Source organism: Sminthopsis crassicaudata, chromosome 5, assembly GCF_048593235.1.
Source record: "Sminthopsis crassicaudata isolate SCR6 chromosome 5, ASM4859323v1, whole genome shotgun sequence".
NCBI classification, from domain to species: Eukaryota; Metazoa; Chordata; class Mammalia; order Dasyuromorphia; family Dasyuridae; genus Sminthopsis; species Sminthopsis crassicaudata.
The window spans coordinates 192132510-192204598 of record NC_133621.1 but is presented as its reverse complement, the minus strand read 5'-3'; the positions used below and the strand labels follow the sequence as shown (position 1 = coordinate 192204598).

Below are 72089 nucleotides of genomic sequence, written 5' to 3'. Positions count from 1 at the left end.
ATTCCTATTAAAAACACTACATAACATAGGGATAAAGAAAGATTTCCTTAAAATAATAAGCAATATTTATCTAAAATCTATGGCAAGCACTATTTGTAATGGAGAGAATTTGGGCACATTCTCAATAAGAATGCCCATTATCACTAATATTATTCAACATTGTACTAGAAATATTGGCTTTAGCAATAAGAAAAGAAAAAGAAATTAAAGGAATTAAAATAGGCAATGAGGAAGTAAAACTATCACTCTTTATAAAAAACTGTGTCAAATTTATAAGAATACATGTCATTCCCCAATTGATAAATGGTCAAAGGATATGAACAGATGATGATATTAAAGCCAAATGAAAAATGCTTTAAATCACTATTGATCAGAGAAATGTAAATTAAAAAAATTCTGAGATATCACCCCACACCTCAGATTGGCTAAGATGACAGGAAAAGATGACAAATATTGGAGGGGATGTGGGAAAACAGGGATACCAATGCATTGCTGGTGTTGTAAAATAATCCAACCATTCTGGAGAGCAATTTGAAACTACACCCAAAGGGATATAAAACTGTGTATCCTCTTTGACCCATCAATGCCATTACTAAATCTGTATCCCAAAGAAATCATAAAGGAGGGAAAAGGACCCACATATGCAAAAATGTTTGTAGCAGCTCTTTTTATGGTAGCAGAGTTGGAAAAGGAGTGGATGCCCATCAATTGGGGAATTGCTGAACAAATTATGGTATATAAAGATGATAGCATATTATTGTAATATTATTGTTCTATGAAAAATGATGAGTAAGCTGATTATTGAAAGGCCTGGAAATATTTACATGAACTGATGCTGAGTGAAACAATTAGAACCAGGAATACATTGTACTCAATAACAACAAGAATGTATGAATGTCAACTAAAAAAGGCTTGGTTCCTCTCAGTAGTTCAGTGATCCAAAGGCATCCCAATAGACTTTGGATAGAAAATGCCATCTGCAACCAGAGAAAGAACTAAGGAGACTGAATGTAAATCAACACATGCCATACGCATTTCTTTTTTTTTTTTTTTTAATCTCTCCCATGGTTTTTCCCATTTGCTTTGATTTTTCTCTCTCAACATAATTCATAAAACAATGTGCATTAAAAAATAAACTAAAAAAAAAAGAAATAAAAACACAATAAATATAAATATCATCACGGTTTAAAATGAAGTCAATATGCAACCTGAAGAAATCCATAAGCATGGACAAGGGACCCCCATTTCTACTGAGTTTGATTGTTAACACTGTTTTAAAAACAGTGAAAATCAAAGGGGAAAAAAAAAGTCTTGTACAGATACCTAGACAGAAAGAGAACTTTCAAAGACAGATCACAAGCCTGGCTTGGAGCCATGATAAAGCATTTATGAAGAACTTCAATTATCTGCTTTCACATTGGAACTTTCTGTCAAAAGCAGACTAGCTGGTAATTTTTGGCTTTTCTTGAAGATAATTTCATTATTTAATGGAAAAATCAACAAGAAAAACATATTGTGGAGTTGATTATTAATAAAAAGAAAGAGAAAACAGAAAATAAAACTATGCTAATAGGGGATAGCATCTAAAGAAAGAACTGATAAATAGATCTATAGATGGTAGCCATCTGGAGGGGGGAGAGTAGAAAAAATGTTCATGACAATGTTATTTAAAATATATTAATGTATATTTTAAAAGATTGTAAAAAATGCAATTTCATGTGCAATTATTATATTTTTATAATATTTTTTGTTATTATCATACTGTGTTGTGGAAATGCTGGTTTTATTCCATTAATTAAAAACAAAATTAAACAAAAAAGAAGTTAAGGAAACAAATAGAATTTTAGAAAAGTTACAGATGATAGACCTCTGGAGAAAGTTGAATGAAAATATAAAGGAGTATACTTTTTCTCAGCCGTATATAGTACCATCATAAAAATTGACCATGAAAAAAAAAAAAAAAAAAAGCAAAAATATTAAATGCACTCTTTCCAGACCATAACACAATAAAAAAAAATTATATTCAATAAAGGGCTAAGGGAGACCTTAAAAGATAATTGGAAACTAATAATAAAATCCTAAAATAAAAATGAATGAGTCAAAACATAAATTATAAAAACCATTAATAATTTCATTAAAGAAAATGACACTAATGAATTAAACCACAAACCAAAATCTGTGGATTTTGCCAAAGCAGTATTTAGAGAAGAATTTATATCTCTAAACATGTACATCAATAAAAGAGAAATAGTAGATAAATGAATTTGCAAGCAACTAAAAAAAAAAAAAAAACTAGAAAAAATTTAATTCCCAATTAAACAGCAGAATGGAAATTTTGAAAATCTAAGGAGATATTAATAAATTAAAAGTTTAAAAAATTGAACAAATAAATAAAACCAATCTATTTTTCAAAAACAATAAAAAAGACAAACAATTGGCTAATATGATTCCAAAATTTTTATGTATAATTTGAAATTATTTAATGAAATAAAACATATTTAAGAAATTACAACTGGGCTTGCTAAGTCACTGTCACTGAACAGGTAAAGTTTGACAGGACAGGAAAAGGGCAAATATCATCCCAATTTTTCTTTTAAAGCATATAGTCTGAAAATAATAAGCCAATGAACATATCCTATTTCTAATAAATTTCTAGACTTCAGTATTGCACAGAGTGTTTATGATGCCTTCTAGAAAAGGAAACAGTAATTACTAAGATCTAGTTCCATCAAGAACAGATAAGATTAATCTCTTTTTTTCTTGGACAGTAGTTCTAGGCTGATAGAACTAGAGAATGGCAAAGATATAGGGCACTTGGATTTCAACAAAGTTTTTAATAAAGCCTTTCTTGCTATGTTTGTGAACAAGTTGGAGAAATAGGAACAATATAATTAGATGAATTGGAACTGGTTAAATAATTAGAGCCAAAAATTGGTCATGAATGGCTGAGCATTTAATTGAAGAATTTCTCCAGTGAAAGTTGCTTTGGCTCCAGAATGAAGGACAAAGCATGAGAATTGTAGAGAGAAAAAATTTAAAAGAGAGGAATGAAATAAGTATTTATTAAGCACCTACTCTGCTCCTGTCATTATGCTAAGTGCTTTGTAAAAATTTCATTTGATACTCATAACAACTCTGAAAGGTAGGTAATATCCACTTTTTTTTTTTTGGTTCAATTGTTACAATTCTGTATGACTCTTCATAATCACATTCGGGTTTTGTTGTCAAATATACTGAAGTACTTTGCTATATCCTTTTTTAGCTCATTTTACAAATGATGAAACTCAAGTCCCCAGAGTCACATAGCTACTTAATCTGAGGTCAAACTTGAAATCAGGAAGATGAATTTTCCTGACTTCAGGTATAGCACTCTTATCTACTGTGCCACATATCCCATACTTTACTGAGGAAACTGAGGCAGAATTTACATGACTTTCCCAGATTCACGTAGCTAGTAAATGTCTGAGACTGAATTTGAACCTACAACTTCCTGACTCCAGGCTCAGTGCTCTATCAACTGTGCCATGTGGCTATCTCTATTTAATAGCAATATATGTGTGTGTGGGTGTGTGTGTGTGTATAGTGTGTGTAGCACACACACACACACATATATATTCATATATATATATATATATATATGTATAGTAGTATATATATATATATATATATATATATATATATATATACTAATAATAATATATGTCTAATAATAAGAACTTCCAAAATTTTTCATTAGAGTCCTTAAAGAAAATGTTGGATGATCATTTGTTGGAGATTCCTATATAAGTACATGTTAGATTAAATGACTTCTTTTAACTCTGAGATTCTGCACTTTGAAACTTGGTGATTACTAAGGAAGATGCATGTAAATAATAACTCAGGTGTCAACTTACATCCTCCAAATTAGTCAGTTCTACTGTTTGGGTATCAGAAGAACAATGAAAGTGACAAAGTTGAGAGGTACAGTTACTTATGAGCTTAAACAATGATCGAGACTGCAAAAACCTGATACTGGGCCAGGAGAAACCATGAACAGCAACCTCTTACCCTGAGGCCTTCAACAGAAACCATCCCTCAGAAAAAAGTGAAACTGGGTGAGCCTCAATGAACACAAGAACAAAGAAATATCTGCACCCGGTATTATGAAGCGTCTGCCAATTACAGGGCGTGTTCAGTGTGGTTTTCATACCTTAACTCTAGGTTAAATTAATGGAAGCTAATTTGATTTTTTGGAAAATGTCTTGGATTTTTTGGTTCCTAAGAGCTTATATAATGATCTCAGAATATTAAGATATACAGAAATGTATCCTATAGTCTCTACTTTTTCTATCCCACATAACCTAATCTTGTTTTCTTCCTATTGTTCTACTGGAATCTCCATTCTTTCTTCCTAGAGCCTCTTGTGTTCTTGGTTCCCTCCTCTCCCCTCTTTCCATTCATCTTTACCAAGCCATATAACTTATTAGCATCTTAATGCCTCTGAGATAATAAGGGATACTTGATCATCCTGATCTTGGCCTTCACTGAGTATCCCTTTAACTCAAGGATAACTAAATTTTTTCTGATATTCTTTCTGATAAATATTAGACCTTCTTTTCTTTCAACACAGGGAGCCACTACTTTTACCTATTGTATCAGGGAAATTGAAATATAGATAAAAATGGAAGAAAAGTATATGCCCATGGTCAAAAGGAAAACTGGAGAATCTAGTTCCTTTAAAAAAGTAGATTTTATGATATAATAATACTTTCTTTATCCTCTTTTTAGAAACTGGGTAACTCTAATATGAAACTTCCCTTTTCTGGCCATGTTCTCTAAATAACCAATCAAAATAATAGCTGCCCAAAATGGTGCAATAAGTGCAGAGTGATGAGCCTAAAGTCTAGAAAACTCATCTTCCTGAGTTTAAATCTGGGCTCAGACATTTAATAATTGTCACTTAAGACTGTTTGCCTCAGTTTCCCCATCTATAAAATGAGCTGGAGAAGGAAATAGCAGACCTCTCCAATATCTTTACCAAGAAAAATCCCAATGGAGTTACAAAGAGTTAGGCATGTCTGTAACAACTGAACAACAGCAATATATGGAGGAAATCTTCTTACCAGAAAATCTTCTTACCATTGCTTTCCCTCCCAAATAGAGAATATGTTTGGATGGATGGGCTAAAGTGCTAACAAAGAGATAAAGAAAGGTGGCAAAAGGAAAATCACCCAGGGATGGTGAAGTCTAAAGTGTCTAAAGCAAAGATCAGAGCTATTCTAAGGCCATGAGAGTTCAATGAAAAATAGTATTTAGAGTTGGAAAGCAAACCCAATCCATAAATTTTGGAAGCTGAAGAGTACTTGTGTATCCCAAACGTCTCATTTTATGAATGAGGAAACTAAGGTCAATACAAGTGAAATGACTCGCCCATGATCCCACCATAATAAAAGAAAGAGCTGAGATTCAAACACAGCTGAAATCCTTACAAATGGGAGTGGGGTGGGACTTATCCACACTTATTTATGTCTTCATTTTATCATCTCCTATTCACTTCTCAGCTTCTTGAAATCTACCATCTGACACTACCTCTATATTAAAACTGTTCTCTCTAAGGATACTAATGCTCTATCTAGGTAGGTAAAACTATGTGTACAAAAATATTTATAGCAATTCTTTTTGTGGTAACAAAGAACCAGAAGTTGAGAGAATGCCCATCAACTAGGGAAGAGCTGAACAAGCTGTGGTGCAGGACTATAATGGAACACTATTGTGCTATATGGGAGGAAAAGCAGACAGATTTCAGAAAAAACTGATAAGATTTATATGAACTGATGCAGACTAAAGTGAGCAGAACCAGGAGAGCATTGTACACAATAATAACATTGTGCAATGATCAACTATGAATAATTTATCTCTTCTCATCAACACAATGATGCCACTTTACCAATTAGTTACCATTTCTACCTGTCTCAGAGCCCTGTGGCAATAAAGAGTAACAAAACAGCAGGGGTAAATACACTGGGAGCTGTAGTCACAACCCTGCACATAGACCATAGGGCGGTCTTCTCACAAAGCCGCAATGGGATTCAGCAGCCCCGTGGGTGTTTGAGAAGGCTTTTAAGGATTTCAGTGCTTATCTCCATGTGTGAGGAAGGGTCTTTCTGCTTACCTAAATCTGGCCTGATTACAGGGCAGCTGGGGAACCCACTCTGCAGTTGGGACACTAAAAAAAGTACAAAAGCTTCTGAAAAGCTTATTCCTCTCACCATCGGTACACGGAATGTGCATACACTTAGAGACAACACAAAATCTAATAGACCTGAAAGAACAGCTCTCGTTATGAGAGAACTCAGTAGGTATCACATCCAAATAGCAGCTCTGAGTGAAGTAAGGCTAGCAAATGAAGGCCACCTTACTGAAGTAGGAGCTGGATATACATTTTTTCTGGAGTGGCCAGTGAAAGAGACAGCCGTGAAGCCAGTGTATGTTTTGCAATCAAAACTAATCTGGTAAACAAGCTCACGTGCCCCCCAAAAGAAGTAAATGACAGGCTCATGACAATGCACTTGCAGGAAAATGCCATGCTACCATTATCAATGCCTTTGTTTAGACCTTGATGAATCCTGATGAGGTTAAAAAAAAAAAAAAAAAAATCAACAAAAAAATTCATAAAGAAGACCTGGAGAACTTTATCATTAATGTGCTAAAATAAGACAAGCTTTATGCCCCAAAGTTATCAAACTGTGCATACCTTTTGATCCAGCAGTGCTACTACTGGGCTTATATCCCAAGGAAATACTAAAGAAGGGAAAGGGACCTGTATGTGCCAAAATGTTTGTGGCAGCCCTTTTTGTTGTGGCTAGAAACTGAATGGATGCCCATCAATTGGAGAATGGTTGGGTAAATTATGGTATATGAAGGTTATGGAATATTATTGTTCTGTAAGAAATGACCAACAGAATGAATACAGAGAGGCTTGGAGAGACTGACATCAACTGATGCTGAGTGAAACGAGCAGAACCAGGAGATCATTATACACTTCAACAATGATACTGTATGTGGATGTATGCTGATGGAAGTGGATTTCTTCAACATAGAGAAGAGCTAATCCAATTCCAATTGATTAATGATGGACAGAACCAGCTGCACCCAGAAAAGGAACACTGGGAAATGAGTGTAAACTGTTTGCATTTTTTTGTTTTTTTTCCCAGATTATTTTTATCTTCCGAATACAATTCTTCCTTTGCAACAACAACAAAATTCGGTTCTGCACCTATATATTGTACCTAGGATATTCTATAAGATATTTAATATGTATGGGAATGCCTGCCATCTAGGGGAGGGGGTGGAGGGAAGGAGTGGAAAAATTCAGAAAAGAAGGGAGTACAAGGGATAATGTTGTAAAAAAAAATTACCTATGCATCTGTACTATCAAAAAAAATTATAATTATAAAATTAATTTAAAAAATAAAATAGTTATTTGGATAAAAAAGAAAAAGACAAGCTTATAATTCTGGGTGACTTTACTGCTAGGATAGGCTCACACTACCAGAAATGGCAGGGAATCCTCGGGAGAAATGGAGCTGGGAACTGCAACTGCAATAATCATTTACTATTGAGACTTATGCATCTCATGACCTTCTCTGTACTCTGTTTACCTAAACACAATAAAACATCATGGATGCATTCTCACAAAAAACATTGATTGTATGATTGTAAGAAGAGACATACAGGATGTAAGAGTGAACAAGGCAATATGTGGTGTCTGCTGGACTGGTTGTAGATTTATTCTCTCCAAGCTGAATATTCACTTTCAACAAAAGTGGTGGCTCCAAGGCAAAAAGACTACTAGAAGAATCAATGTCAACAGATTAGAGCGTTTCTCTGAGAAGGAAGAGTTTGTTGCCAACTTGGAGGGTGAGTTGAGACAACACACAGTTGGCAACAATGGAGCAGAAGAAAAGTGGGCAACTTTCAGAAATTTGGTCTTCAGCACTATATTTGCTCATTTGAATTAGAATACTCATCAACATCAAGATTGGTTTGATGAAAATGATGGGGAAATTCAGAAGCTGCTAGATGAAAAAACGAGAACTCCAAAGGACGTACCAGCAGGATAATTCATCCATCTCTAAGAAGTTAGCATTCAGTTACATAAAAAGTAACATACAATCAAAGCTTAGAGAGATATAGGATTCTTGGCTCAGTAAAAAGGCAGATAAAATTCAGTTTTATGCTGATAGCAACAATTAGAAGCATTTTTGATTCACTAAAAGCTATTTGTGGGCCAAAGATCTGCTGGTGCATCTTAACTATTAAGTGCTGATGGAGCCATACTGATTAATGATAAGAACATGGTTCTGGAGAGATGGGCTGAACACTCCCATAGTGTCCTCAACAGATCATCTTCAATGCTGAAGCCAAAAGTGGAGGGAGTATTGGTGCATGATTTTTTGTTTCCAGTTGATTGTTCACTTATTGCAGCCTCTGAAGCTGAGATGCAACAAAGTATGGATCAATTCTCTGATGCTTGTGTTCATTTTGGCCTAACAATTAACACCAAGGAAACACAGCTCCTCCATCAGCCAGCACCACACCATCCATATGTGGAACCATCAGTTATAGTATGATGAAGTCTTGAATGCTGTGGATAAGTTCACTTATCTTGCCAGTATATTTTCCAGGGATGTCCTCATTGATAATGAGATTGACACATGCATTGCCAGAGCTAGCTCAAAGGAAAGTGTGGGAGAGAACAGATATTAGACTGACTACCAAACTGAAGGTCTACAGATCCATTGTACTGCCCTCATTGTTGTATGTCTGTGAAATCTGGACAGTATATTAGCACCATGCCAGAAAACTGAATCACTTCCATTTGTTTTGAGAAGATTCTGAAGATCATCTGGCAGGATAAGATCCAGACACTGAGGTCTTTTCTCAAACTAAACTGCCAAGCATTCCAACTCTACTGCAGATAACACGACTCCACTGGGACTGGCCACAGTGTTTGAATGCCAAATGTATGCTTGCCAAAAATATTGTTTTGTTCAGAACTCACCCAAGGCAAGTATTCACTAGGGGGTCAGAAGAAGCAATACAAGAACACTCTCAAGGTCTCTCTTAAAAACTTAAATTCTCTCTTAGAACTGATTGCACAACATGGGAGACACTGGCACAAGACTACTTAGTATGGTGTGCTCTCATTAGAGAAGGCATTGTGCTCTATGAGAAAACAGAATTGAAATAGCGCAAAGGAAACACAAGATGTGCAAAATTAGAGAAGCCACTCCAAACGTTCACAGGGACTATTTGTGTCTGACCTGTGGCAGAGCATTCTGAGCTCATATTGATTTGATCAGCTACAGTCAGACATCCTAACTTAGTGATATCATTTTGGTCTTCAAGAATGAAGGACAACAACCAACCACCTGGATTTTAACAAAACACTGGACAAAGTGTATCTTGCTGTTTTTATGGAACATAAAGGAAAGATTTGCATAACAATTATGCAGATTCTGAATTTGGTTGAAATGGCTGGTAAAGGCTCAGTGTCAAGAATGTGATCACAGTATTTTGTGTTCAGGTATGGGAACAGACTAGATGCCGTGTGTTACCTTTCAGCTCTGAAACTCTGAGTCTGTTAAACTGTTAAAAAGTAAAAGCCTGTCTTTTAAATCATTAGCAGTAAAAAATAAATAAATAAAATAAAATAAAACCAAATCAACTTTGAACTTTAATATCACACTCATGAGGATGAGCAAATGGACATTTATATAGCACTTTACATACATTATCTCATTACATCCTCACAGCATTGCAATCTCTATTTTACAGTTGAGAAAACTGAGGCAAAGAGAGGTTAAATGACTTGCCCAGATCACACAGCTTACTAGCTGAGTCTTCCTGACTCCAAGCTCGGGGATTTATTCATTATGCCACCTAGGTGACTCTGCAATAAATTGGCCAACATGAAAAAAAGAAACAATTAGTGTTGAAGAGATTGTGGAAAGATGGATATACTAATGCCTTGCTGGTGGAACTGATGTGGTCTAACTATTCTAAAAAGAGATTCTGGAAGCTTTTAAAAAAGTGACCAAGTACCCATATCTTTTGACACTGAGTTCCCATCACTAGACATATATCCCAAAGTGGTCAAAGTTAGAAAGGAAGGTACCACATATACCAAAATATTTATAGCTGTACTTTTTATAGTAGAAAAAAACCTAAAAATAATAATGAAGCTCCATCAATTGGGGGATGGCTAAACAAATTGTCTTCTTATGTTCTACTCCTCTCCACATACTGCAACCCAGCTTCATTGGTATATATGTTGTTCCTTGTCTAGACAAGGTGCTTTTTCACTCCCTTTCCTATGCCTGGAATGCTATTGCTCCTAATCTCTAACTCCTGGTTTACTTGGCCTCTGTTCAAATCTTACCTTCTGTAAAAGGTCTTTCTTGGATCTCCTCACCTACTTCCTCCACAACCAGCACCTAGCCTCAAGATCACTTCACTTTTATATTACACATATCTTATACAAACAGTTCTCATTAGAATGAATTCCTTGAGGGCAAAGAAGTGTTTTTGCTTTTCTTTATATCCCTAGCATATAACCTGGCACATTTTCACCTAATAAGATTGCTGATTGACTGAGTGAATACTCAGAAGCATGAGAAGACATTTACATGAACTGATACAAATCGAAGTAAGCAAACAAAATATTCAATGACAGTGGAAATGCAAACAAAAAAGCAGGAAGAAAAACATTATGTGTTGGCTAAGTGGCACAGAGGCTAGAGACCAGCCCTGGAGTGAGGGAGTTCAAATCCAACCTCAGGCACTTACTAGCTATGTGATCCTGGGCCAGTCATTTAACCCCAATTGCCTCCAAAATGAAAAGAAAAGAAAAACATTGCAATTACAATTGCAAAGTATTAATCCTGAAAAAGAAATAGTGAAATGAACTTATCCTTTGCACACGTGTATGAGAGAAGCAGGGAATAATGCATATGGAACACTACATATATTTTTTGTTATAAAGGATAACGTTGGATAGAGGAGGGTGAGAGAATTGGGCAATGAAGATCATGTGAAAACAAGAACATAAACTTTTTTTTAAAAGGGAAATTTTTTTTTTTAATTTTAGACAAGCATGCAAAAGACTCAAAGAACTCACAAAAGTTCTTTTCTATTATCTCCTGAATAATATAGAAAGTTCCATAAAAAAGATAAACTGTCTCCATAAGAATTTCATTATTGTGCCTTTATCTAAAATGTATCTCCTTGATAATCTGCTTAGAGTTGCTTTAAATTGAGTGGTAACATCATTTAAAATTTATTGGTATAACAGCTACAAACACAATCTCAAAATATTAAGCCTTCCTTTATTTCTGTTTGTTCTGTGTGCATTTCAAGGCAGATTAATTCTTAGATATTTAATGCATTTTGTTATCTTAAATGGAATTCTCTTTCTATTCCTTCTTCCTGGTTGGTTTGGGTTTATTTTTAGTAATATACACAAAACTGATGGCATTTTGTGCATTTATTTTTGTACAACTACTTTGCTGAAGTAATTTAATGTGTTCATTAAGTTTTTTGTTGTTGTTGATATTGTTGATACTGGGACTCTAAATAAAGACATTACCAGCACAGGGCAAGTGCTGAAGCAAACTTCCATCTTTCCTGGGAATAATGCCTACAGCTTTTCCAGGTCTCGTGCCTCTTCTCATGGTACTCTACTGATCTGGCTCTGACACGCAGCACCACTTCCCTGGGACTTCTCTACCTAAGACCCCTTATCTAGGTGCTCTTCTTGTGGGAAGAGAAAATGTTTAAATGGAGGGAGAGCAGAAGGGAGTTGGTCTTTGAAAGTCAAAACCTAAATCACAGGAAAAAAAGATGGCAGGTAACAGGTTCATTACCTCAGAGGTATTCCTATGTTAGCAAAGCATAAAGATGTATAAATAGTTACTCCTTTATGAAGTAGGATTATATCAACTACATAAAGGGGAGGGAACCAACCCTCCACCCCCACCCATCTACACTATTATGAACTCTCTGCTGTGAATTTTTGATTTTCATATTTGTTTTATTTCTAAAGAGATTCAACTCCAATGTTAGATGATGACAGTCTTCTAATTCATATTCAGTCATATCTGAGTTTTCATAACTCCATTAGGGGTTTCTTTTTCTTTTTTGGGGGGATATGTGGCAATCAGAGTTAAGTGACTTTCCTAGGGTCACACAGCTAGTAGGCATCTGGGACTGGATTTGAACTCAGGTCCTCCTGACTCCACGATTGGTGCCCTATCTATTGTGCTAACTAGCTGCCCCCTATTTAGGACTTTCTTGACAAAAATACTGGAGTAGTTTGCCATTTTCTTCTCCAGTTCATTTTACAGATGAAGAAACTGAGACAGAAAGGGTTAAGTGACTTGCCCAGAGTCACACAGCTAGTAAGTGTCTACAGCCATATTTGAACTCAAGAAGATGAGTCTCCCTGACTCCAGACCCAACCCTCATTGGATCACCTACTTGCTTGGGAAAACAATTGATTTATAAACTGAAGAGGTACAAACATCAGGAAAGCAGAGACATATTATTCCTATTTGCAGACAATATGATAACTTACTTAGGAAAGCCTACAAAATCAGCAAAGAAACTATTGGAAACAATGGATAATTTCAGTAAAGTAGCTATTTACAAAATAGATTCACATTTATATAGTGCATGTGCCAAGCACGATGCTAAGTACTTAACAATTATTATCTCATTTGATCTTCCCAAAAACCCTAGGAGGAAGATGCTATCATTTTATGTATGAGGAAAAAGGTAAAGAGAGGTAAATGACTTGCCCATTGTCACATAACCAATAAATGTCTGTTGATTTCAGGTCTTGATTTTAGGCCTGACACTTCTATTTACTATGCCACCTAGCTGCGTAACAAAAATTATAATAAAAACTAGGAGGAAATGATAGAAATAGAAATTATACTCAAAATAAATACAAAATTCATTAGAATAAAAGTTAACCCACAAAGATAGATTTAGAGTCTGCTCTTTACAAAAATGCAAGACCTAAACAATTGAAGATATTCTTTGTTTGTATTTGGGTCACAACATAATTTTAAAATACTAAAGTAAATTTTTAGATATAACAAACTACCAAGGATTATAAAAATACCATCACTAAATTCATCTGAAAGAATAAAAATTCCACAATCTCAAGGGAAACAATGGAGAAAAAAAGTTTAACAATTAAAAGTTTCTACTCTTACAAAATCTCAAACTCTATTTAAAACAGTAAATAATAAAAGTGAAAGACAATAGAGTACACTGTATGGTGAATTTACTGTCAAATTGGGAAATCTTATATTCAATTCCATCTATGATACATAGCAACAGTGATCTCATATCTCACATCTTAATAGCATCCCACAGAAAGGTCTTTTAACTTCTCACTGAACTCACAGAATTTTTTCAAAATCACAGAGTTTTTTTCTAAATTGAATCTGTAAAGAATGTTTCCTCATTAGAAGCCCACTGCATGGATGCAATCACAAGTCTAAAACCAAAAAAACTCATAATAATATTATTCTTGTTATAAAACAGGACAGCAGATTGGTGGTACAAGTGAAATGGCAGGCTTCTAGTAAATTTATTTCTAGTAAATGAAAATAACATACTAGTATTCAATCAAATCCTTAAAAATTACCTGCGAAAGGATTCTCCTCCTAGACAATGAGATCCAAGGAAAAATGAAAAGTATATTATTAGAAAACAGATTCAATTACAATAAGCTCCAAATGAAAGCTCTTTTAGAGTAGAGATTATTTTTGCTTCTTATTGTGTCCTCATCTTTTAGCATGGTCCCTAGCACATTGTTAAATGCTAAAGAAAAGTTTGTTGATTAACTGACCTAAATGAAAAAGGCCAATTAATCTAGTGCTAGAATGGACCTCAGAGGTCATTTAGTTCAATCTATCATTTTACAAATGGAGAAATGAGGAAAAAATCTCATCATCTTAAAGTTAGAGAACAACATAAAGAGGTAGTTTTTATAATTATATTTGGGGTGAATACTTAATTAATAGAGAATCACTTGATTATTTCAATAAATGAAGAAAAAGCATTTGACAAAATCCAACACCCATTATTGTTTAAAAAGCAAAATGCTAGAAAGCACAGGAATAAATGGAATTTTCCTTGAAATGATCAGTAGCATCTATTTAAAAGTTTCAGCAAACATCATATGGAATGGAGATAAATTAGAAGCATTCCTAATAAGATCAGGAGTGGAACAAGGTTGCCCACTATCACCATTATTATTCTATATCATATTAAAAATGATAGCTTTTGCAATGAGAAGAAAAAGGAATTAGAGTAGGTAATGAAGCAAAATTATCACTCTTGCAGATGATATTATAGTATACTTAGAAAATCAACTAAAAAAACTACTAGAAACAATTAACAACTTTAAGAAAGTTGCAGGATACAAAATAAATCCACATAAATCATCAGCATTTCTATGTTACCAACAAAGTCCCACAGCAAGAGATAGAAAAAGAAATTCCATTAAAATAACTGTAAATAATATAAAATATTTGGGAGTCTACTGCCAAGACAAAGTCAGAAACTATATGAACACAATTACAAAACACTTTTCACACAAATAAAGTCAGATCTAAACAACTGGAAGAATATCAAGTGCTCATGTATTATAATAAAAATAATATAATATATATTATATAAAATATACTGTCTACCTATACATATATATATATAAAACATAAAAATTATAATATAATAAAAATGACAATTCTTCCTAAATTAACCTATCTATTGGCGCCATACTAATCAAACTGCCAAGAAGTTACTTTACAGAACTAGAAGAAATAATAGCAATGTTCATCTGAAAGAGCAAAAGGTCAAGAATTTCAAGGGAATTAATGGGAAAAAATGTAAATGAAGTGGGATTAGCTGTACCAGACCTAAAACTATGCTATAAAGCAGTGATCATCAAAACCATTTGTACTGGCTAAGAAATAGAGCAGCTGATCATGGAATAGATTAGGTTCACAAGATGCAATAGTCAATGACACAAATCTAGTGTTTGATAAATTCAAAACACCCCAGCTTCTGGGATAAAAACTCACTATTTGACAAAAATTGTTAGGAAAATTGGAAACTAGTATGGCAGAAACTAGGCATTGACCAATACCTAACATTGTATGCAAATTAGAAGAACAAAGAATAGAAGGAAGGAATTTGTGGCTAAAGAACTAGAGTATGTTATGGAATGCAAAATGATTAATTTTGATTATATTAAGTTAAAAAGTTTTTGTACCAACAAAACCAATGCAGCCAAGATTTGAAGGGAAGCAGAAAACTGGGGGGAAATTTTTACATCCAAGGATTCTGATAAAAGCCTCATTACTAAAATATTTAGAGAATTGACTCAAATTTACAAGACAAGCCATTCACCAACTGATACATGGTTAAAGGATATGAACAAAAATTTTCAAAGAAATTAAAGCCATTTCTAGTCATATGAAAAAATGCTCCAAATCTCTATTGATCAAATGAAAATTAAGACACCCTCTGAAGTACCACTCCACACCTCTCAGATTGGCTAAAATGACAGGAAAAGATTATAATAATGTTGGAGATGTAGGAAAAGTGAGACACTGATACATTGTTGTTTGGATAAGTAAACTTAACCTAATATCTCATTATCTCATTAGCACTTAGTAAGAACCTAACAATGCCCAAAGAGCTATCAAACAGAGCATACCCTTTGATCCAGCATTGTCTCTACTGAGCCTGTATTCCAGAGAGATTAAAAAAAAGAAAAAGGAAAAGGACCTATGTGTGCAAGAATGTTTGTAGCAGCCCTTTTTGTGGCAAGAAACTGGAAACTGGGTGGATGCCCATCAACTGGAGAATGGCTGAATAAACTGTGGTATATGAATATTATGGAATATTATTGTTCTGTAAGAAATGACCAGCAGGATGACTTCAGAGAGGCCTGGAGAGACTTACATGAACTGATGCTGAGTGAAATGAGCAGGACCAGGAGATCATTGTACACAGCAACAACAAAATTATAGAATGATCAATTCTGATGGATGTGGCTCTCCTCAACAATGAGGTGAGTAAGGCCAGTTCTAATGCTCTTGTGATGAAGAGAGCCATCTACACCCAGGGAGAGGACTGTGGGAACTGAGTGTGGATCACCACATAGCATTCCACTCTTTTTGTTGTTGTTTGCTTACATTTTATTTTTCTTGTTTTCTCCTTTTTTGATCTGATTTTTCTTGTGCAGCAGGATAACTGTAGAAATATGTACATAAGAATTGCACATGTTTAACCTATATTGGATTACTTGCTGTTTTGGGGCAGGATGGAAGAAAAAAAATTTGGAACACAAGGTTTTGCAAGGATGTGTAAGGATGAGCGGGAGGAGCCTCGCATAGCATAAGAGGAAGTGCAGAGGCCTTGAAGCCTGAGGCACCCCAGAGTAATTTCTGCAGCTAGCAGGCACCACCTCTTCAGCAGGAACTCTCTGGTCATGTTGAGATCACATCATCAACGGGAGAAGCCTCCTTCCCTTATTGGCTGTGCCTGTGACCTCATAGACCCTATATAAGCAGTGGCCAGGAAGTAGGGGGAGTTCAACGGGAGTCAGCAGGAGGTCAGTAAGAGTGCAGGAGAGGGCAGGGTGTGAACACGTGGGATAAAGGTCTTGAGCTTTCAGCTGCTGTCCTCGGGTGCCCTGTTGGATGTGAGAACCATTGCTTGGAGAGCCGGTGGCCAGAGATCTCATTAGACCTCTTGATTAGGGTAAGTTGGTGAAGAAGCACTATATTAAACAGTGGTCAGGGATCTTCTGAAGGTCTGGGAATTAGGCATGACTGGTAACTAGTAATCTCTGGGTGAGAGGTCACAAGGATGAATGTTGAAAACTATCTTTGCATATATTTTGAAAGTAAAAGATATTAAAAAGGAATAGAAAATATCACAAAAGCTAAAATGGATCGTTTGTTATAAAATAAGCTTCTGTACAAATAAAATCAATTCAGCTAGTAAGAAAAAATTGTTAAATAAGAAAAATTTGCATTGACCAACTGACAAAAGGCATTTACACATAATATATGGAATTGACACAAATACACAAAATTATTTTCCCCACTAGCCATGAAAGGACATGAAGAAATTTTTCACAAGAAATGTGACTAACAGCCATACCCCCCTCCAAATAAATCCAAATTACTAATAAGAAAAATTAAAATGATATTTAGGTTTCATTTTAGACCCATCCAATTATCAAAAATAATAAAAGATATATAGTCAGCATTGCAAGTACTACCCAGTATTAAGCACACTAATTTACTGTTACAAATGTACGTAACATACTGTTATGTAACCATTCTGGGAAGCAATCTGGAATTATACTTAAAAAGGCGAAAGGGGACTCAAAATACTTATATTCTTTCACCTAGTAACTAGCCAAGCTGTATATCCCAAGGAGATCAAAGGCTGAAAAGTCCCACATATGCCAATATATTCATCATAACACTTTCTTATAGCTGCAAAGAATTGGAAACATAGTAAGCAAGCATGCATTAATTGGGGAATAACTGAACAACTGTAACAATGTAAAACAATTAAATGCTATGACCAATCATTGTTCCAGAAGTTAGATGGTGAAACAGAAATGGAGGCTCATGGGTGAAAAATGTTCCATTTACTATCAGACAAGATCCTCTGTCAGTTGATTTTGCTAAATTGATTTTTGTTATTCCAAGGAAAGCTTCCATAGGTTAGTTGAGAAAGCATATTGGTAAATGACTGTGATGTGTAAAAAAAAAAAAAAAAAAAAGACTGGAAAAACCTTAAAGCATCAATGTGAACCTGCCACAGGATGACGGCAGCATAAATGGAACTATGGTAGTTATGGCAATGGAAGAATGGTCAACTTGACAGAATACACGTGAAAGGTAACGGAAAAGGAGCAATTAGTCTCCCCCTCTGACCAACTCAGGATCAAAGAAGTATATGTACAATTGCACCTTAGAATCTTTGGAGTTTTCATCGTTCTTTAATAATACCATGTCATTGACTTACTGAAGTCCCAAGGGTTGGAGAGAGCACCCCTGGATGCTAGCTAGCTTGAGTTTCATAGCTAGAATCTATAGTAGTAGAATCATAGGTAGTTCTACACTGTAGGGGCTCCTCCTGATGGCCAGTTAGTGCTTCTAGTGAACATTCTTAGGAAAGAATGAAGGGGGACTGGTCCTGTCTCAATCACTTTTAACAATTTGCTTTCTAGGGATGATGACTAAGGAAAACAATACACATACATCCGCAAAACCCATCATAACTCTCCCTCAAAATAACCTCAGACACTTACTAGCTGTATGACTGGGAGTCACTTAACCTTGCTTGCCTCGGTTCCTTATGTAAAATGAACTAGAGAAGGAAATGGCAAACCATTGCAATGTTTTTGCTAAGAAAACCACAAATGGGTTCATGAAGTCAGACATAACTAAAACTACTGAACAAGTTAAATTACCAACCCTTGGTTTCCTCATTTGTAAAAACGGAATTTGAACAAGATGTTCTGTAAGATCCTTCTAAACTCATTGGATTGTATGGCACTTCCATAGCACATAGCTTAGGTGCTAGACAACAGCTGATTTAATTTCTAAAACCTGTAGCTTGTTTTCCATTTAACACCAACCAGATGAGTTGTTTGATCCTTGCTAAGTAAGAACTCAATCCACTCCAATTTTTTGCAATATTATTGTTGGTTTGCTAATAATAAATGTAACAACATTCTGCTTTTTAGCACATTCAGGATTCACAGAAACCATCACATAGTTATCAAAGAATATTATTTTCACCCAGATACATGCAGACTTGCCTGGAAAGACTTACATGAACAAAATGAAGTGAGCAGAACTAGATCATTGTAACCAGTAATATTGTACAATGATCATCTGTAAACGACTTAGTTATTCTCTTCAGTACAATGAGCCACGACAATCTCAAAGGACTCCTTTTGAAAATGCTAAGCACTTCCAGAGAAAGAATCCAGATTAATTTTTCAATTTTTTCACAGGGTGGGTTTGTCTTCTTTCACATGACTAATGTGTAATCATGTGAAAAACATTTTCATATGTATGACCTTTTATCAAAATGCTTACTGTGTCCATGAGGGGAGAGAAGAGGGAAATTGGAACTCAACATTTTTTTTTTAAAATGAATGTTCAATTGTTTTCACATGTAATTGGGAAGACTTGTCATTGCATCAAGAAAATCTTTTAAAGATTCAAGTATTTCTTCAGGGTCTTTCTTTAGGAATCCCATTTTCAACTCTTGAAAAGTACTGGAAAGACCGGGGAATATTTCACCCACTGATTGTGATTATATCAAGGATGATGTGTGCAACACAGAAGTAGAATGAAAACCATCTTTTTGTGTCCCATGACAGATGATGGAGAAACATGGACATGGGCTTTTTGTACCCACAAACACCCCATGTGCTATGAAAGGCTTCCAGTTTAAATGTAAAGAGCTCTATAGGGTAATTGATTTACTTTTGGAATTTGTCAAGCTTTTGGTGATAACCAAATAATAAACTCAGTGAATTGCACCCCAAGACTAAAGAATTGAAGGAGACAAGGAAAATATTTCCAAATTTCATAAACCACATTAAAAGAAAAACAGTTTGATGGAATGTGAAGTCTCTAGTCCAATCCTTTTAAGAATTTAAGTGATTTGGACAATGTGACGACAATGAGAGACAGGCAAGATTTGAACCCACCATTTAAGGGCACAGCATCTTTAACCTACATCTTTTTGCATGATCCAGATGAGGAAAGTCAAGCGTCCATGGCTTCTCTTCGTGGTGTGCCCTTCAGTAATAACTTACTCAGAATGCCACCCAGGCTCATCCTTCCCAAAAGGCAGGCTCGGTGCATGACCCAGAGAAGCAGATCAAGTTCAAGCTGGGTAGGACTCAATAGCCAACATCAGTGGGTCAGGGGACTCAGGGGGGACAGCCTACTTTTACTGGTTCACCAAGAGATTGATAAAGAGAATGTGTGTCCAGCATGGCGAGGGGAGGGGGAGATTGTTAGCCTGAGAAGAAATTCAAAGGATTGAAGTGTGAACAAGTGCAATAAGAGCAGCTAGGTTTATGTGCCTTTATTCCCAACCCCCTCATCCCAAAGCCAGTTTTGCACTGGTAGATGAATGAGCTCAAAGCTTGCCTTCTCCACTGAAATTAAGGGAAGAGTCAAGACTGAGGCACCGTCATGATGGCAGCCATCATCAACACACAACACGGATTCTGTCTGGGTGATCATTAGTGATTAGCAACAGGTTTTTCAAAGTTTTTTGCTGCCCAAAGCAGTTTTCTACCTCTTCCTGTTGCAATGTAATATAATAATGTGATTAACTATTTCTTACATTTCTTTTTTGGAGCTGAAGCTGCCTGTTTTGCTGATATTCATTCATTCTACCATCTTATAGGATGAAGGTCCTTCACATTCCATCTTCCTCCAAGTTGTCTCAAATAACTTCTAGCTTTAAAATTCTGCCATCCCTTAATATGTTTGGTCCACCCTGTATCCAAAAGTTTAGTTAAGATTTATACAAAGCTTATTTTAACTATGTCCCTGAGGTATAAAGCCAATACCAGGGATGATCAGAGGCTAGAGTTCATATATGAACATTTGAAGGGAAAAAAAATAGAACTTGGCCCAGATCAGTAGTAAAGGGTATTGGTATTAAGACGGATATAAGTTCATTCTAATCAGCCTTAATGCCAACACCTGTGGGCAATCCTTATAACTGCTATATATAATCATGAATTCAGGTTTTTACTGAAGTCATTAAATACAAAGTAGCCAATTGTTCTGCAAACCTATAACATCCACAAATTAATTATCAAAGGGACTTCTAGATCTTATTAAGTACACACACAGGAAGGACACAAGACACTGTATATTGACAAAATTCTGATACCCACTACAAGTAAAATTTCAAAGCCTTACGTGGCTCCTGTGTAGATTAAAAGTGGCCCACATATACCTTCATAGCTTGGAAACTGATTCTCCTAACTAGTAATTGGAATATAGCAATATATATTGAGGCAGAACAAATAGTCCTGATAGACTAGAAGCAAAGACTAAAAGCACTAGGGATGAATAAGAAATACAACATAATTTTTTAAACTCTTCAGAGCATTCACATACATTACATATTTCAAATACTTCTGTTGCTTTATCTCTATAAATTTTAGCTAGGAAGGAAACAAGAGAAGAGGGAAGAAGGACAAGGAAAGTTCATCCCAATATTTCTGGCTTCCAGAGATTTTTAGATCTGAGAACCCAAGTTTTCTTATCTTACAGAAGAAACAGACTCAAGAAATTTATGATCTGCCCAAGTTTACCAAGGTATTTCCCATTTGAAAATTACTTCATGAAATACCTTAAATTAACCCAAATCTCGAAGTTCAGTAAACCTTTTCATTCCCCATCATCTGTCTCAAAATCCTGAATTAGAAATGCACCACAGAGAAACCAGCTTACAAGAATCTTTCTACTGGAGTGATGAATCCTGGATGGTCTGATGTTCCCTGACAATCAGTTACTCATCTGTCACCTTACCAATTTGGTTAGAATTGATCAACTAAGATTCACAACATAATCAAAGCTGAAGGATTCCAAGTTGGTTAAATGAAGATTGAATGACACTGCTCCCTCAGTCTTTTCCTAAGGCATCTCACTAGTTTCTAGTTTTATAACCCAATATGAGTAACACATGTATGATGTTGCACTTCAAAAGTATACAAATTTCAGGATGATAAGAGAGAGCCAACATAAAATAATTTTACTGAGGCTAGATTGCTTTTTCCCTCAGAGGGTGAAATCATTTTATTTCTGAGGAAGGTCACTCATGCTGCACATTTTCCAATAGTTGTCATATAATATAAAGCAGGAAATTTCTCCTCCCCACATCCTGAGAATACAGGATTGGCAAAAGAAAAAAATTAAACCACACCTGTAAAGGTTTAGCACCAGCATAAAAATAAAAATAAAAAACAAAGCATTTACTATCACTTCTTTGGTTGGGGTCTTTCCCTTTAGAGTTGGTGCCAAAATTTTCTCTTTCAATTCATAATAGCAAAATGGTAAAGCCAGAAAAAACCACAGTTGCTGCTGAAATTGAGGAGGCTGTTCCTTTTCTATCATCTTTGGTGCAGACGTTCCTGGGATCTCAGCTTGCTGGTAAAGGTGTTTTTATTTTTTTCCTTTCATGTTTTTAATTTAAGAATAAAAAAGTCCTGATCTCAAAAATCTTGGTTAGTTTATTCTTCCATTTTATTGCGTGAATATTTCTTTGGTGTTGGTAAAGTGTTTCAGGTTTCATATTTTTGTTTGTTTTAGTACACCTGTAAAGTAAATAGTCAATTTTCAAACAGCTGAACTCAAAAAAACAAGAACTATGAAAGTATAAAATACATTCATCATTTGAAGCATAAAAAACTTAACTTCAAAAACTATTCCTACTTCTAAAAAAAAGTTGCTATTCAAAGTACATTTACAAAGATCAGTAGCTGCTTCCCCTCATCCCAAGAATTAATGAAGATTACTATCCAGAGTTGGAAGTTTTTCTGACAAATGTTCAGCTAATAAGAAAGTTGATTTATTATGTAACTTTGAAAACAAAGGAGAAAAAAATCTATGATATCATCCAAAGTATAAGGCATCATATTCTAAACAATTTTATATGAATTAAAAAGGTAAAAGTTCAAGCAACCAAAAGTTATAGCTCCCCAATTTCTGATGAAAATTACAGTATAGCCAGAAACACAATAAACAAATGTCTAAGGTTGTCCTTCTGCTTCCTTTGCCCCAAAGTGCAATTTTATCACCTACAAAGGAGCCTCCTATAGAGCTTAAGGCAAACAGGAGGCTGCATAGAAATTGGGCTGGATTATACCATTGTTCTATAGAGCAGGTATAGAGAAGGCATTTGTTAAATGTGCCAAAGTGGGGAGGTACTTTAAAAAAAAGAAGAAGAAAAAAAAAAAAAAAAGATTTTTTTTCTTTTCCTTATAATTGACAATTAGATTCACTAAATTATAATTGGCCACTAGGGGTCAGAAAAGATTAAAGAAAAACAGAAGTAATAAATACTATTACTCTGAGAATGGGCAAATACAACATAGAGCAACAGTGATAAATTTATCTAATTCCCCCATATATATATATATATATGTACACTACTCCAAAATCAAGAGTTCAGGCTATGAACTCCAACTAGATTCAATTTGTGAGAGGATTATACACTTCAGAATAGTCAGATTAAACCAGGACTTTTTCTGGTTTTATTTTTTACCTGTAGTAGTAAAGGTGCCTAATGGGAGCCAGACTTCACTCAGCACTGCTCGGCTGAGTGGTTGGAGCAGGGTTTTCAGTTGGTGCTTCAGCCACCTTGGAAGAAAAGATGGAGAAATCAGGTCAGATTGTTGCCTTAATAAAGGAATCTTTTTTTAAAAGTGAGATATCTGAAAAGCAAATGTACTTTAAACAGACTGTCAACTATGAAGTCCAATATCAGTCTGTAGCAATTTCCAGGAGCCAAGAAATTTGGTTCACAGTAGAAAATGTGTTCCTCCAAAGAAAAAGTGGGGAGGGCAATCCTCAGTAGGGTCATTGGATATGTCTGTGGTCACTAGGGTGAGTAAGAGACAAAATTAAAACCCAGGGCATCTTACTCCAATTCCAGCACCCTTTTTTGGACTAAATGATCCTTAACATGATTGTTTTTTTGAGAAATTTATTTCAAAACTTCTTTCATCTACCTGCCCCTCATGTCCACTCCCCAAAAATTAACATGTCACAAAAAGGCCTCCTAAATACTAAGGCTTCTTCGATGCCGAGCTCAAATGACCTTTAACACCTTCCTAAAGTGGAAGCTACAAAGAAATCTGGTTATTATTTTCTGCTAGACTTTGTTTTACACAAGTGATCAATTCCTGAGAAGCCCAGCTCAAATACTAAGCTCGATCTGGGATCTCATCGATCACCACTTATCTGATCCCACCTTTCCTGAGCAATTTTTAACCATGTCTTCCTGTAAATTAGCCATAATTCCACCCAGTGTGCCAGATTTTCTTCCCTCTCTTCTGAGATATTATGCTCACCAGTGGAGAACTCGACTTGTCTGACTCTCTCCTTCCTCACTCATCACTTTCTTTATTGCTATTCCTAAGAGGTCCTAGATGGTTATATGCAGGAGGCTGCTCACACCCCACCCTACCCATCCAACTTTCCACTACCTTTGTGTGATGCTCATTTTTAGCTCTTCAGAAGCTATTCATTTTTTAAAGGGAAGGTGGTGAAAGCCATAACTTTTAAATTTCCTTTCCATCTTTTGATCCTATTTATTAATTACTATATGCAAGATGCTGAAAATCATGAATTTCAAAGGGACTTTGCAAAACTCAATGAAAATGGAAAACATAATACCCCTTTTGTAATCTTCATAACAATGGGTACATTTCAGTTGAATTTAAAATCACAATCTTTCTGCCCAAGTGACACAAATAATCCTTCTGCCTTTCAACAAGAAAAGTTATCTATGATGCTGGTGTTTAGATACACTTGACCTCCTTAGTTGCTGAAGTACCCTCTTTTGCTAACTTCTCTTAAGTTTCCCATTTAATATGGTAACATCTTTGAAGATTACTATTCTAATTTATCATTTGAATATGTAGATTCTTAGGGATCCTAGGCTTAGAAGACCTCTGGATCTTCAGGATTCAGGCCCAGCTGAGCCAAAACCGCCTTTCTTGTTCCCCAAGTCCTCATTACCTCTTTGTTGTCTTGTGAAGAAGCATTTGGAGGACGAGGGCGGCGGCGATAGTTGTATGGGCGCCGGTAACCCCGACGCACTGAAGGCTGCTGTGGGCCATTGGCTCCATGCTGGTTCTCCTTGTCTTCTGCCTCTCCAATAGCTGGGACAGGGCGAGGTCGGGAAGGGCCCCTTGTAGAGGAACATAAAGGGGAAAAGGGCAAATGAATGAATGAACAGAATGAGGTGGGGAGGGGAGCTCCTTAAAAATCTGAACATTAAAAAAAAAGTGGCAAAGACTGAAAGAGAAGTTTAAAATATGGTTTTAAAAACATTTAGGGTTTTGTTTTTGTTTTTTTTTGCTGGCAGTTATAAATTGACTGCATCAAGTGACCAGCCTGAGCCACTCACCACTCTACCTTGGATAGAATAAATTCAATAGATGGATAAATATAATTAGGCCACAGAAGTCTGAAAGAACTAGCCCCTCCACCGCCATCCTCACTCCTTTTGCAGAACTTATCTGCTTACTCCATGTCTGAGGAAGTGTGCACAAAACAGACTGAAACTCTCAAATAAAAGTTATATTAACTCAAAAAGCTTCTGATGCTAATCATGAAACACCATGATCTCAGAGGAACCAAAATCATAGATAACTAAAAATGTAATGAAAAAAGTTCTCTTCTTCCTCTTTTTTTCTTATTTGTTATAAGAGATGGCTTTTTGGGAGAGGGAAGGGAGGATACAAGGGGGAAACCAATGACAATAAAAGCAAAAGATATCAACAAAAAGTAAGTCTAATAAAAATAAATGGTTGCAGATTACATTAGGACAAATACTTGACAGTCTGATATAATTGTCAAATGCTGGACTTGTAACCAGAGACACTGGGGTTTGATCTCTCTTAGACCAATTTTTCTTGTTTATAAAATGGAGATAATAATAGGACCTAGCAGGGCCTCACTTCAACGTGATTATTGTAAGGCACAAATAAAATTATGTGCACAAACCACTTTGCAAACATGAAATTGCTGTGGAAATGTATATATACATTATCTAGGATGTGAGAGTCCAGAAAAGAAGATGGGCTGCCCAGACAGAGTCCCCCTCATTCACTGACATCAACAAAACATAAACCTTCCAGGGAAGGCTTTCAGAATTCAAAAGAGAAGATCTTCACTAAAGAACTATAGATGGCAGGAACAAAAGACATGCAGATATGAGTGGATTTTAATCATTACCTGTGGAGAAAACCTGAAATGTGGCTAATCAAGCTCATATGATCTTTTATTCCCATTATTTTGGAAATGATAGAGAGCCACATACTACTTTTTTTCCACTTCTCCCAAGGACAAGTCATTAGAAAACCCAGCCAGTCTGGCACCATCTGCATGCCCACAGTACACAACTGTACATCACAAGGAAAGACAAAGTGAGTTATTGGGAGAACCCCAGGTATTTATACATGTCCTTACTTTCCTTCCAAAAAGATGGGAGCTATTTTTGCTCTCTAATCATGAGATTAAGTCACACAAATAACCCCACTACCATTTTTAAGGCCAGATGGATGATCTGTTACCTTCGAAAACGAGGACGATAGTTGGGATTCCGGTGTGCTGATGATGATTGAAGTTGTGTTCCTTCTGAGATTCCATCCTTCATCTCCCCCATCTCACCACCCTAAAGAGATACAAATAAGAGAATCAATACAAATGACAAAAGACTAAGCAGTGCCTTCCCTTGACTGCAGGTTTCAAAGGTATGGTTACAATATGAAGGAACATAAACTATCTTAAGATCCAAGACCATTTTGTAAAGCTCTTAGTGTGAATAATAAAATAGTATGTTCCTACAATCTATGCTGTATTGAAGTCAACAGGTTCAGGTGCTAGAGGAGGAAGGAACCTCAAAGACCACTTAGTCCATCCTTCATTTTACAGATGAATAAAGAGAAGTCCAAGAAGATGAAATAGCTTGCCCAAAATCAAACATCAGATGCAGAATTTGATACAGGATCTCTAACCTCTGAACCAGTGCTTTTCCTACTGTTATCAGGCTAAAATTTCCCTTGATAGGGGAAAAAGTTACATGTATTTTACACTAAAATATTCACTCTAAGTTTTACATAAGTCAGATTTTGGGAAAATGTGACATTCAAGAATAAACCAGTAATTAAATTGGCTTCTCTGACTTGTTTAATGCCTCTCTCTCTCTTATTCCTTGATTCCCAAATAAATATTGATGGTCTAAGTAAGTATGGTCTTTCCAAAGGAGAATAGCCCCTCAAACCCCCAATCTTCTCTCGTCCTTCCACTCTCAGCAAAATTCTCATGGGCTTCCAATTACCTCCAGAGTCAAGTGCTAACTCCTCTGTTTGGCATTTAGGCTTTTCACAAATCAACTCCAATTTCCTTTTTAGCTTTATTAAAAATTAATTTTTTTACACATACTCTACAATCCAGGCAATCTTGGCCTTTTTGCTATCTCCCTGTTTCCTTTCCTTGATTAAAATAGGATTTTTTTGTGTGTCTGTGTGTACATGCACATGCACACACAAAGACCCATTCATATCTCCATCTCTGTGCTTTTGCATACATAAGCTATTCCCCATGCTTAGAATGCATTCATTCATGACTTCATTAGCATCCTGTAAGCCAGTTTCAACCATTATTTTTTACATAAAGATTTAATGATCTCCAACTGCTAGTGCTCTTCACCCCTAAAATTATCTGGTATTCACACTTTTATTTTGCATTTAGAAAATAAGTGAAGTGAACAAAACTAGAACATTGTTTCACAGCAATGGTAATATTTTAATGCAACAATCCATGATAATTCCAAAGAACTCATGAAAAATGATGCTATTTCTCACAGAAAGAACTAAAGTTAAGCACAGATTGAAGCTTATCTCTTGAAAACTGGGACACTGATGCATTGTTGGTGGAGTTGTGAAAGAATCCAACTATTCTGGAGAGCAATCTGGAATTATGCCCAAAAAGTTATCAAAATGTGCATACCCTTTGACCCAGCCATACTACTACTGGGCTTATACCCCAAGGAACTACTAGAGAAGGGAAAGGGTCCTGTATGTGCCAAAATGTTTGTGGCAGCCCTTTTCATAGTGGCTAGAAGCTGGAAGATGAATGGATGTCCATCAATTGGAGAATGGTTGGGTAAATTATGGTATATGAAGGTTATGGAATATTACTGCTCTGTAAGAAATGACCAACAGGAGAAATACAGAGAGGCTTGGAGAGACTTACATCAACTGATGCTGAGTGAAACGAGCAGAACCAGAAGATCATTATACACTTCAACAATGATACTGTACGAGGATGTATGCTGATGGAAGTGGATTTCTTCAACATAGAGAAGAACTAATCCAATTCCAATTGATTAATGATGGACAGAACCAGCTACATCCAGAAAAGGAACACTGGGAAATGAATGTAAACTGTTATTTTTACCTTCTGAATCCAATTCTTCCTGTGCAACCAAAAAATTCGGTTCTACACACATATATTGTATCTAAATTATACTGTAATATATTTAACATATATAAGACTGCTTGCCATCTGGGGGAGGGGGTTGGGGGAGGAAGGGAAAAAATCTGAATAGAAGTAAGTGCAAGGGATAATGTGGTAAAAAATTACCCATGCATATGTACTGTTAAAAAATGTTATAATTATAAAATAAAATAAAAAATTAAAAAAAAAAAAAAAAAAAAAAAAAAAAAAGAAGCTTATCTCTTCTTTTGGTTTGTTTGGGTTGATTTTTTTTTTTTTTTGGCAATATGCATGTTTTATTACTTCACATGTTAAGGGCTTTGATTCAGGAATATGAAAAAGTACACCTCCTGGTAGCTGACATTTATTTAGCACTTTCAGATTTTTTTTTTTTTTTTTTTGAGGCTGGGGTTAAGTGACTTGCCCAGGGTCACACAACTAGGAAATGTTAAGTGTCTGAGAGACCAGATTTGAACTCGGGTCCTCCTGAATTCAAGGCTGGTGCTCTATCCACTGCACCACCTAGCTGCCCCAGCACTTTCAGATTTAAGAAACACTCACTAGATTCTCATAATCACCTTGAATTGTTTTGAGAAGCGGGAAAAGGTGGGGAAAACCTAATCATTTCATTGGTAGAAAAAAATTGTTCTACTACTATAGATTGTAAAGGCTAATTTAGAAGATTGTTGCTCATCATGAATCACACCATAATGTGAATTTCTCCAGTCCTTTTCCCAAAATAGGATGTCCCACTAGCACCACAAACTCATTCCCCTCTACCCTTGTCCAATTCTTCTTTTCTTTCTCATGTAATAATATAAAATGTCCCACAAATTGAGCTTAAAACGCTGAGCTTTTGGAATACTCTGCGCATTCAATTAATCTCTGCTTTCTCCAACTGTCTTATCTCTAGGAATGGACTGTTTTCCCTCCAATCTACCCATCTCTTTTTAACCAATCTTTACTTCCTTCAAGGTCTGGCTCAGATTATACCTTTCATGAACACCATTCCTGAAATCCCAAAAGAAAGACTTCACAGTACACAAACTTATCTTAAATAGTAATTAAATAAAGATTTCCAACCCACATTTTCCCATCCATGAGATGATATAGCCAATACCTAACTGTACCTTGATCTGTAGCATGCTGGGTTTTTCTCCGCACTGTGTCAGTGTCTATAACACCTCATATTTACATAACACTTAAAAGATTATAAAGTGTTTGGCTCACAATAGCTGGTAGGTGAATAGTATTATCCCCATCTTATGGAAGGGGAAAATTAAGGCACTAATTGTGAAACACTAAGCAAGTCACTCAAGTATCAAAGTGAGGATTCAAACTCAGATTTCTGGACTTGAAATCTAGCAACTCTTTCCCCCTAAGCCTTGCTGACACTTTGAATAGGTAGCTCTATAATAATCTTATGCTAAAGAATTTGAACAAAATATATCCAGGATGAAGAAGACATTATGTGTAGAAGCTAGTATAAAGAGAATTCTATATTCAGGTACAGACTGAATTAAGTTACTTCCATATCCCTGAGATTTGAGACAAAGAACACAACTCCTAAGCTGCCCCCTCCCTCTGGTGTCTGGATATTTGTTTTTGCTATGTAATCATTACACCTCTGTATTGAGGTTTTCTTGGCAAAGATACTGGAGTGATTTGCCATTTCTTTTTTCAATTCATTTTACAGATGAGAAAACTGAGGCAAACAGGGTTAAGTGGCTTAATCTAGGTCATACCAATAGTAAGGGTTTGAGGTCAGATGTGAACTCAGGAAGATAAGCTGCCACACATCTAACTGATTATATTAGAGATGTGAAACAGGGAATTAATGACTTTTTTCTGAACATTGGATTTTACATCATACCTGATCAATACTTCAGGGCTAAGAATGTGAGTTATCAATTCTTGATGCTACAGACTAAGTTTATACATAGTTTGCAATGTCCAACTTCTGATTTTTAATTCACTAGGGGTACTTTGTTTTTTCACTCAGACACATTATAAAGGTCAAACGAGCTGCAGCAGATAGAGCAAGCTCAGAATGACCAAATGTTAAAGAACAGGTTCAATTAATTTCCTGCATGACTATAAACAATAATAAGAATAAGTCTGGCAAATATAAAGACAAAATCCACAAAGTCTTCCCCAAGCTCCAAAGTTCTTTCCATTAGAGTAAAGGGAAGCCCTGGTTCATGTCCCTGTCTATAAAACCTAACCACCTCAAAGGTCTGGCAAGAAATACCTAAAAATACTCTGAGCATACACAAGTGTTATGCAAATGCTAAATAGTAAGTAGATGACTTCAAGAATGCAGTACTAACTCACTAAAAATAAAAGTCCATGACAAATCTCACCGACTCCTCCCATCTCCATTTCCTAGAAGCCCAGAGTGTTCCCCTAGAGAAATCTACTGTGTCATGTACTTGGACCTCCCATATATGTCGTCTGCCAGTTATTTTTAGCATTCTTGTCAGAGGCAGCTGCTGAAGACAGGGAGGAAGAAAACTAAAATGTGAGAAGCACAAACATACATGCTGGACAAGAAGAGGCTGAAAAAAAACTCACACCATCCAATTATATAACTGGACATAATTGATCACTACTCTCTTCTATCTCCTTCCAACTTCCTCATCCTAAATTTAACTGAACTGTATTCTCCCATCCCAGATGGCTCCAGGAGAAAAAAAGGCTAATGACTACACAACTCTCTCTCTCTCCCTCTTTCCCCCCCCCTCCTTCAAATCCAAGGTATCTCCCTGATATCAGGTCATCTTGGGAGAACAAGCAACCTTCATCCATTAGGTGTCCACTCCTCTAAACCGTGATCCAATTCTAGCTTTATTTTGACCCTATAGTTTACCAGTTCATCTTTATGCTGATTCTCTCTCTACCCAATTTCTGGTTCTTATGTTCTATTCATCCTTCCAATTGCAGACACTTCTTTCATCTTGCCATTTTCTCTGCTCATATCCACATGCAATTTGCTTTATAGCACTCACAATCACTTAGCTGTGTTGCTTGACTGCCTCTCTCTCTCCCATCCCCATTCTATTATCTAAATCAACTGGGCCTTCATGGTCCTAAAGCAATCTGCTAGTGGACTTTCTCTCATACTTCCCATAAGGGACTCAAAGCTGCCTCCTGACTCTGCTTTTGAGGACCCCTTCTCCCACCGACTGAGTTCTTCATGGAATCTGCTTCACAGAAGGCCCTAATCCAGCCCTTCCTTACTCTCAGACATAGCAGGAAGGCGTCTACACCATCAAGCCCCATATGGAGGAGGCACAAATGCCTCCTCCTCTCTTCTCTCCTCCTGTTTTTCAGCTCTTTTATGTGTTGTCCTTGTCCATTTGAATGTAAACTCCCTGATACCAAGGATTGTCTTGGCTTGTAGCCCAGCATAGTGCACAGGGTAAGCACTTAATAAAGGCTTAATGAATAATCTTTTACTTTCTTTTAGACTTCCTCCTTCCCCTACCTCTCCACTGCTTTTCTGGCTCTTACCTGAGAAAAGTAACTATTTGCTGTGAACTCCCTTTTCCATGATATTCTGAGTTTCAAACCCCCGTGGCCTTACTACTGCCCTCTCTTGTACTCTGATCCCTGATTTTCTTTCATCCTTATTACCAAGGCCAAACCCCCTGGTTTGTGTGTTAGAATCCTATTCTCTACAGTCTCTATGCCTCTACAATCAATCAATCCCTTTCTAATTTGCTATCTCCCATTTACTGGCTCTTTCCCCACTAAACCATGTGATGGTTGATTCTCTCCCCCCCCCCCCCATTAATTGGATAAAGACATAGATGCCATTAAAAAAAAACCCAAAACAACAACAACAACAACCAAAAAAAAAAAAAAACCACCCTTTCATTTGATATCACAAAATTCAAGAGTTGAAAGAAACCAATTAGTGGCCTACTAGTCCATACACAAAAAAAAAAACAACCCATAAACTGAGCTATCCAAGTAGAAATATATTAATGCTCCTCTCATCTAACTTTCGCTTAAAGAATTCCCAAAAAGGGAGAGCATCATGGTATCTTTTTCTGCTCTGGAAAGTTCTGGGAGAAAGTTTTCCCAAATTGGCCCCTGTGTAACTTCCACCACTGGTTCTGCCCTGTGGTATTTAGATGTATAGAATACATCTAATTCTTTCACCACCTTGGATTGTCTCCTCTACAAGCTAAGTATTCTCAGTTGTTTTAATTGATTCTCGTGTCACAAACACAAAGCCCTTTGCTAGGCTGGTTTTCCTCCACTTTAGACCTTCCAGCTAATTAGTACTTTTTTTTTAAACTATGAGCTCCAAAATTCAAGACAGTAATCCAAATGAACTGATGAGAACAGAATACAATGGCACTATTACCTTCCTATTTCTGGAAGATAGGGCCCTTCTAACACAGCTCAAAATTATATTACTATTTTACTGCCATATCACACTGCTGACTTATAATGAAATTGTGGTCCACTAAACAACCAGGCTTGTTCAGAACTGCTATCTAACCATGTTTCCCTCCCCTTGAAGTCCCTCAAGTACAAGTTAACATTTCTTCCTATTGAATTTACTGGAGCTCATTTAGAACTTCTTGGATCTTGACTCTCAAAATATGTTAGTCCTCCAGATTTATGTCATAAAGTGTACTCAGGCATCTATGTCTTTATCCAATTAATTGGGGGGGGGGGGGGGGGAGAGAATCAACCATCACAGGGCCAAGCAGCTTCCCTCAGTACTGCATGAGAGACATATCATGTGGACATTCAACCATTAACTACTGAGTGTGACCATTCAACAAACTTTGAATCTGTATAATACACTAATTTTTCTTTCTAGTTCATGAGGTAATCAAAAATTTTGCTAAAATCTAGAAAACTACCCACCATAACATTTTCCTCATCTACCACTTTCAGTAATCCCATCAAAAAGAAACTGAAGTTCATCTGGCACAATCGGTTTTCAATGAAATTATTATTCCACTGGTTATCAATAACTATTTCCTTTTTAAATGATACTAAACAGTTCCTTAATGATCTATTCTAGAATTTTCTTAGGACTCAAAGTCAAATTCACTGGCTTATTTCCAGACCCTTGTTCTCCTCTTAAAAAATCAAGATGGAACAGCTAGATGGTGCAGTGATAGAGAACTGACCTTGGAGTCAAAAGGATGCAAGTTCAAATCCAACTTCAGACACTTAATACTTCCTAACCAGTGTGACCCTGGGCAAGCCATTTAACTGCCATGCCCCACCCCCACCCCCAAAAAACACATTTGCCTTTCAATTTTGCACTGTCTCTCCTATTTTCAATTATTTTTCAAATTATTACCAACAGGGGGCAGCTAGGTGGCGCAGTGGATAGAGCACCAGCCTTGAATTCAGGAGGACCCAAGTTCAAATCTGGTCTCAGACACTTAACACTTCCTAGCTGTGTGACCCTGGGCAAGTCACTTAACCCCAGCCTCAGGCAAAAAAAAAAAAATTATTACCAAGAGTTCTCAGCAATCCTATCTTTATCAGTACTCAAGGTTATACTTCATCTGGGCAGAGTTGTTTCCTGACTAGCTATTTTTGTTTTGCCATTTCCATTTCAAAGATCTTTATTTTTGAGAGAGAAAATAAAATTGGAATTGGCCGGCTCATTCTTCAGGTATCACCATCATTCTGCCCACTCAAGGATTTGGCTTCCCTTCTTGGTCTCCTCGTTCTCCCAGCTTGACTTCACAAACAAGCATCCCTTTTTTTCCCTCACCAGCCTCCGCTAATGCTGAGCTTCATCACTCCTGATACATTCTATAGGACTCTTCCCACTCTTATGCCATCTTTTTTCCCCGTCTTGTTTCTGTGCTCCATTCATTTCTTTTGCGAGTTGTTTAACAAACCCCTAACTATGCAGGTTCTTTGTACAAGGATAATTCTTCTTCTGCATTCTAAATATTTCCCTTTGAATTTTCACCATTTTGTTCTTGAGCATCTACACCCTACTAAATCCTGTTTTTCTTCTGAACCCTTTGAATTATGCCCTCCCCCAAGCCTAGAGCACAAACTATACCAAATTTCCTCTCCATTTCTTTCAGAAAAGGAAGTGATCTCTTGCCCTAAGGATTTCTCTAATTTCCACCCTAGTGACAACTTTATCACTGTTGAAGAAAATTCAGTTTTAGAATATAATTTCCCCTTGTAGATATCTTTACCTTTTGAAGGTTAACACGTGTAGTACAGAAGTAATCTTTTTCACTCAAAAACTCCCTTCTCTCTAATTCACTTATTACAAGGGTACCCAGGTCCATGGCCTTTGGACTCATGCCCATATCTTCCATGTCCCAATTGTGGATTTTATTTCCTTCAGCTTATCTCCTCTCAAATGACCCCCATTCTATCCTAGTTCAAGCCTGAGCAGAGGTAGGCCTAGACTATTTCAAAATCCTGGGCAGCTGGATCACGCAGTCGATAGAGCGGCACCCTGAAGTCAGGGAGGTTCATCTTCCCAATTCAAGTCTGGCTCAGACACTTGTTAGCTGTACGGACAAGGCACTTGACCCTGTCTGCCTTAGTTTCCTCATTGTAAAATTAGCTGAAAAAGAAAACTAGTATCTTGCCAAGAAAATTCAAGCAGGGTCTCAGTCAGATATCACTGAAATGAATGAGCTACGAAATGCCGATAACCTGTCCATTGGCCTGATCCGTTCTTGTTCCAAAACACCCTTCCCATTGGTGGAGGCCTCTCTTTTCAAAAAGTCCCAGCAGCTTGATAGCGCCTCTTGGGTCTAACAGTTTCCATACAATATTTAAAGCCCTTCACATTCCGGTTCTATCTGACCTTAATCTCTTCCACATGCTCTAGCTTCAAGCCAACTTGGCCTCCTTACTGCGGGACATTTCATTGCCCATCTATGTCTCTCCCTGGGCTCTCCCATGTGTGGAACGCACTTCCTCCTCACTTCCAGCTCTTAAAAACCTTACCTTAGAAGATTCCCTTCCTGATTACATCCTGCACAGGCTCCAGGCTAATTCCTCCCAGAGTTACTACTTTCACTTCTCCCCCATCCCGGCAATAAAATTTAACACATCAGAGGTAAAAATTTTCTGCCAACCTAAAAAAATCTTCATTCTATCTGCCAGTATGTTTTTCCTCCCTTCACCTCAAAAAGAAAAAAAAAAAAAAAAAAAAAAAAAAAAAATGCAGGTTTCAAGGGCATTGAGAAACACTGGCGGTGATGATTTAGTCAAAGAATGGAAATCAAATAGCTTCAGTGCACCCCAAAGAATTTCGGGGAAGCCGCTGGGAGCCAGCCCTACCCCAGAAGTCTCCACCCGGCCCAAGGGGGCTTGCTCCCGTGGCTGGGTTTTAAAGCACTGCTGTCGTTAGCTGTGAGGGCCATGCACAAGTACCCAGCACTAGGGACCGAGGCTCTGCTCTCACCCAGCCGGAGAAGGAGGACGGAGAGCAGGAAGGACCAGAGGGTAAGAGCAGCCGCAGGGAACGAGAACATGGGCGCCATTTTACCTGCATGCTGTTGGCATGGGGAAAGACCCGTGAGCGACGGTCAAAGGTCTGTCCCACGTGGTATGGCGGGAACCGCCGCTGCCGGTACTGTGGGCGGCGCAGCTGACTCCGAGCCCCGGGGAACTGCCCGTCAGCGGTAGGGGGATCGAATCCTTCGCTGCTGCCACTCCCTTCCTCCTCCTCCCCAGGGTACTAGCGAAGCAAAGAAATGCAAAGAATCAGAACAGCAGAAGGAGAGCCCGCGAGGGCCCAGCGCAGACCGCAGTGCCCAGGGCGCATCCCGAGAGGAGAAGCTGCCCACATCCAAGAGGTCACGGGCATCCGAGCCGACAAGCAGGGGCCGAGGTCCAATCCATGCAAGCAAGCGAGGGGGGGAAGGGGCGCGCGGTGCATTCAGTGGTTATGTGGGTGAGGGGCTCCACGATCCCACGGACCGCTGATTCAGCAAAACAAAATGATTAGTTTCACCAATCTGCCGGAATGCTGCACCCCGTGACTCGGAACTCCCCGGAAGCTGGCAGGCAGGGACGTAAGCATTTTACCCAGTGCTCTCAGGCTAGCTACACTGTAGCTTAGGCCCAAAAATCATGCTCGCCCTATCTCTGTATGATGGTAAAGCGTGACTGAGGCTGGACAGATTCACTTTCTGTAACAACACTCAGTTACCCGACCTGCGTGTGTAACAGAGTAACGTTATCTCAAACCCTAAAAGGACAAGGTAAGTAACACGTTATAAACCAGCATCAACCTCAAAACCAAACCCTTACTTCCACAACACACCAGTATGGAAATGGGATTAGTGAAAAGTTATTTAGAACCAGCCCACATCCTTCATAGGCGTTTACCAGCATTTTCTATAGGTGCAATCCAAATGTCAAAAATTCTCAAAGGTTTTAAAAAATAAAAATTAAAAACTCCTCAGGTTACGGCCCAGGGAGTCCCAACTATTCTCTAGTCTTCTAGAATAGCAAATAGGAAGTTTCCTCTACTAAAGAATGTTAAAAGAAGATAAAAAAAAAAAAAAAAAAGACCTAACTATTAAACTTGTATTTGAAATCTGTTCAAAACCACAAGAGAAACTGTGGCCACCAGAGGGCTCCGATTCTTAAAATTCTGCAACAGCAGAGAAAGTCTACATAGGAAATAAAGAGGTTTTATTCCTACTTCTCAGTAAATTTTCTAGAGATAGTTTAAACAGTTAAATTTTTAAAGCATAATTAAACATGTTTAAAGATTCTGTCATTTTTAATAAATATATTTATTTCCTTAAGAGCAATTTCTACTTATGGAAGCTTACAGATTTCCAAGAACTCTTTAGTATCAGCAAAGACAGTTGTTAACCTAGAAAAACCAATATCAGCATTATTTATTTTGTAAAGTGCTATTTTTATCTATTTTGAAACTAACCATTTCCCAATGATATTTTAATCTTGCTGGGGCAGCTCTGGAGCATTTTGAGGTCCTAGGAGCCCCAGTTTGACACTTCTGACATAGCTTACCCAAAAACCTAAAGTTAGAGCTAAAATTCTCCTTACTCCTAAACTACATCTTACTGAGCAAAGAATAAGTAATAAGGGGGGGGGTGGGGGGAGAGAGAATTTTAAAGTGGAGTAGATTAGGAAGCCAGATAATAAAGGAAACACCTAAGAAATGCAAGATTATGAAGGGAGTGGAGTGGGGGGGGTGGGAAGAAAGGAAGAAAGGGGAAGTCAGTATGACACAAAGGAGAATAGTAATGATACTATGGGATTCATTAGTGAAAAATCATGAAAATAAAGCCATCAGAATTAGCAAATATTCTACCAGGGTATTTCTAGAACCCTGAAATGATTCTGGTATTATTCTTTTTCTCTTTTTTGATGGAATAATTGCTAGACAATTCTTCATCTGAAATGGGAATAATAGCACCAATATGCTATTATGCAGATCAAATGAAACAACATCTGACATGTACTTTGGAAACCTCAGAAATGTGTTTGTGTGTATGTGTGTATATGCGTGTGTATACATACATGTGTGCAGAGATAAATATGTGTTAAGTTATTAAGGACACAGGCTATCTTTGATCTCTTTAGATAAAATTTAAGAAAAAAAAGCAAGTCTTTCAAGAGAGCTGCAGGCAAATCAAAATCCAAAGGAATAGAATATTATAGTAGAACCAAGATTGATACTGAAAGTGGGAGTAACTGCATAAGGTAAAAATCAGTTGTAATTAGAAGGGTCCTCTTTCTTCAGCAGTTCTCCAAGGAATATTTAATAGCATTTCCCCTTTCACTTCAGGTTAAAGATTGGTTCTAAGGTCAGATTGGGACAGAAAAAGCAGAGTTATGTGCAAATTCCTATTTTTCATCTCATGCTAACTTCAGAGTATACATTAGGAATGGCAGGACTATACTACATAATTGATATTAAATAAGTTAAATGTGTATGATGTAGATTCCACAATAATATCATCTAGGCACAATATAGGAAAAATATTTGGAAGTCCAAATTAGCCAAAAAAAAGGTAAGAGTCACACAGCTACTATGTGGCTGGGGCTAGATTTGAAGTCAGGTCTTTCTGACTCTAGGACTAGGCAAGTTGACAGTGAATTGTCATCTCATACTCTCCTACTCAGAGTATTCACAGATGATTAAGGGTCTGATGATAGTGATTAATAGAGAAGTAAGTAGGGAAACGTTCCAAGATGCATCATAAATTGTACATGCACTCAAAACTAGATTGCTGAAATCCCATGTACTAATATTACAAAGCCTAAGCCAGCCCCAAAGGGAAAAAATGCTCAAGAATAAAATCCTGCAGACACAAAAGAAACAATTTTAATTAAAAGGTTACATAAGGAAATTAATGTGAATACAAAGAAAACTTATCAATTAATAAATATTTTTAAAATTTGTAAAGGGAAAACTTTTTCTTATTTACACAAAAGAAAACAATATGCAAATCATAGTCCAGTAAAGTTCACTTCAATTCCTTGCAAAATTCTAGGATTAATTACTAAGAGAGATGATAAGTAAACAGCTAGAAAAGGAAAAACCAACAACAGCTTCATAAAAAACAATTACAAACAAAACACTTCTTTTTTTGATCATTCTTAAGCAATAACTTGGATAAAGACATTGACGATACATTCATAAAATTTTAATTTAAAGCTAAGAAAGAAAGCTAACAGTCTAAAATCTATAAAGATCTCAGCAGGCTAACTAAAACTAAAACTAAGTATAAAGTCATCTCTTAATAAGAGGAATGACTAATAAGTTTATCTGAAAAAAATCTTCAGTGGATTCAATGAGCTTTAGCAAAGTATAATTTGAATTAAGTATATAATATGTAACCTAAAAAACTTAACATTATTTTAGGATGTATTAAGACTATTAATGCTGACATCTACTACAGTCTGCCCTGTTCAGACCACATCTGGGATATCATATTTAAGGAATGACACTGATAAAACTAATGCATTCAGGAAAGCAACTAGGATGTTGCAGTAAAAGGATGAAGGAAAGGGTATGATCATTAATTCCACTAGCATTAATCAAAGAAACTAAGGACATCTAGCCTGGAGAAAACACTAAGGGAGAGATGATGGCCACCCCACAAGATAGTATGTTTTCCACTGCAAGATCTTCCTCCCATCAGATCAATATTTGTTGGGTATATTATTGAAGGGATTTTTATTCAGATAGGAGTGGGACTCAGATCTCTTCCAACTCTGAGACTGTGATTACTCACACTACGAGGAGGCCCACGACGCCGGCCGTAATAACCACGTCGGTAACGGCGCCGATCTGCAGCATAGCGGCTACCTTCCACAGGAACTCCATCTGGGCCAGTTACATTGGCTGCTTCTGCGCCCTGGAAAGAAAATTTTACTTTTAACGAACCATAAGAAAGCAACAGTTAGGTTGTTAATAGAAAGGTTAATAAAGATATGCAGTGATATGGACTAACCACTTATAAACTAAAATAACAAGTTTTAAAACATGTAAGTTCTTTGAATCTGGATATTTACAGCCTGGAATGTGCCCACTGGACCCTGAACATGGAATCAACTGATCCTCACCTCATCTCTTGGCCTTCACTATGTTATGTAATTTCTGAGCCCCAGCTGCCTTACAAATGGCACTGGAACTTTCACATTATTGTGAACTGACACACAAATAACATTTAGATAGATTATAGAGCTCAGGGCATCTGATTTAATAACTTATTCAACAGTGGTTCCCAACCTATGCACCAGAAATCCCTTGCGCTGGAGTGGGAAAAATGACTCGAATTAATATTCTTTCTAGAGACAGAATAATGTGTTGCTTTTCTATTTCTCCCCCTGAATTTAGTATAGCTTTGTCACCACATGATTTCCTAATCAGTTGAGTAATAATAATAATTATGATCACTGGGTATCGACAAATGTGACTCATTAAAAGACTGTCCACATACTTGAAAAGGCTATAAATCTGACATCCCTGACAAGTAGGTACCCCATCTTCCCTCTGGCCTTTAGTGGGGGAAAAAAAAAAAAAAAAAAAGGCTACCGCCCCTTCACCTTCCAAAACAACTCCTCCCCCTTCTCCCCAGCTTTCTCCCTGCATACAACCTTCCAATACACTGAATTCCTTGCTCTAGCTTCTATTTCCTAGCTTATTCCTATCTATCATATTGTGCTTACCTTTCCTTTTCAAGTTCCCTAATTAGATAAGTTTTTTGAGGACAAGGACTATTTTTTTTTTTTTTGAGGGAAGAGTTGTAATTTGGATTTTTAGCACTTAATGCAGTGCGGAACTGCCAGTAAGCCCCCAAAAAGCTTTATCCAATCTAATGATGGACAGCTGGGTGGTTAATGGAGATAGAACACTAGCCAAGTCAGGAGGATGAAATTGATGTCAGACATTTACTAGTTGAGCGACCCTGGGCAAGTCATTTAATCCTGGTTGCCTTAGTTTCCTCATCTGTAAAATGAGCTAGAGAAGGAAATGGCAAACCAAACAAAAAAAACCCCACAGGATCAAAAAGAATTGGACAATTGAAAGAAATGACTAAACAACAACAATCTAATGCTTCCCACATAAGATTACTTTATAAATACTTTATATATTGTCTTTTCAGAAGAATGCACACTCCTGGGGGCAGAGGACTTCTTTTGCCCTGGCATCCCTGGCCTGGTGTGTATGGGATTCATAAGTGCTTGCTGATTAATCTATATAGAGATTAAATTTGCCTCTCTATACCTCCCATTCACAGAAATGTTAGGTTTGCCCCTTATAATCCTTTAAACAATTGAAAACAGATGTTATCTTCCTCCAAAATCTTCTTTTCTCCTAGTTACTCATTCCAAATGTGGGCTACCTAAGACAAAGCATATAGCAAAACTATTATTTAGCTCGTTCTAGAACCACATTCGACCTCAGCTCATTCAGTTACAACATTTTTTAAAGTATTTTTTCTCTACTTAAAGCAATTTTTAAAATAAACATCCATCAGTGGGCAAAACTACCAAATAATACCATAAAGTATGATGATATTTTACTACATCTAAAATATCACTTTAAATCATGGACCAAAATGACAGAAAAATGCATTTACAAGTAACACTTAGATATTGTACTTTATTGAAAAGGCTTATCACCCAGAAGCTCATAAAATTCTTCTCCCATATTTTGATAATTATAATTCAATAAAAATAGATTTCCTAGGCAATTCTGTATATTTTATGCATTTAAAAACATTATTCTGAAAGGGTTTTTCTATAGGCTTTAAACAACTGCCTAAGAAGTCAGAAAAAGATGACAAATTCCTGCTATGGACCCTCCAGAAATCAACACAAGAAATCTGTTAGTTCTCCAAAATCCCTAGTTAAGTCCTTCATTAATCTGAATAGTAATGTTTGTTTTGTATCTAACAGATTTCACAATCAAAATTTGAATGGTAACAGCAGATTCATCACTTACAACATTTTATTCTACCTTTGCATTGTTTTTCTTTTTTTTTCCCCAGGTCAACTCTCAAGTTAGATTGGTTTGGGATGAAAAGCATACCTACAACCTCCATATTCACATGGGAAAGATATTGAGAGGCTGGAGGAAAGGGCAAAGAGAAAACTATTCAATTACTAGTGAAAGAGTAGAATTTAGAAGGGGCAGATTTCTATTCAACACAGATAAATGATTTAGTTCTGCTTCAATTTCAAATATGCTCAATTAAAAGCCTCTGATCAACCAGGATAAAAAAGAGCCAGTGCTGCTCCCCAAAAGATAAGGGCTGGGCCAAGGGCACAATCCAAGTTCCATTAATCTGCCTGACTCTAATCTAATCAACCACCTTAGTTTTGGAGATTATTGTACAAGAGGATACTTTATAACATTATCCCACCTAGAATTTTCCTAAAGCCAAAAAGTGGGAAAGAAGATATTACAAAAGGGACAAGACAATGGTATAAGAACCTATATCAGGCCATAAAGAATTAGAGAAGATTTAAATGATAAGTTTGTTCTTACCTTCTCTCCTTCAACCACATCAAACTCTACAATTTCTCCATCGCCCACACTACGCAGATATTTCCGTGGATTATTTTTCTTGATGGCTGTCTATTGAAAAAGGCAGAGAATACTTATCAATAGAATGTAATTAATCCTCCCCCACTTTTACTCTTATGATCCTAAGCCATTTTTCTGAAAAGGTACATCAATAGCTACTGAAATTATCATTCCCGTACTAGGGTGATTCACCAATAAAAAAGAGAGAACTGCTCTCACCTTGACAAGGGAAAAGAAAGGGAAAACAAAATTTCCTTTAATGTTCTAACTCTCCCTTGAAAAGCTACTGTATAACTGGTATGGTAACAGAGGCCCAGTTTCTATACAACTAGGCCAATCTTATTTTAAAGCGATTAAGTATGTGTAATCCAGACCCTCCCCTATTCTCTGTGAGTAGGAGGGAGGAGGGAGGGTTAGCCAACAGAGCAGAGACATCACCCACAAAGGGGGCAGGAGGGGCTGGAGAAGGGAGGCAATTAAAGACAGGATGTGTGCTTATACATGTGCAGCTACTATTCTAATAACAACCCCTCCCTGCCTCCTAGTTCCTTTTTCCTGTTAAACTGGGCAGGCCTCAGCACATCTGGATGAATCACAATTTTGGAGAGGGTGTAATCAGATCATTTTTATAGGATAATCAAGACTGGACACCAGACAGAGAACTCAGAGATATCCTACTGAAGGGAGGCAATGCCAGAGAGTATTTTATTTACTTAGGACACTAACCTCCTACAGGGGGAGGTAGGTGGAAGCCACACTAAACTGATCCACTGGGTGGAAGAGAAATGGCTCCAAAAAGAATTATAGCCAGAACAACCAAATAATGTATGTAAAAATGCTTTGATCGCTTTCAATAATTGCCAGTTTAGAGACCTAGAGCTAGAATGGACCTTGAAGCCCCTTCATTTTAATTCTAGTTCTAGGAAAGCTGGATTGACTTGCCTGAGGTCAAACAGCAAGTCTAAGTCAAACTGATGCTCCAGGTCCCCACACACCAGTCACTAAGTGCTTTTTTCACTGTGCCATAGTGCCTTTAGGGTTTCCAACAAACAAAAGGCACAACAGTCATAGGGACAGGAAGAAGGAAAGAAAGGAAGAGGGGAAAGTATGTAAAGTGAATGGCAATAAATTCAGTTTGCCTGAACTGCAGAGGGAAGATAAGATTAGAAAGTAAACAGGTTATAAAGGACCTCACAATAGCACTCTAAGTAATCTAAACTTTACTTAGTATTTATTCAAAAACTATTTTAAAAATTTTAGTAGCAATAATATGGCCTAGTTTGTGCTGAAGATCATACCTCATACCTCTACTATATTAATTTGTCTTGGGAGAGAAAGATCAAAGGTTACTATGGCAATACAGGAGGGGGAAATGAGGGATTCTAGTAGGATAACAGCAAAGGGAGAAAGGGATGAATGGAAGAGCTCAGGATTATAATACTGGATTAACCAATAGAATATGGGGATAAGGGAAATCCAGTCCAAGATACCACCAAAATTCTCTGCAGAGGAGATTTGGGTCATAATCCAGACAGAAAATTGTATCAAAATGGAAAGCAGGTTTGGGGTTTCAAGTTAAATTCACTTTATTTTGACACATTTAATCTGAAGGGGATCAATTCCAGCAACAATGTCCCATGGCCAGTAATAATGGAAGGAAGGTTCTCAGTTTCTAACTTTAAAAAAGGGGTAGATGAGAGGGCATGAGATCTTAGAATCTATAATTCTATGAAAGCTGAAGGGAGGTCAGAGATCTAAATATAAATTTGGGAACTAAGGTCATGGGAATAAATGAGATTGCTCAGGGAAAGCAAAAATACAATCTTAAGGACTACCCACCTTAAAGATAAGCAGACCAAAAAAAAAAAAAAAAAAAAAAAAAATGATGTTTGAAAGAGGCAGGAAGAGAACAATCAGGAGAGTATAGTATCCCAAAAGCCAAAAAGAAGAGCAAAAGTTCACAAGGGAACAAGTAATGATAATTGCTAAACAGGGGTTGATGAGAAATAAGATGAGGCATAGATAGTGGTCAAAGTAAATCTTAAAAAGAGGGGGTCGGGACTTAGAGGGGAGGAGTTAGAAGAAACTGAAAGCACAAGGGAAGGAGACAAGGAAAATTATTAAGGCAAGGAAAGGAATTAACTGTCCTATCTAGGCAAGAGGAAAAAAGATTATGAGTTTTACAGTAGAGTTGAAGGTGGCATCTAATTGTCTCACAAACCACAACTACATGATTGTGTATCTAAGACAAGAATATAACATTATCTCTCTCCTTTGTAATGGGGAGGGGAGCAGCACATGCTTGAGATAGCAGTGATGATTCTTCTATACCTCTGATCTTTGCTAAATCTAACAAATATCTCATTAGTTCCACTTTTGTTACAGCTCTGAATTATCAAGCAATGGTGAAGGCCTAGCTCAGGTTATGCAATGTATAAACTTTCCAGGAATGACAAAAGCAGACAGGATTTAGCACTTCTTCATCTGAGCAACCCAAGGAAAGGTAACAGCAGGCTCCAAGTAGAGTAGACCAGATGTTCCTCCTCACCAAGACTGAAAATGACCAGTTCAAAGTGAAGAGAATTAAGATTCTAGAGCAAATCAAAATTGTGATTTCCCAATTTTTTTTTACCTTGACCTCAGAATTCCCATCAACTAGACCTCTTCCTACTTATTATCACAAACTAAGAAAGTTTGTGGATACAATCATTTCATACATACATCAAGTCACATAAACTCTTTAAAAACCACAACCCTTTTCTACAAAGTATAGACGAGCCTCTTTTTGCAATCCTGAATACAACCAAGTGGTGGATAGCCCACTGAGTGTGGAAGGTTACTATGTATGAGATGAGCCTCACTTGCAGCAAAGGGATCCATGTTTTATGCCTGCTCCACTAGTCTTAACCATCAGAGGATTTAGATCCATTTTCAAATGAAGCCCACAGATCTGCTCCTGAATCATGCTCTGAGAATAGAGGCAGCAGGAATTCATCCATCTCTCAACCATTGGCTGAAAGAATGAACGGCCCCTTCGGCAAAGGCTGGAAACATGAGGCCACAAGGAAGGGCCACTCACACCTGAAGAGGTTAAGCAGCAGCAGCAGCCTTCTGAAGCAGAAGAGTTAATGATCTTATTAGCTTCCCCACTGCCTTACAGGATAAGATACAAATCCTAAGCCTAATGTCCTAAGACATTCAGGCTAAGTAGGCTGCCACCTACTTTTGCAGCCTTATTCCATGCAACTACCCCCTTGAGAAAATATATTATAGACAAACCAAACTACTGGACACTGCCCAAATCCCACATTTCATCTCCTTCTTATCTCTCCCCATGTGCCCAAGCCACTCTATCTCTGCCTCAATCTTCTGAATTATTATTCAAGAATTCTCCCCTCAATTTCCAGATTCCCCATTGTTCTGCCTCAATTTGCTTTTTCTATACATATCTACATTCATTCTAATAGACTGTAAGCTCTTTAATGGCAGGATTTGTGTGCGGGTGGTCACCCAGCATAGACATTCTTGGCCTTTTCTGTCGTGAGCCCTTTTTTGACAATCTGGTGAAATCTAATGTTAAATTGTCAATTAGATACTTATAAAAATAAAGATGAATTTTTACCCAACTTTATTAATTCCCCTAGAATCTATCCATTATCTCAGAAGTTAAAAACCTGTGCCTTCATAAACCATCAAACTCTTTCATTTGGGGAAGGAATTGTTTCTGATTTTGTTTTTATATTCCCAGTGCCAAGCAGGGTGCCTAGTATGCACACGGAAGGCACTTAAGTGTTTGTTGAATTGAAGCAAGATGTTTGCCAACAGTGATATAGTGATATGGGGCAAAAAACAAAAAAACAAAAAAAATTATTTTAAAGACAATAGCTTTTAAAGATATGGATGTATCAGAATTATGGATGATGAGAATAAGTCATTTTTAAAAGCAAAATAAGGAAAGGCAGCTGGATGGATAGAGCACCAGAGCTGCAGTCAGGAGGACCTGAGTTTAAATCAGGCCTCAGACACCTAACTCTTACTAGCTGTCTGATCCTGGGCAAGTCACTTAACCCCAATTGCCTTGAAGAGAGGGAAAAAAAAAAAAAAAAAAAATATATATATATATATATAGTGCATTATTTATCTACTCCATCCATTCTTCCACAATTTATGATAAAATCTGATAATGCTGAATACCCCAGATAAATTCTGAAAGCTGTTATTTAAAGTCTTACAATATTCTGAATTGGGAAATCTACAACTCTAGTGTCTATCCTTCTTACCTGATGTACAAACACATCTTCTTTAGTATCATTTCTACGGGAAGAAAAAAAGGGGGAAAAAAATCTCAATTAAAAAGCAATATTAAGTATGGAATATATATATATTAATTATCTTCATGATGAACAAGGATTCTACCTCAGACTAAGAAAATCACCCAGCAACTAACTTTCTAAGATAAAAGAACATACAAAGGTCTTTTCAAAACCCCTTAAGAATGATTCCCAGCCCCACAAATCTAAAGACTTAATATTCCTCATAATATTTAATACCAAAAGACTGCCCCCAAATGTCAATCCTGACACCCTTTTCGCTTCATCATACAATCAATGGAATAAGATCCAACTTTAAAACACTTAACAGACCCAAATACCTCTTCTCCCTTCACTTTCTACCCCACATGGTATGTAACCAGAGCCCCAGTTTGTTCTCTCAGCAAAGGCAGAAAGAGACTGTCAAAAGGACAGGGCACAGCTGTGCGCTAGGCTCTCCTTACACTGATATTCAAAACAGCCCCCCCAAATGGGGGGGGGGTAAGGAAACTCAGGGAAGATGTCAAAAATAATATTCTCAGTCAGTGCTACTCCAAGGAGCCCCAAATCCCATTCCAATTCCTAGGAGGGAAAAAAAGACTACCTAGCTTGGTAAGGTACTTATATTGAACCTGCCTATCTGGGTTTTAATTCTAATTCTACCTCCTACAAGTTTTATGATATTAAGTCATGTAAGTTCTCTGAGCCTTCTCATATATATAGTAACCTCTATAGTTCTTTCCAGATCAAAATTTCTTCCCATTTTATTTTTTAAAAACAGGTTTCTTTATAGAGACTATGTTAAAAATCAAATTTATTCTTCACTCTTTTAGGAAACAATAATTAAAAACCCTTATTGACCAGTAATCTTTTCTTTATAGCACTAAAAAACCTTAACAGTCATTAATAAATTTTAAATAAAAAATATCTGATAGAACTATTTGCAGCACCATAGAAGTTACTGTTAAATAAAATTACATACCGATTGATAAAACCATATCCGTTTCTGACGTTGAACCATTTGACAGTGCCAAGGACTTTGGTGGCTAAAGTAAGATTAAGGAGATAATTAAGTTAGTTAATGGCCTACAAAAAGATGAGGATTCCCATTAACAGAAGTCCAAGTATTATTCAAAAAATACAGAATGAAATACTTTAAATTTTAAATACAAAGTTAACTTTTTAATATTTAAATATTTATTTAAATACAAAAAATAGATGAAGAAAATGAACAAGGAGAATAAGTAAGCTTTGCTTTTGATATAAAATAGAAGTATTCACTCAACAGAAACCAATTTCTATATTCAAGATTACCTAGAATATTCTAGATTATTGTAGTGAGTAAAAAAGAATATGGGAAAGTTGTATTTAATAATTATGCTCAGTATCTGAAGATTTTAAAGTACAAAAGTATACTCATAAGAGATAAACTAACAAGATCTATCGATTCTCACTTTGGGATCCAATTAATGCTTTATTGCACTCTCATTTTCATAGCAGGAAAACCCAGGCACAGCACTGAAGAGGGGATTGTCCAAACAAAGGACTAAACATGAACCACTAAACTAAGAACAGAACTGAGACTGCTCTGGTATCATCCTAGTACCTGAACCACAAAACATAACAGACCTTTTCTAAATGAATCAAGCTCATATTCCCTCCTACAGCTAATTGAAGTAAAAAATCAGATTTTTCTTCTAAATTTTCTGAACTCCCTCATAATTGCTGCCTATCTCTTCCTCCTCCATGTCCACTCCAACTTTCCCTGTTACAGGGCTATTTACTAAGCTCAGAATCTGTCTTCCAAACAGTCACTTTATCCCACTTTTGATTTATTCACTCATCTTAGATACATAGCCTTTATCACTTTTTTAAACCAATTCTACATACCACCAAAAATCTACCTCTCAAGAAACTAGTACAAAAATTCAGAGGATGCACCAGAATGAAATTTCTCAGAAGAATAGACACAAGTTTACTTAAGCTTATCAACACAGAAGATAAAGCTTATAACCTATCTTCTGGATATCTGAATCACCTAGATAGAATTATCCTTTTAATGAACAAGGAAGTTTGAGGTATCTTAACAGAACAATTTATAGTCAACATGTGAATAACTAATCTATATACTTCATAAAAAGTTAACATACAATAAGCATTAATTTGTAAATTCAAGACTCTGGTACTAAGTCACTACTTTTAAAATTTGCATCAGGTTGTAATTTTACTCTGACTTTTTTACTCTGGAAATTTCATTTAAGTGAGGTGTCAAATCAAAGAATCAGAAAAAGTATTATTTTGTATATGTTGAATCACAGCCTTAAGAAGATGATTTTTATTTTGGCTCTAACTCTGCCCTAAACCTAATAATGTGCAAATGTATCAAGGTTAGAAAATCACACCAGTCTTAGTGTGCACCATGTAATTGACAAAGATCTATGTTGCCTTTTTATAATGAACATAAACTGTATAAAAATCCCACTTCATCTGAACCTTATTCTGAATGACACCAATCCAATGATTTGGATTAAACTTTTCTATTAACCCTGCTTATAATAAAAGATTTTAGAGTTGTGGGGTTTTAGTCAATAACCCCCCTTCATCTGCCTCACTGGGGAAAAGAAAACAAAAGCTATTAGAAGTAGTTAAAAGTTTGAAGGCATAAGGAAAGGTGGCACTAGTCTGAATTTTTCCATCTAAATTGTTTTCAAACCAATTCCCTCAAATAAAATTAAGCAGTCCTTAATTTAACTAGCAATCATCTTAGCATCCAGATTTTCAATATGAAGGCTGAGGACAACTAAGATGAACTCCTTTTAACATTTTCTAGTGTCAAATACACTGCTTTCTCCTTTGAAAATGTGGTTATTACCAAAGGCTGGATTAGAAACAAAGGGATAGACGAACACTATTTTTAAATGCATTTCTCTTAGAATATTTTGTTGTGTTTGTGGGTTTAAACTCTCCAAGTTAAGAGACATAAAAGCATGGAAGTGAATTACATCATATACTATTACTATACTGTTCTGCAGAGTAGATCCAACATTGGTTATAGTGAGGGCAAAGTCCATACTGCTCGAGAAAAAGATATAGTGTTTTTTCCCCCCCATCTTAAACCTAATCCAAGCAGTCCCAGCCCAATACACATACAAACCTTCCCCCTATCATTTCAGGAAGATCATCTTCACATCCCTCCTTCCCCGAAAAAAAAAAAAAAAAAAAAAAAGGGGGGGGTGTGGGTGTGAATGTGCAGGTTTTCCACGTTGATAATTTCACTCTTTTTTTCCCCCACCCAAGTTTGTTTACCAAAGCTAAGAGGCAAAGAACAAGATACCCATGAGGAATTAAGGTAGGGATACTAGCAAAATACTAATCTAAGAAATTCCTCTGAAATTTACTGCCATAGGGTACTTTCTGTAATTTCTGAAAGAGGCATATTTTAACTACATCATGTATCAACTTTTTTATTATTACAGTAAAGGAATTTTCTTTTTGCATATGCAAAAGGATGCACATTTAACTTTTTAATCAAATTCATTTTTTAAACCCAATGGATGTTCATAGGACGCTGTAAATATTCCGATAGGAGTAAGTGGTACTTTCACCACCAATCCTTCACTCTTGAGTATATTTCGACCGTTCCACTCCACCCTCACTACCCCCGTTAATGGCACTAGAAGCCAGGTCAAAAAAGTATCAGGGGAGTGGCAAATGTTTTTCTACATAGGCATCTCACACCCACATACTAACTTTTGAGTTTAAGAGAGTGAATGACAACACATACCCACCCTTTAAGGAGTCATCCCATTCGCCACCCACACGCAAGCATACACACCTGATTACAGCCCGACTCTCGCCTTCCCTAAACATCGTCAACAGGGTGTAACGAGAGGAGGAGGGGGAGACACCATGGGGCTAAACCTTTAAAGGATTGCTATAATCCTGTCCAACCGACAAATTTCACCCATTTTCCTGCCAACTTTCCCAGGAGAAAACTAATTACAATCTCCACAAACAAGATTTTATGTATGTACTTGTAAGCATATGCGAGTAATACAGTGGAGGGGCAGAGGGCGGGGAGGGGAGCAGAAAGCCCAACCCATCAGGGTTAAGTAGTGTGGGATTCTCCATGTGGGGGAAGGGTAAAAACAGATGAGAGAAAGGCTTGTGTCAGCGAGTTTGGGAAGATTCTCGGACAGGAAAGCAACACCCCTTTGTTGGTAAGATGCGTGGCTCTGACGAGAAGAAATGGCGTCTACCCCACGAGGAAAAGGGCATCCAGGACCGGATACATGCACCTTGCAAGGAAAAGGACCCCCTTTCCCCAGCCTTCTCTTTAACAGATTTCTCCTGTTTTCCTCCAGTACAAACAAGTCCCCGCGGAAAAGTGAACTTGAATTTCCTTCCCAGTCTTTTACCCTCCTTAAGACCCTCTCTATGAGACTTTCTCTAACACTTCTCCCTCCTCCCGGGAGCGGGAAGAAGCAGGGGGCCGAGCTAGGAACTCAGAAAAACTTGAACTTGGGGGAGAAGGGTCTCACTCAGAAAACTGGAGCACGTGGACGGCTCGGGGTGAGCTCACCTGAAGAATAGGGGTGGTCAGGTTCAAGGGGATGGGGGCGGACGCTTGTCAACCACGCACACACTCACTCACACGTGCGCACACTCACACGCGCGGAGCCCGGCTAGCCAGCACGTGCTTGCCGCTCTAGACTCCTCCAGACCCCCCACGTGGAGCCGCGCTCTCCCGGGGGCAGCCACGACCCCAGTGCCCCGCGTGCAGTGGAAGTGGATGCTCTCACCGAGGACTTTCTTTTCCGGGTCTTCAGTGGTTGCGGAGGCGGCGGCTGGGGCCGGGACCGGGGCAGCCGCTGCGTCGCCGCTAGGGTTGCTCCCCTGGACGGCGGCGACTAGGCCGGCCGGCGGGGGGGCGCCGCTGCTCGCGGGGCTCTTGGGCGCGGGGTCCGGGGCCGCCGCCGGGGCCGCGGGGGCCTGGGGTTGGGGGGTGGTCTCTCCCGCCTCGCTCATGCCGCCGTCCGTCGCTCTTCCCTTGGCCACCCGCGGCGGTTGGTCGGCGGTTGGTGGTGGTGGTGCTGGTGGTAGGGGGCCGGCGCGGCCGCTGCTGCTGCTGGAGATGCCGGTAGAGGCGGCCCGGGGCTCGGGGAGGGGGCCGGTGACGCGTCGGGGGTGGACGCGGAGATGTTTCCAGCGGCGGCTCGAGCTGTCGGGGCGGCGCGCGCACTCGATCTTACTGCCCGGAAAATGGCCCACTCAAGTTTTTCTAGGTGCCCGGGAGGGGATGGGGGAGGGAAGAGGCGGGGCGGACGGGATCGGGCGGGGCGGGGAGGGGTGGGGTGGGGTAGAGCGGGGGCCATGGGAGGAGGGAAGAAAAGCTCGGGCTCTTTAGCTGCCAGTCCTGGTGAGTCCTAATTAGCATTTAAAGGGGCCGCCGAGGGGCCTTAGAGAAGAGTCATTTCCCTACGCGGTGGGACTCTTGCTTCTCGTTCTAAGTCTTGGTCAAGGCTGCCCCTCACCCCAATCCCGAGGACTTCACACCTTCTTTATAAGAGTGGCCTCTCCCGCGGGACTGAGAAGTTTAAAGAGCTAGAGTAGAGATCCGAAGGCCCCAGCGCTGGACTGGAGCTGGAGCGGGGTGGATTTGTAGTCCTTAAAGTTACAGGGGGAAGCTTAAGTCCTAGAGCTGAAGGGGAACCCAAACTCCCTAAATCTGCAGTGTCGGACTCGAAGACCCTAGAATTGGAGGAAAGAATCAGGAAGCCTCTAGAGCTGCAGAGGGGACCTCAGAACTCGTCTAGTCTAAACTACAAGATTTGGAAATGAACAGAGGCTGAGTGATTTGTCCAACGTGCTTAATAGCAGAAGTAGAGAGAAAAGGGTCGATTTGTCACTCTGATACCTGTCTTCTTGCCTCCACAACTTCTTTACTGGAAGTGAGGAGACAAACAATTGGTTGTCCACACCCCCAGTTAAAGTTAAAGTACTTTCTGACAGATCTTCAATCAGTCCAATTTCTTGGGATCTTATAGGTGTTAGGAACTTAGAAGTCAGTAAGTTTCAAGGAAACAGCATTGATTGGAATCAGAGGACTTATGTTCAGATCCACCTTCTGACATTTGCTACCTTGGACAAGCTACCTAACTCATCTGTAAAACAAGAGAGATCAACTGGAGATCTTTTGAGATCCTTTACAGCTTGAAATCTAGACTCCTAAATGGGATACCTATGTATTCTCTGTCTATAACGTTTTAAATCCATCAGGATATAATTAGACTTTCTTCCTTCCCAAAACATCCTAATGCCTTTGCTGCATTGTAGACCACTGTATTCTCCTTGCTACATCTAATTCCTTGGGATTTAGATTTAGAACTTTCTACTCTTCATCTCTTAAAAGTATTTGATAAATACTGGAGATAAAATGCAATGAATAGAAGCCTTACAGAATTATCATGTATGGGATGACAATATTTCAGTTAGCTGAAAGACTCACTTAGTTCTAGTTCTAGTTCTGGGTTCACAAAGTGAGACAAGCTCTCCTCCAACTCCAGCACATTATAAGCTCCATTCTGGATCACTAGGGAAAGTCTCTTAAATCTTTGGGGTGTTAATGCCTGTCTATGGTTTCCCCAAAACGGATTATAAGGATACAAAGTAATCCACAACAAAAACACAACACAACAAAAAAATATATATTTAAAATACAGAAGATACAAACGGGTGATTAACAAAACCTGAAACAATAAGTCATAACTCATTTTACACCATCCTGGCAGGTTGATACTTAAAAAAATTAAAACATGAAACACTTGGTGGTCTAGCTTGCTGAGCTTCCATTTCACTTTCATCTTGGATCTGCACTGTCTGAGCAGTTCTAGTTTATAGCTTCTAGTGGGCCACAGCAAGGCATGGGCTTGCCTTCCTGTCAATATCATGCTTTCCAAGGAGCAAAGTTGGAAACAATGAAGGAAGTAGCTGGGCAATTAGCACTAGGCTCCTACTAACTTTGAAACTCACAAGGTTGCTGCCAAGGGAGAGAAAAAGCTCTATGTCTGAATCACTTTTCAATCACCTATGCTCAGATGCTCAGAGCAATAACAACAGTTGAGAAGTCATCTAAATACCAGAGGTCTAGGCTCAAGTTCATCTACTAGAGAAAACTCACTGCTATGTGTGAGCAGTCACAATCCTCCTTCCTTTCCTCCCACTACTTTGCTGGAAGTCTGAGAGTAGCACAAGGGTACTTGACAGATGACAGAAAGCTCCTTTTGAAGTCTATTTAGTGAACTATCTTTCCTGGGCATGTGGCTTATTCTCCCAGTCCTGGATTCCTTTCTTTTTTCTTTTGGAAGGGTGGTAAGAAACCAACTTATTTTCTGGTAAGAAACCTTTTTAGTTTTAGTGTCCATTAGCAAGGGATTGCTGCTTCTGTCCCATTCCTCATAGAGCAAAACTTATGCTCCAATGGGATCATCCCTGTCTTAATGGTATATAATTAAATGGTAAATTACAATATAAGTATTACAAAAGAAGAAACAGAACTGAGGATCTGAAGTCAGAGGAGCTTACACTTGGAAAGGCCTTGAAGAATGAATAAAATGTGTTTAGGACTAAAAAAGTATTGAGTCAGAAGAACTAAATAATATCCCCAGCTGTCACCTGTTAAACTTGTAGCCAGTAGTAAATCACTCTTATCTTCTTGAACCTCAGTTTATTCATCTGTAAAATGGGGATAATAATTATACTACCAGTGTGTGTGGCAGACCCATGAGAAGAGTGCTTTTTATAGAGTTACATAAAAGTGGGTTGTAGGTTGTTGAGCAGTATGAAAAAGGGGGAGGGAGTGTAACATGATCTAAGGCACAGAGGGAGGAGTGAGCATGACTTGTTTGTGGGACAGTGACAAGACTTGCTTGGGGGAGGGGAAGGAGAAAGAAACTTGTTGAACACTAATGAGAAATAAAGTTGGATTGATAGAGGCCAGGGAAAAGAATTTATGCTCTATTAAATGCACTGCCACACAGTCTTATTAAGGACTTCTAGTGGAGAGAGAATTGTACTATCTTGGGGGACATAGAGTTCAAGCAAAAATTAGTCCCTGCCTTCAGAAAGATTACATTTTAGGAGGGGGATAAGGTACCCATATAGATAACTATACCCATTATGTAATAATAGTTGAGAGTTAAAAAAATAAAAGTGCATTAGAAAGTGTGAATGAAGATACTCTATAAGCTAGTCAGCCTCATTAAATCCAGGCAGATCCAGGTTCAAGAAACCTATCTGGAATTAATTTTGGGGGATTAGAAATTTTGAAGCCTTCTCTCTCTCTCTCTCTCTCTCTCTCTCTCTCTCTCTCTCTCTCTCTCTCTCTCTCTCTCTCTCTCTCTCTCTCTCTCTCTCTCTCTTTCTCTCTCTCTCTCTCTCTCTTTCTCTCTCTGATTCATTTACTCAGAACAAAACTTAGATTCATGCTTTTCTCCCTTATCCAAATCGTTTTGTCTCTAATGCCATTTTGGTGTAGAAGAAACTGATTCACAATAAGCAACAGATTTACTAACTATAAGATAAGACAGGAGAGATAGCAGAAAGTATCAGTCTTCAGCTGTAGTTTTGCTAGGAGAAAATATCCTAAATATTCTGATTAAAGATATTCCACCAAATTTCAAAAGACTTGGATCCTTTGGAAAGATAAATCTCCCCCAATCAATCAATAAGCTTTTATTAAGGCTTACTATGACCCAGCAATGGCTAAACTAGGGATAAAGGATAGGAGTGAATGAATTGAAACAGTTCCTGCCCTTTTAGGAGTTTACATTTTAGTTTGAAGAGAAAGGGGCATCAATGGTATCTATAAGTACATACTTATACATAAAAAATGAATAGAAAGTTTGGAGAGTGAGTATAGTACTACCAAATAGCCTAATATCTTGCCTTCATAAATCCATTGTCTTTGCATAGCCTAGAACTAACCTATCTTTTATCCTACTTTTTCCTCTTACTTCTGCCTATTCTAGGATAACAAAAAAATAAATTCACAGAAAACAAATCAGAAACACATGGAAAATGGAAAAATGACCTCTTTTCTAGATGTAATACTTTTGGTCAGGCTATAATATATTTAAATTTGTTAGATCATAATCTAACGTTCACAGTCATGTTTACAGCTATGTGGCACAATGGAGAGAGCTCTGCGTAAGTCATTTAACCTTATTTACCTCAGTTCCTCATCTATAAAATGAGCTGGTCAAGGAAATGGCAAACCACTCCAGTGTCTTTGACAAAGAATTCCCCAAAAGGGTGACTAAAAATCAGACATGACTAAAATATCTAAATCCAACAATAGAATTTATAGGGTACTTTAAGTTTTGCACACAACTTTGCAAATATCATCAACCCTGGGTGAATATTATAATATTATAATAGTAATATATATCAGTATTATTATATTATATAACAGAAATATTATAATCTTCCTATTGGAACTTAATAAATACTATTCTGATTTTTAAATTTCATTAATTATAGTTGGGCTACAGGAAATTGGCCAATATTCATTAGTCTTCTGGTCCAAAAAAGTGACTAGTTACCATTGATAAGCATATATTCTGCATGACATGTTTAATCAGGGCTATGGGAGACAAGATTTATTTAAATGCCAAAGCCTTTTCTTTGGAAAGAGTATCCTATTTAGAAAAATGGACTGGACTATCCTATTTAGAAACCACTGAGAAGGGAAAGGAGTAAATTCTAATTCAGGGCCCTTGAACAAGCCTTTCAGAAATAAACAGGTGAGGTTCCCACCCTCCAAGAGATTCTAACACAATTATGGAGCCAGTTCACCCCAGGCTTTCCCAGAATTTGTGTTGGAAGGGCTCCCATAAGGACTCTTCTTCATCCAAAAAAAGCACTGAGCAGCTGGGTCTACATGCTAGTGTTAAATAACTACTATACAGAATGAACAAAACACTCTAGACCACTGAAATCACAGATCCTGTCCCTATTCCTAACCTTAATAAAACCTAGATACAAAATCAATGTCTTTTTCCTCAAGCATTTATTAAGTATTTACTATAAGGCAGACACTGTACTATGCACTGGGTTTGCTGAAATAGTCCTTACATTCCACTGGAGGGAGGGGAAAGGTTGGGGACAGAATAAAACAGTCACAAATAAGATTTTTTTTTTAACTTTTAAAAGCTAAAGGTGGGGAGTTTGTATTTGTTCTTAATGAAAGCAGCCACAGAAACTTCTTGAACAGAAGAGAGACCTGTGTCCTCTGTTTTAGAAATATCAATTTGGCAACAATGTGGAGGATAGTTTATAGAGGAGAAAGGATAGACAGAGCCAAATTGGAAGTTATAATAGCCTAGGCAAGAAGTAATGAGGATCTAGTTAGGGTGAATGTCAGTAGTTTTTGATAGTGTTTTTCAAACTGGGAATTGAGAGGGGGTTGTAGAAAGAGTTACAAAAGTAGTAGTTGCAGAAGATCATAGTTAACACTATACTTGGAAAGTACTTTATAAATACTTGTTTTACTTTATTGTTTAGTCATGTTTGACTCTTCTTGATTCCATTTGGAAGTTGTTTGCCATTTCCTTTTTCAGCTCATTTTACAGACAAGGAAACTGAGGCAAATAAGGTTAAATGACTTGACCAGATTCACACAATTAGTGTCACAACAGATTTGAACTCAGGAAGAGAAATCTTCCTGACTTCAGGCTTAGGATTTCTATTACTGTTTGACCCAGGGCAAGTAACATAAAGTTTGCCTCAGTTTCTTCAATCATAAAATGGAGAAAGTAAAAACACCCCTCAGGGTTGTTATTTTCAAATGAGATAATATTTTTGTGTTTAATGGTAGAGGGAAGAGGGAAGGGAAAAAAGGAAAAAAAATTTACACAAGTTTATTATATATTTTAAAGGAATAGCAAATTGTGTATAATAGATATGTGTTTTTACATGAAATCATTTTAAAAATTATACTATGTTGTTACCCAGCACTGTGCCACTGGCTGCCCCATACTTTGCTTTATTATAATTCTAGTATATTCCGTCATAGGTGCTACATTTTAGGATTAAGATCATCCAGAAGATGACTCAGATGATAAAAGTTCCTAGAGGTCATGCCAGGTAAGAATCAATTGAGGACCTGGGACTCTTTAGTCAGGAAAAGAAAAGACTTAAGGGAAGAGATAATGTTCCTCATTTGTAAAGTGAAGGGATTGGACCAGTTGACTTTTCAGTTCTATAAGATTTTTCGATAACTTTCTTTAAATATTTGAGGAATTGTACAACATAAAAAAGATTTGACTTGTTGCCTCATCCCAGATAGAATTAGCAACAATGGATAGAAATTGCAAAAAAAGAAAAAATTCAATTTAATATTAAAAAAAATTTTTTTAAATTGATCATCCCCAGGAAGTAGTCTAGTGCACTGATAAATGTTTAACAACCAATTCTAGGCATAAGGGGGTGGACAAGGGACTAATGTACATAGGACATACTTTAAAATTCACTCTGCGTTATTCAGATTTTCACTGTCATTTTCCTAAGTCTAAACTATCAACAAATCAATACACCAAATTCTGATTTGTAGCATTTTCCAATTGTCAAGGTATAAACACTATCTGAAAATTTAACAATCCCTCAATCATTATATAAGGAATAGGCTCCAGCATACTACTGAGGTTTACTATCACCAAAACATCTTCAAGCCAGAGGCTGGAAGTTCATTTGTAAAGAGTGTTATATCTTCCCCTTCTTTCGGGTTCAAATTGGACTAAATAACCTTGAAAGGCCCTAAGAATAATGAGGTTCTACATGTCCAGTCCTATCTGTCACTTAACTTCTAGGTGCCTCAATTTATTCATGTGTAAATTAGAAAAAATAATGTTTTCTCTGCCTACTTCACAGAATTGTTATGAGCATCAAATAAAATAGTAATGCAAAATCATCTTGTAATCACTATTTAAATATAAGGTATTATTAGAAAATCTTGTTCATTAGTTCCAATAATTATTTGAACTTACTATGTTTATATTCATGGATGTTTAGATTTGCAACTGGAAGGAACCTAAGGGGTCTTTTTTTTTTTTTTTTTTTTTTTTTTTTTTTTTTTTTTTTTTAGTTTAACTCATTTTTCATACGAGGCAACACAAGGTTAAATGACTTACCAAGATTTTACACAGAGTAAGTAGAAAATTCAGGATTCACATGCAGATCCCCTAACTCTAAATATGCCTCCCTTTCCACTATTCCCTAATATTTTTCAATATGCAAGCTCTAGGGTCAGTAATTGGCATTATTGAAAAGTAATACTTTTAATATTTTATTAATACATTTTTATTTTTATACTACATTTCCCAATAATCCTCTCACCCTACTTTTCTTCTACCATCCTTCCCCCTTTGGTCTATACTGTGATTATATAAATGTAGGGAACTCCCTTTGTGGTCTATCATTTATAGAGTTAGGTCCCTGAGGGAATAAAAAGTGACTTTCTCCTAGTCACCAATGTAATCTGTGTTAGTTAACAAAAATTTATTAAATTTGTACTATGTGTCAGCCATAGTGACAAGCCTTGGAGAAAACAGCCTCAGCTTTCTAGAAGGGAAGTTGTTATTGTTGGGTTTTTTTTGTTTTTTTTTTTAGAAAAAGACTGACATTAGGGAGGTAATGCCATGACATGCAGGTGAATTGGATTTAAGTGAGGGAGGGCTATGTAAGATCACAGATGGGACTTGAATTCACATTTTCCTTCTAAGGCCAATCGTTTATCCATTATACCATGCTCCTTGTAGAAAAACCCTTAGGACTTTAAAAAAAAATTTAAGCAATAAAGCAAGCATTTTTTTTTTCTGAGTTTTTTTTTTTCCTAGATCCAATTTTTCTTGTGCAGCAAGATAACTGTATAAATATGTATACATATATTGGATTATATTGGACTACCTGCCATCTAGGGGAGGGAGTGGGAGGAAGGAGAGGAAAATTTGGAACAGAAGGTTTTGCAAGGGTCAATGTTGAAAAAATTAACCATGCATATGTTTTGTAAATAAAAGGATATAATAAAAATAATAAAAAAGAAATAAAGCAAGCATTTCCATAGCATAGCATAATTAAAAAAATGTTTACATATAAATCTGCAAATCTATTATGTATAACTTGGTATTCCTTTAAATATATAACAAAGTTATCATGTAAATTTCTTTTTTTCCTTTTCCTCCCCTTTCCTTCAACCCCTCATCCTAGAGATGACTATTGTTAGAAATAAAATTATTTCACTTGAAGCAACTCCTCGAGGTAGGTACTTTGACTTTCCCTATTTTACAGTTGAGGGAACTGAGGCAGCATTTAAATGACTTACCCTGGGTCACATAGCTACCAAGGGTCCCTTCCCCCCCCCACCCCATTCCTCATGCTGAGAGCTGGTTGTTAAACATTTACCATTGGTTGCACTGCTTTGCTTTCTGAGGACTGCCAATTTCGATTTTTCCTTATTTCAAGTTAAAATTTTTAACTTTTTGCAACTTCTATCCATTATTGCTAATTCTACCATCTGAGAGGAGTCATCCAGCCAAATCTCCTTTATGTTGGATAATTCCCCGACAACTCTGGGAGGTAGGTGCTTTTATTTTTCCCATTTTACAGTTGAGAAAACTGAGGCAAATAGGTGAGTGACTTGCCCAGTGTCACATAACTAATAAGTGTCTGAGGTTATATTTGAACTCAGCTGTTCCTGACTGCAGACTCATCACTTTATCCACTTCTCACCTCACTGAATATAATTTAAGTAATATAAAGGAAAGGGCAACTCTGTGTAATGAATAAGAATTGGCTTTAAAGTCAGAAAAGATATAGGTTGAGTTCTGCTTCTGAGACATATTGGCTTGTTGACCCCTGAAAAAGTCATTTAACTTCTCAGTGCTCTGGGCACGGCATTAAATTGCAGAGAAGGTATTTCCTCACCTGGAAAGGATTTCCTTACGTGGGAGTACTGTATAGCAATGAAATCATGGGTCTGTCCCCTTCCTATCCTTTATAGAAGACAACATTAAATGATTTCAGAACTCTTAAGTGCATTGAACAGTCATTATTCAGAGGCTTCATGTCTCCCATCTCTCTGTAAAGAAGTGGAATAAAACATTTACTTTTTTCAGATGTGGCCAATATATATATATATATATATATATATATATATATATATATATATATATATATATATATATATATATATTTTTTTTTTTTTCTGATTGCATTTATTTATTTATTTTTATTATAGCTTTTTGTTTACAAGATATATGCATGGGTAATTCTTCAGCATTGACAATTGCAAAGCCTTTTGTTCCAACTTTTCTCCTCTTTCTCCCCACCCCTTCCCCCTGATGGCAGGTTGACCAATACATATTAAATATGTTACAGTATAAGTTAAATACAATATGTGTATACTTGTCCATACAGTTATTTTGCCGTACAAAAAGAATTGGACTTTGAAATAGTGTACAATTAACCTGTGAAGGAAATCAAAAATGCAGGCGGGCAAAAATAGAGGGACTGGGAATTCTATGTAGTGCTTTATAGTCATCTCCCAGAGTTGTTTTCCTGGATGTAACTGGTTCAGTTCATTACTGCTCTATTGGAACTGATTTGGTTCATCTCATTGTTGAAAATGGCCACATCCATCAGAATTGATCATCATATAGTATTATTGTTGAAGTATATAATGATCTCCTGGTCCTGCTCATTTCACTCAGCATCAATTCATGTCAGTCTCTCCAGGCCTTTCTGAAATCATCCTGCTGGTCATTTCTTAAAGAATAATAATATTCCATAACATTCATATACCACAATTTATTCAGCCATTCTCCAATTGATGGCATTTACATAGTTTACAGTTTCTGGCCACCACAAAGAGGGCTGCCACAAACATTCTTGCACATACAGGTCCCTTTCCTTTCTTTAAGATCTCTTTGGGATATAAGCCCAGTAGCTGCACTGCTGGGTCAAAGGGTATGCATAGTTTGGTAACTTTTTGAGCATAGTTCCAAATCATTCTCCAGAATGGCTGGATGTATACATAATTCTACCAACTCTGATTGCATTTATTATACTATAAAATAAAATTTTGTAGAGTAGGAGAGGGAAATCATCAAATAAGTTATAGTGATATTAACAAAAAATCAACAAGAAATAAACTATTTAAAAAATAAAATTGGCATAACAAGGCCTCTTGTTATAATCTTATCTAAACAGTCATTATGAGGCTCAAATGAGTTAATTGGTATAAAACAATGAAACTTAAGATAATATAAACATACGTACAGTATATGTGTGACAGAGACAGAGACAGAGGGAAACCCACAGAGAGAAATAGAGAGAGGGAGATTAAGAAATTGGTCTTGAAATCGCAGGGGTTTTTGGATTTGGTTTGACATTTTTGGTTTGTTTTTTTAAGTCACATCTGACTCTCTGTGTCCCCATTGGCAGTATTCACGGCAAAAATATTGGAGAGATTTGCCATTTCCTTCTCTATTTTACAGATAAGGCAAACTGAGGCAAACAATCAATAGACATGTCCAAGATTAGACCTAGTACATGTTTAAGGCCGGATTTAAATTTATATCTCCTAGGCCAGGGCTTTATCCATTGAGTAGACTTTCGTGTCCTGAAAATCCAGGACCTGATAACATAAAAGGAGTCTGTGACAAGATATTAAACTAAGTATAAAATTTCAGACAAAGTGATCCCTTTATGAAATATGAGATCCCTTAAGTTAATTAGAAAGAAAACAATGTGATAGAAGGAATGAGAAATCACTTCTACAAGAAACCCTTAAAAGTTAGTCCAGTTACCACTCAAAGAACCAAGCTCGTTAATAAGCAAAGAAGATGTGAGAATTTGGAGAAGGAAACCTTGAAGAGCCATACAGAAATAAGAGAGGCAAAGGCCAAGCAGAGTAGCTGGCTCAAGAAGCAGGACAATAAGATGCTATGTGGACTAGTTAGGCCTAAAGACTTATTTCTGAGTATCAGAAAGTTTTTTTTTTTTTCTTTTGTTTTAAATATTTACTTTGTCTTTGTAAAGTAGATATTTTATATAATAACTAAGAAGTGTCAAGTGGAATTGAAATACATGTGACCACTTCATTATTGGCACTAACCAGAACCTAGCTATATTATAATCTTTTTATATCTCTCCTAGCTTTCTTTTGTGACTAAACAACTTGAGAAGTTTCCCTTTCCTTTCCTCTCTTTTCTTAATTCTATATAATCTAGTTTCTGACCTCATCATTCAACTCAATCTCTTTAAGATCTCTTAATTGCCAAATCTAATGGATATTTCTCATTTGTCATTCTTCTAAACCTCTCTGCAGCCTGTTACACTGTAGACGAAAGTCTTAAATTGTGGGTCACGACCCCATGCAGGTATCACATAATTTTTTTTGGCTAAATTTTTTGCTAACATTGTTGCTAAAAATTTGACAACAGTAAAAGGTCTATTTCACTAAGATTTATTTATTTACATAAAAATAAATAAGCAATGTATCTCATTAATATACAAATTGCTTTCATCTTTAATAAATGATAAAAATCATATGTATACCAAAGGAATATTTTAAAATAAATTTCTTTATGATTTATTATCAACAAATGTTTTATTTATATACCTATTTTATATGCCTATATACTCAGGGTTGCACAAACATTTCTCAGTTGAAAGGGGGTTGAAAGTTGAAAAACTTTAAAGCCTGCTGTTGCCATCTTCTTCTCTCTAGGTTTTTGCAACACTACCCTCCTCTAGTTCACCTCCCTGTCCTCTAATCAATCTCCTTTGCTAGATCTTCAAGTCATGCCCAGGTCATGTTCCTCTTGTCCTGGGCCTTTTTCACCTTTACACTGTTGCACATGGTGATCTCAATCAGCTCCCATGGATTTAATTATCATGTCCATGCTGATGATTCTCAGATCTTAATCCTGCTCTAGCCGCTCTTCTGATCAATTACCTATTGGACATCCAGAACTCTTATGTCCTATAAAACATCTGAAACTCAAAATGTTCAAAACTTAATTAAGTTTTCCTCCAAACTCTTTCCTCTTCCTAAATTTACTATTATTGTCGATAGCACTATCATCCTCCCAGTCACAGAGTTCTCAACATGTATCAGTCTAGACTTTTTATTTTCATATTTCATATCCAGATAGTTGCCAAGTCCATCACTTCTACCAACATAGCTTCTCTCCTAGATACCCCCCTTTTCTCTTCTGACAGAGCCACCACCCTGGTGCAAGCCCTCATCATCCCATTTGATTTACCTCATAGCCTCCTGATTGGTCTCTCTCTACCTCAAGTCCCACCCCTACCAGTCTAGCCTCCTTTTAGATGTCAGATTGATGCTCCTAAACTAAAAGTCTGATCATCACACACACACACACACACACACACACACACACACACACACACACACACTCACACACACCCCATTCAAACACCAGTCACTCTAAAATCAAATATAAAATCTTTTGTTTGGCATTCAAAGTCCTTCAAAACCTGGCCTCCTCCTACCTTTCCAGTCTTCTTATATCTTAGTCTCCTTCCACCAGATACTCTAGAGATAAACACCTTATGTGTGTGTGTGTGTGTGTGTGTGTGTGTGTGTGTGTGTGAGAGAGAGAGAGAGAGAGAGAGAGAGACAGAGAGAGAGACAGAGACAGAGAGAGAGAGAAAGAGAGAGAGAGAGAGACAGAGAGAGAGAGAGAGAAAGACAGAGAGAAAGACAGACAGACAGAGGGAAAGAGGGAGAGAAAGAGACGGAGGGAAAGGAGAAAGAAACAGAGAGAGGAAGGGAGAGGGGGAGGGACAGAGAGACAGAGACACACACAAAGACAGATTGGCAGTATGACTGAGTGCATAGGTGTGTGTGAGACTGAGTGTATCTATCTGTGTGTAAGACTTTGTATCTGTATGATGAGTGAAAATAGCTTAGGAAAGAGAGAAATCAAAGATTAATTAGATCTAAAATAGATATTGGCCTCCTTCTTCCCATAAAGTCTGCTTTCCTTACTACTTGAAAACTCCTTTATAGCCTATATTTTCATTTGATTGTCATAAAGTAGAAATACTGGACAGTAAAATTCTGAGCAGTATTGTTTTCATTCTGTCACTGTCTCATATTTCAAATGGGAAAGGAAATTAACTAGAATCAAGAAAGTTACTATGAAACTACATAAAAAAAGATGTAGGTAAAGTATCATGATCATCAGATAACATTCAGTAAATCCTTTTGTTTATCATAAAGATCTGAGAAATCAGAAAATCTCTTCTGATCCTGACCACAAACTTCTTTAGATTTTTATTTTTCCTCTCAGATCTAGGATAAATAACTCTGATTTGCTTTCTGCCCTTACTTGCTATTTGATGCTTTAAAAAAAAAAATCAATTACATTTACTTAAACAAGCATCTATAAAGTCTTAGCTTCATGTAGATTAGGACAAGAGGCACTCACAGGAGGCCAAGGGCTGCTGTTATATACAGTTACAACTTTTGAGTTAACAAGGTACATAAAATAGGTCATCAGCATAAATGACATCAATAATACTCAGCAATTATTTATACCTTGTTATAATCCAGTCATATTTTATTCCTTGTGATCCCATTTGGGGTTTTCTTGACAAAAATACTGGAATAATTTGCCTTTTTTTTTTTTTTCAGTTCATTGTACAGATAATATGGAAACTGAGGCAAGCAGGGTTAAGTGACTTGACTGTCTGAGGCCAGATTGGAACTCAGGAAGATGTGTGTTCCTGACTTCAAGCCCAACACTGTAGATCCATTTTGCCATCTAGCTGCCCATACTTCATTAGCTCCATCAATCACAAGGCTACTTCAATGTGTACTAAGCATCAAGGATACCCACCACCACCACTGCTCCTCCCAGGGAAATTAATGGTTACCTCTTAAAACATCTCAGGCATATTGTACGAATGTCTGCCTAGTGATGGAGCTCTATCACTGTTGATTTCTTTTGGGGGGAAAGAAATAAAATTCTTTGCCTCTGAATCAATCAACAATATTTTTTTGTTTTGGAGTTTTTTTTGGGGGGGGGTCTTTGCAATTTTTTCAGTTAATATTTTCTTTCCCTCTCACCTTCATCCTCCCCTAACCCTCCTCCAAAGCTGAAAAAAAAAAACCCAAAACGTATGTATGTCAAACAAATAAATTCCCCTATTGATCCTGTCCAAAAATGAATGCCTCATTCTGCTTAGGTAATCATTTCTATTTTGCTTCACTTTTGTTCCTGCGGATTAATGGATGTTCATTATATTGACCTCAAATCTTAAATCTTTCAAAGTTTTTTGTTTGGCAATGTTTATTAAATACTTACAATGTCCTGGACATTGTGCCGAGTGCTGAGAATACAAATAAAAGGAAAAAGAAATGGTCCCAGCCGTTTGGAAACTTTCATACCCAAAACAGGGTGGAGCTGAGGAGGGAACGGGGGAAGTGCCTGGGAGTGGGCCTGGCAGTGAAGGATGGGGAGACTGCTCTGGTAAAAGTAATGTCTCCTTCTCAGAACGGGGATTAATTCGAATGTTTTTACTATGCTCAGTACGCAAAGATTCAAGAGGATGGGTGCGTTTCACCGATGTTGCTCTGGCTTCCAGTGGCCCGGGTCCCAGCTACTCATGCTGCCCCTACTTTACGATCCAATCTTCTAGAGTTAATGAGTTCGTCCCTCAAATTGTTCTGACAGGTCAGGGATACGGGTCAGGGATCCCAGAGGAGAGCAGCGGGCATCGGCCCTGCCGCGTGCAGCGAATGTCCAACAACAGGTTCTCAAAAACCTAACACACTTTTAATTTTCGTGTGAATTGTTGCCATTTTCTCCCCCATTCCATCAAAAATACAGTTAACTGGACACTGAAGCAAGCCGTGGCCTGCGGCGCTTGCCGCTCCTGAGGGGCGAGGGCCGCCGGGGACCGCTCCCCAGACCCCGGTGACCCCCAGCCCGCAGGGAGCGGCCGCCCCGCGCTCCGGAACCCGGCGGCCCCGCGGCCCGGAGATCCGCTGTTAGGCCGCGGCGGAGATCACCCTCCCAGAACCATGGTTCTGGCAAATTTGGCTGCGTCCCCACGGCTGAACTCCCCGTGAGCCTCCACTCCGGGAGCTCCACGGGGTCGCTCCGTCTCTGACGGCCCCTCAGGGAAGGAGAAACAACCCCGGGAACGGGAGCCCCGGGTACCGCGGTGACCCGGCGGGGGAGGGCGCTTGACAGGATCCTTCTTCTTCTTAAAGCCGGGGAGTTGGGGAGCCGGGAGTACGGACTGACACTCTGAGAGGAGTTTTCCTCTGTTTTTGCCTTTTGGACATACCCTCACTTTCGGCAGCCAATGAAAAGGCTTTTCATCACTGCGACGTAAACTAGAGATAGTAAACAGATACGTGTAGTGTTCCGAAGTGGGGGAGAGTGAGGGGCGCTCCTCCGGAAGGAGGCTCCCCAGACCCGCGGGATGCTCGTGCAGCCCAGGCCCGAGAACAGCCCGGCCTGCATCTTCCCTTTCCCTCCTCCCTAGTCCCCCTCCTCCCTCCTCTCCCTGCTCCTCCCTCCCTCATACAGAAAAAAACTTCAGAAAGTGCGCGGCTCGGCCTCAAGGACGCGGCTCCGGAGCCGCGCTCGGAACGGGGCGTGTGGTTTGCGGCCCGCTGCTCGTCCCCCTTAATCATCCGGGAGGATCGGAGCCGCCGCTAGTGTGGCGGGACACTGCGTCCCTTCCGCCAGTGCGGGCGGGGAGGCCGCTGGGGAGGCGGGGCACAGACGCCCGCTTCTCCCGTCCCCTCCGGCTTCTCTCCCCTTTCGGGCCGCCGAGCGCGAGGGGTGGCTCAGCGGGGATAGCTCAGACACTGCGCACTAAGCTTCGCGCTTTAAGTCACAGTTAATCGCCGAACAGGGAAAAGGAGCCCCTTGGGCAGAATGTGCAGCAGCTCCTTCTGTGGTGGCCAACAACTGGAACGTGAATAAATGCCCATCCATGGGGGAGGGGCTGAACAAGTCATAGTATATAAGAAGAAACGACGAATGTGCCGATTCTAGAAAGGCCTGGAAAGGCCCGCGCAAACTGTTGCTAAGCAGTAAGAGACTTTTTCCTTTCTTTCATGATGATCTTCATTGGTAGAAAGATTCTCCTCATCCGGGTTCCCTCTGCCAATGAAATCACAGGTCTACTCTCTATCCCTAAGATAGGGTCCAGAAAGAGAAGCTCGGGAAGACCGACTTGAACTGAAGTAACGTACAATCATGTGAATGAAAGAACAAAGGAACAAAGTTAGGAGTAGTATCATTATCGAGACCAAGTTTCGCCCAGGATGAACATAAGAAAGAAAGGTGTAAGAACATATCTCCTTTGTTCTTTGCAGAGACGAGAGACCAAAGATGTAGAATGCTGCAATACTCTTAGAACTTCACGAACGTGCGCTTAATTTAGTGAACTCTTTTCTCTTTAAAAATTCATCTCTATCAAATATCAATATACTGATTTAAAGTAACATTTTAAGATATTTAATTTAAAAATAGACCCATTACACGTTAAATAATGTTTTATGAAAATAAATATATTTTCAAAAAAAAGTATTGAATAGATTTATAATGTTTTACACATTTTTGCAAACTCTGATGTCTGATTTAACAGAAGGTAGTGGGAGTTTCCTATTTGCTTCTGCTTTCAATGTGTGGCTCTCTGTTGTTTCAAGTAAAATATATAAAAGCAAATAATGTCTTAGTATTAGGAGGACTTCCTGAAAGAGTAGTCAAAAAATGATGGTCTGGGGCAAGCCATAGCATATAAGCGATGCTTTATTAGGAATCTTCATACTTCATCTCCTAGAGGAAATGAGACAAAATTTGGGCTGAGGAAAATAAATGGTAGGGAACCAAGAGAGCTAGACAGGCTACTCCTATCTGTGCAAGAATAATGGGAATTTAGGTGAGGTCCAAAAGATGCCTATGCAAAGGGTTTGGCAACTCAAGGTTTGGAATACTATCTAGAAGTTGACACAGAGACTGCATGCTGAAGATTTCTGGCCCCTCCTCCTAGGAGGAACAAGTACTTTGCCTGCCCTTGACCTAATTACTTTTCTGCCCATGGTGTCAACTTAAAACAAGAGCTTCTCTGAAATGGACCATCCCCTCCTCTTTAAGTGGAAACAAATGGTCATTGAAACTTACATTAAAAGTCTGGAAGAGGAAATCATTTCCAGCTGTAGCCATCAGAATGTCATGGAGGCACCTGGAGTTTAACTTGTAAGGAATCAAAGGATTTATTCAACAGGTAGATGGAGATGGGAGTGGAGCAGAAGCCAATTAAAAGCATGGGAAACTGGAAAGGGGAAGGGAAGAAGCACTTATTAAGCACTTGCTATATGCTAGACATCGTGTTAAGCAGTTTTAAAGTATTACTTCATTCACAGCAACCATAAACAGATTAAGTAAAGACAGGGCATGGAGAGGGCAAGAGGGAAAAGGAGGACACTTTCAGCTTGAAAAGAATATTTCAAAGCAGCATATCATAACAAAAAGGACACAGACAGTAGATCTTGGATTTCGGATCTAATCTAATCAATCTATTTTTTTTTTTTTTTCTGAGGCTGGGATTGAGTGACTTCCCCAGGGTCACACAGCTAGGAAGTGTTAAATGTCTGAGACCAGATTTGAATTCGGGTCCTCCTGACTTCAGGGCTGGTACTCTATCCACTGCGCCACCTAGCTGTCCCTAATCTGGTCAATCTAAAGAGAAGAAAACTGAATCCCCAAAAACTTAAATGAGTGTAGTCAGTAGCAGAGACTTATGACTTCAAATGCATTGATTTCTCTATTGTGCCAGGATATATTCCTTCTTTCTATTTTTATTTTTTTACCACCCCACAAGCACTTGAAATTTGGCTCTTCTCATTAATTTATTTAAATTGTTTTATTCGAGATCATTTCCTAGTCACCAGATCTTTTCTTGCTTCTCATCATCCTTGACTAATTTGCTTTTCTATGTAAACGACCATCTATTTCTGCATACGCATTTCTTCGATTTTTGGTGAAACATTGCACTTTCCTAGTTTAAAACATTTATTTTGTCTCCTTTGTTGACTTTTCTTCCTTTTTGTAAAAAAGCATTTTGCATGGACCCACAAAGTCTCTTCTATAGTCTTCAACTCTTTCTTATTGATGTTCTCTAGCTTGAACTTATTAACTCTTATGGCTTCATTTATATACGCTATTTGGATGACTAACAAATCTATATGTATATGCCAAAATTTTCCCCACAAATAGTTACACATTTTCTACTACTTTGTGGATATCTCACTGTACCTGTAACTCAAAAGTCCAAGATAGAGTATCATCCATTCCTTATTTTAATTTACCTCATTTTATTGGATAGTACCAAAATTCTCCCTGAAGACTCTGGGAAATTTGAAATCCAGTTTTCTTTAACCTTTCATAACCCAATTTAGTTAAGCACTCCCAGGAGGGAGAGAGTTTTAGGCATGAAAGACATTCAATGAGTGTCTAGTCAGGAGTGCAAAGAGCATGCAGGAAAGTAGTGTCACTGGATAGCTAAAACTAACAATATTTCATGGTATTTATGTAGCATTTTAACATTTGCAAAGCATTTCACATATGTGATCTCATTTCATCCTCACAATAATCCTGTAGGCAGATGCTTGTTATTATATCCCATTTTTATACTTAAGAAGTGAGAGGTTAATTAGCTGGCCCAGTATTCACTCAGCTGGTAAATGTAGGAGTCTGAATTGAACAAAGGACTTCCTAATTCCAGATACCGCATTCTAGCAACTTTTTGGGTCCAGCAAGGATTGTCACTGAAGAGCAGATCCATGGAAGGAAGGCAGGTGTAAAAGGCCTGAAAGGTAAAAGAGGGCCAAGTTATAAGGGAATTCAGAAATCAAACGGTAGATTTCATATTTGATGGTGGATTTGTAGAGGGTAGCCAAATAGTAAATTGTGTATCAGCGGAAGTGATGGAGTGCTATTGGAGTTTATTAAGTCAGGCCATAAAATGGTCATACCTGGGCTTTCATAAGATCATTATGGTGACTGAGCAGAAGATGAACTGAAATGGGAAGAGACCTGACAAGGAACCAACAAATAGGCTAATGAGATTGTCCAGGTGTGATGTGATGAGTTTGTAGTATCAGAAGAGAGAAGGGGACATATGTTCTAAATGTTAAATGAATTTTAATAACAGGTTATTCACCTAACACAAAAACACACACAAACACATAATCCTCCCTACTTTCTACCTTCACTTTTACCTTGAGGGTAGCACCATCCTTACAATTCCTCAGGCTCAAAATCTAGGAGTCACCTTCTCCTCCATACTATCTTTCATCCCCATATTTAAATTGTTGTCAAGACCTGCTGATTCACCTGGGCTATACCCTCCTTAAATATAGATATCTGTATATGTATATGCTTATGTATGTATATCTCTTCCTTTGTATGTATTTGCATGTTCTCTCCCCAATTAGAGACTAAGCTTCCTGGGGATAGGAACTGTCTTTTGCTTCTTTTTGTGTCCCCAGCACAGCCTGGCACATAGTAGGTATTTAAGAAAGGTTTATTGATTGAATCTACCATCAAATATGAAATCTTCTGACTTTTAAAGTCCTTTATTACCTTTCCAGACCTCTTACACCTGCCTTTCTTCCATGGACTCTGCCCTGTCTCCTAGGTGGCAAAGTGACTAGAAGAAAATAAATAGAAGGAATAAACATAGGCAAAGAAGAAATGAGATAATTTCTTGCAAATGATATGATGGTCTGGAGAAAAAAATCAACTAAAATTATTTGAAATAGTCACTTAGCCCCAATTACCTCAGCAAATAAATAAATAAATAAATAATAAAATTATTTGAAATAGTAAATTCATCAAAGTTGTAGGGTATAAAATAAAATCATATAAATCCACAACCTTTTTATATTACTAACAAAACTCATCAAGATGAGATTGAAAAAAAAAAAGATTCCATTCAAAATTACTACAAAATGTATAAAATATTTGCTCATCTAAAGTATTTGGCCCAGTATTTTATCCACTGCACTTTTGGGATAGAATGAACTCCTAGGATGAGAAGGTTTCTGTGGTACAGAAAGTAAAGTGTACTCTTCCTACTAGTGCTAATTGTATTTGTGGTAGTAAAAATCCCAAGTCTATAGTGGAATGTTCTGTTATATTTAATATTATACCATTTCAGCAGATGCCTTTGGTAATTGTGCCATTGGTTTACTGTGAAATATGAACACTACATTGGGGATTCATAAGCTACATCTAAAAGTGTAGGCCTACAGAGTAACCT

At 37.7% G+C, this 72089-nt stretch overlaps 1 protein-coding gene and 1 long non-coding RNA gene across 3 annotated transcripts; one reads left to right on the top strand and one right to left on the bottom strand.

Moving 5' to 3' along the window:
- Window positions 1-21899: 21899 nt before the first annotated feature.
- On the bottom strand, window positions 21900-51982 carry YBX3 (Y-box binding protein 3). 2 transcript variants are annotated; one of them, XM_074269186.1, is made up of 10 exons: window positions 51518-51982; window positions 47698-47761; window positions 46686-46719; window positions 42367-42456; window positions 39605-39727; window positions 35872-36063; window positions 26435-26535; window positions 24876-25047; window positions 23398-23492; window positions 21900-22447 (listed from the first exon to the last, which is right to left on the bottom strand). In XM_074269186.1, the coding sequence occupies exons 1-9, from the start codon at window positions 51741-51743 to the stop codon at window positions 23433-23435; spliced, it is 1062 nt and encodes a 353-aa protein (XP_074125287.1). In that variant the 5' UTR covers window positions 51744-51982; the 3' UTR covers window positions 21900-22447; window positions 23398-23432. The 2 variants fall into 2 exon arrangements, with proteins under 2 accessions (XP_074125287.1, XP_074125285.1); XM_074269184.1 differs by lacking the exon at window positions 35872-36063 and having other exon boundaries at window positions 51518-51887.
- On the top strand, window positions 50858-65572 carry LOC141543645 (uncharacterized). The gene is made up of 3 exons (XR_012482486.1): window positions 50858-50935; window positions 57790-57860; window positions 65437-65572. It is a non-coding gene; the product is annotated as an uncharacterized LOC141543645 (long non-coding RNA).
- The last annotated feature ends 6517 nt before the right edge of the window (window positions 65573-72089 follow it).

Excerpts from the sequence above, each read along its gene's own strand:
- YBX3 (XM_074269186.1), bottom strand. The coding sequence starts at position 51,743 with ATGAGCGAGGCGGGAGAGACCACCCCCCAACCCCAGGCCCCCGCGGCC. Across the intron at positions 47,762-51,517 it reads CCCGGAAAAGAAAGTCCTCG|CCACCAAAGTCCTTGGCACT; the intron begins GTGAGAGCATCC and ends ATCTTACTTTAG. Across the intron at positions 42,457-46,685 it reads AAGATGTGTTTGTACATCAG|ACAGCCATCAAGAAAAATAA; the intron begins GTAAGAAGGATA and ends CTTTTTCAATAG.